This window comes from Nelumbo lutea, chromosome 5 (assembly GCF_056320005.1).
Source record: "Nelumbo lutea isolate HS-2025 chromosome 5, American lotus-T2T, whole genome shotgun sequence".
Taxonomy (NCBI): Eukaryota; Viridiplantae; Streptophyta; class Magnoliopsida; order Proteales; family Nelumbonaceae; genus Nelumbo; species Nelumbo lutea.
The window spans coordinates 66,322,672-66,394,760 of NC_142688.1; the positions used below are offsets into that span (position 1 = coordinate 66,322,672).

Consider the following 72,089-nt stretch of genomic DNA (forward strand, 5'->3'; position numbering starts at 1 on the left):
ATTTTAGTGTTAAAAAATAAATTTAATTATACAGAAATAAATTTTCAATGAAAATTTATCAATAAATTTTGATTTTTCAGTAATAATTGACAAAAAATTGCTAAAAAATTACTGATAATATCAAAATTAATGTAAGTGTAAAGACAATAAATTTATATTTATTGAAATAACTTTTCTAGTGGATATTTATCAATAAGTTTTAACTGTGGAATTTATTATAATTAGTGATTGTAAAATTATTAATGTTAATAGTATACTAATTAATTATCAGTGTAACATTAAAGCCGGGTATGTTGGAAACATAAAAAATAATGCAAATGCAAAAATGAAATAAATTTATACTTAATGAATTAAATTTTCAAATGGAACTTATCAATAATTTATAATTGCGAAATTTATATTAATTATAGATTTGTCATAATCATTTTTTCACTAAGTAATTTACAGACACTTCCCAAAATTAAAGTACCAAAGTCAGTAATTTTCAGTAAATAATTTCTATAAATTAAAATTTTCTACTTACAAAGTTATATAATTAATGATTATAAAATCACTAATGTTAATAATATATTAATTAACTATCAGTATAACATATAAATCGGGGTTTATTCGATTAATAAACATTATTAATTATAATTACTGATATTAAATAATCTTCATTATATATCGATAATGTTTGTAATTATAAATCGGTAATTGACAATATTAATGAATCTTAATATTAATAATAGAAATAAATATAATATTAAAATTACTGATTGTAATATCAGTAACGGTAATAATAAATTTAATTTTACTGAAATAAATTTTCCAATGAAAGGTTGTTAATAATTTTTAATTATGAAATTTATATTTATTAATATTTTAATTAATTATTAATTTTTCACTAATAGTTGACGAAAATAACTGAAAATATTAATATATACTTATTGCTAAAAAATTACTTCTAATATCAAAATTAATGTAAATTTAAAGAAAATAAATTGATATTTATTAAAATAAATTTTCCAGTGAATATTTATCAATAAGTTTTAATTATGGTATATATATTTATTAATATTTTAATTAGTTTTTAATTTGCAGTTACCATTTATTTAAATAATTAATTTAGAGCACACTCTGAAAGTAAATAACCAAATTCAGTAATTTTTAGCAACTAATTTCAATTAATTAAATATAACTATTTATAAAGTTATATAATTAGTGAATATAACTTTAAAATTGGGTTTGTTGAAAACTGAATTGAATTAAATATTGATATTAAATAATTATTATTAACAATGTTATTAATTATCATTAATGACTTAAACCGGGTTTAGTTCAATACCTAACTAATTAAATTAATGTTAATTTCTATTAATTAATGTTAATTATTATTAATTAATGTTAATCATTAATTACTCTGGCTATTGGTTTAAATGCATTAAACCTGGGTCTCTTGGAAACTAGGTCGGCTGATATACATAAAACAGGTTAAACCAAACCTATTAGATAATAAGGAAAACCCAGATTCGTATTCAGTTTAGACCCAACCCACCTAATCCATATTGCATCACATTCTTAACCCGACTATTAACTCAACAGAGCGATGACAACAAACGTATAGTGGTCATCAAAAGGTAAAAGAAGTAGTTTGGTTGTGATCTCAACCGCTAGTGAATACAATTGATCGGCGTTTAATGGAATCCATTATACTTAGTGATGCAAGCAATTAACTTCGTATTCAACAGAATATGAAACACAAAAATACTAAAAAATTTATAACATGTAAATATACTAACCGGATTGAATTACTGCTTCTCTGAAGTTGCAGTTTGAGGAACCCAATTGAATGACTGCTTTCTCTAAAATTCTAGTTTTTAAGCAGATTGAATTCAATACAGAAGTGCACAATTGCAGTTCGAATGATGGGATTGAAGCCTAACCCAATAACCCATTAACTTCAAGTCCAACTCCATAAATAATTTAGCAACAAAAAGTATTATTCAATAATTTCAAAAGTATTTGGATCCTCTGTTCATTGGGAAGATGTATATTATTACAACTTAATTGTCGGCACATGTCACTAATAGCTCCTATATGCTCCATCATATTGTATTCTGGCTTCATCTTATAGTTTTCAACTTCATCAAGGGTACAAAGGTCCACTATAAATAAAAAAATTAATAATCAATGAGTGTAAATATTATAGTCTAAATTAAAAATTAATGAAGGCATCATAGTAATATATAAAATAAATAAACATTTACCTAAGTGGTTATTAAGGAGAGTTGAATAAAAGTGTAGCAATCCAACCTCAATAAGGAAAGTGTATTTATCAATTATAAAGTTATATAAATTTTCAATTAATTATTATTAAAATATTATTAATATGTTAATAATTATAAAATCAGAAATAAATATAACATTACAATCATAATAGTAATAGTAAATGTATTAATCCGGGTCAAAGAAACCCAATCCATTTAATAAAAGCATATCAGCTGGTCACAACCTTATCTCTAGATTGCTGAATGAGTATGAACTTTATCCTATCAATAGATTGGAACAATCGTTGGTCGGTGGTCATTATAACATATATTGAAATAAACGTCGAATGGACACAATAGTTTATGTAACTTGATGGCAAAGATAAATGGAATCTATCCTATTAACACCATGCCGCTTCGACTGGGTAAAAGTGATTGCTAATAGTTGGGAGATCATTAAAACATAGATTGAAATAACAAAGAATTACTATAAAGTTATTGAAACAACTATAACTAGAGATTGAAATAAGTAAATAACAGAGAATTTACCAACTTGAGAGTTCTCCAAGTAGCAGACTTGTTGTAGAATTTTTTTATTAGCAGACTCCTAAATTTGGAGAGTTGTCTGACTTCTTTCAAGTGGGAGACTACAGGTAGAGAGTTTGGTAGACACCATGAAAGTTCTCAGAGTTCCTTCTCTGAAGTTCCTAGTTCACAAAACAAATTCCTGAAAATGTGTACAAAACCTATAGATGGTGTTGTGTTTTCTGTTCTAAATATCAGTATTTTATAATTATTAATGGTTTTAATGGTACATGACTAAATACCAATGTATTAATTATTAATGGTATTTTAAATTGTAATTAACAGTATTTTATTAAATACACTTAATATTTATGATAATTAAATGTAAATTAAAAAAGTAGTATAAATACAATAGAATTAATGCATTTATTATTTAATAAAGCATCATACAACAATTTACAGTGATTATTTTATAATTAGTAGAAATTTTCATTTAATTAAACTTAAATAACATTGCATCATACAACAATTAACGGTAATTATTTTTTATTTAAAGACATTACTATTTGTAAAAATAATATATTTTTAAAATTGTAACTAAGTGATTTTTTTGCAGTAATTATAATTTAATATGTAAATAACATAAAATTAAATTAAATTACCAAAAAAATACATTTAACAATATTTAACAGTAATTAATTAACAATAATATATAATTATAACATTTATACATATTTAATGAAGTAACAATTCTTGTAATTAATTTAGTAAAAAATGAATAATTAAAAGTTTTAATATATATATATATATATATATATATATATATATATATATATATATATATATATATATATATAATTTCTGTTTTTGTTACATATTTATATTATTTTTACATTTTCCTATTTTCTACCATCTATAATATTTCCTGTATTTTTTTATTTATTTATAATTTTCTATGTTTTTCAATAATTTTGGAGTTAATTAATTAGAAGAAAATTGCATTTAATTATAAATAATTAACAGTAATTAAATTGTAACAAAATATTATGTAAAGAATAAAACTGATATGGGTCTTGATAATTAATTATTAGATGTATGTTAAAATGTAAATATCAGTATTTTGATAATTATTAATGGTTTTAATGGTACATGACCGAATACCATTGTATTAATTATTAATGGGATTATAAATTGTAATTAACAGTATTTTCTTAAATACACTTAATATTTATGATAATTAACTATAAATTAAAAAATTACTATAAATACAATAAAATTAATGCATTTATTATTTAACAGTGCATCATACAACAATTTACAGTAATTATTTTATAATTACCAGAAAAATTCATTTAATTAAAATTAATACAACAATTTACAGTAATTTTTTTATTTAAAGATATTACTATTTGTAAAAGTAATATATTTTTAAAATTGTAACTAAATGATTATTAATAGTAATTATAATTTAAGCTATAATTAGCATAAAATTAAATTTAATTACCAAAAAAATACATTTAATTACATTTAACAGTGATTAACAGTAATTAATTAACAATACAATATAATTATAATATATATACATATTTAATGAAGCAATAATTTCTGTATTTAATTTAGTAAAAAATAATGAATAATTGAAAGTTTTAATATATATATATATATATATATATATTATTCATTATTTTTATATTAGATGTTTTTCTGTATTTTTATATTAAAACTTTCAATTATATATATATATATATATATATTAGATGTTTTTATAATTTCAGTTTTTCTTACATATTTATATTATTTTTACATTTTTTCTATTTTCTACCATCTATAAAATTTCCTGTATTTTTTTTATTTATTTGCAATTTTCTGTGTTTTGCTATAATTTTGGTGTTTATTCTACATTTTTTGTTTTCTGATTTTTTTTTTCAAATTCTATAGTTTCTATAATTTGAAAATAACTTTTTATTTTGTGTGCAATTTCAATTATATGTATAATTGTAAGTAAATATATATATATATATATATATATATATATATATATATATATTATTCATTATTTTTATATTAGATGTTTTTCTGTATTTTTATATTAAAACTTTCAATTATATATATATATATATATATATATATTAGATGTTTTTATAATTTCAGTTTTTCTTACATATTTATATTATTTTTACATTTTTTCTATTTTCTTCCATCTATAAAATTTCCTGTATTTTTTTTATTTATTTGCAATTTTCTGTGTTTTGCTATAATTTTGGTGTTTATTCTACATTTTTTGTTTTCTGATTTTTTTTATCAAATTCTATAGTTTCTATAATTTGAAAATAATTTTTTATTTTGTGTGCAATTTCAATTATATGTATAATTGTAAGTAAATAATTTTTAAATGGTAAGTAGCAGTAATTATAATTACAGTATTTTAAAGTGTAATTAACAGTAATTATTTTGATATTATTATTTTTATTTTCAATAATTTCAGATTTCAAAACAATATTTAAAACCAATTATCATCAGAATTTTCAGAACTCAAAACTACTAATTTCACCAATTATCAAAACTATTCTAACTAATTCTCACTATAATTATTTTAATTTTTTGTATTTTGATATTAATATTTTTTATTTTCAATAATTTCAGATTTCAAAGCAATATTTAAAATCAACCTATTCTGGTTTTATTAGTTGGTAATTTATTAGTTATATTAATTTCTAAAAATGTTATAATTTGAAAAAATAATTACTCATGACAATAATTAAAATAAGTAATTTCAATAACCATTAACAAAATTCAGTAATTTTCAATAATTATTTTTAAATTTCATGTTTCAAAATAATTAGTTATCATTTTTCAGTTTTTAACATTTTCCCTGAAAAATATATGATAATTACTAACATAATAATTAACTTTTACAGTAATTACATTAATTTATAAAAAATGTGAAATTTTGAAAAGTCAGATTTATTGTAGGTAATTATTTTTACTAAATACTGAAAATAATTACTAACATATTATTTTAAATTAAGTAATACTATTTTATTACTGAAAATAATAATATTTTCAGTAATATTATAAATTCAGACTTATTGTAACAAATATTCAGAATTATAATATTATAATATTTAATTATTCAGTATAATAATTAATATAGTTGTTACTGAAAATAAGTATAAAAAGTAAATATTCAATAATCATTACTTATTTTAAATGTTTATAAATATTGAAATTTTGGTTATTATTATTATTATTAATGAGTGATGATTATTTATTAAGTAATGTAATTAATAATTATTTAGTTATTAATGAATAATTAATTATTAGTTAACTTAGTTAAATACGTTAATTTATTGTTAATGTAATTAACAAGTGCTAATTAATGTAATTAATTAACAAATAATAAACCGGTGCAGATCGGTTTTAAATATTATGAATTAGTACAAATATTAAATGAATAAGTTCGAAATAGTAATTATCATTATTAATTATCGGTCCGAATTAATAAGTATCAATATTATCTGTAATAGTTATTTAGTTATTAATGAATAATGTTATAATAAACACATTAATATTATTATTATTAATCTGTTGTACGTCAATTATTATTAATAATTAATTAACCACGTGTCAATTATTAAAAGTAATTTTTTATAGTGCTGTTAACTATTAATCCGGGTCGTTACCCCGTATTAATATGCAATTAATTAACCGGGTCTACATGGTATTTGTCCAAATGGTTAATACATCCGACCCGGATAACCCATAACGTCATCTTCTTTACCCACTTCTCATTTCGTTCGCTCGTTAGAGCGACGAAAACATTAGACTTCGCCAGTTCAAAGATGGGTGTTTTACCACCCATTTCAACGGAGTATAATAAAAAAATATAAAATAAGCAGAGATGAATTAAATGAAAAAGAAAAAAAATGAAAGAAAACTAATATAAATACAACTGAAAATTTTGCTGTTGCACGTTTTGTTTTCTGTTCAGTTTTCTTTTTTCTTTTAACTATTTTTTGAATTACTGTATTTGTTATCCTCATAGCTCTCTGAAAGAGAAACCTAACATGATACTAAATGGAAGAAACTTGATCCTTCTACAAATAACTACAGAACTACAAAACTGAAATAAATAAATGTCTAAGTATTATCAGACATTAAACAGAGCAAACGGCTGAATAGTAAATCCACACTTTCTATTTTTTAAAAGTCACAAACTCAAAATTTAAACAAAAATTAAATTGACCCGATTCAGATTGCAAGGTTGAATGAATCTGATTTCCAGTTTTCTCTGAGTTGAAGAGTTGCACAATTCGCTCAGATTTGTGAGTTTCCAACGTTCTCTGAGTTCTCACAGTTCTAAAATTTCTCTAAAGTTGGAACTTCTCACTTTTCCGGTTTCCATTTTTTTAGGAAGTAATTGAGAGTGGGAACTTCCCACTTTTCGTATACTTTAAATAACACACGACACATGCATAGAGGTAAGTTTGAATTTTCAAGTTAGTAGTCATGGTATGAAATTGCAAGTTATTGTAGGACAGTTGTCTTAATATATGGGTGCCAAGTGTCTCAATGTAGGGGCATACATATATATATATGATTGGTGAACCAATTAATTACCATTTATTGTATATATTAATTTATTATGCATATATTTTAAAGAAAATGTAAATTAAAAGAGTTGAACCATAGTTATATGCTTTAAAAATTAAGAAAATTATCATGCATAGACCATATTAAAGTATATTAAAAGATAAAATATATTATATAAATACGTATATGTTTGCATGTATGTATATGTTACGTCATCACGGTTTGACCTCCGATTCATCCCCGTTGAACCTCTGACCCATGAACCTTTCCCTTCTCCAGTTTTATGTCTAGTCCAGTTTTTTGAACATTGATATTTTAAAATCTGCTATGCACATAGTGGCATATGATGAAACTGGATTCCAATATTCACAGAATTGTGCTCATACCATACTCACGGTCATTTGCCACCATGTATTTTATTCATGGAAAGATAGATATTCCCAATGCACAACTGTAAGTGGTTGTGAAAACGGTGTGAACACAGTCTTGTGAGCACTGAATCCAAGTCTGCATTTGGTTTGGTTTAAAGGAAAAAGTAGGGAAATGGAGGAAAAGATGAAGAAACCTTTACAAACCTTGTATAAGTTTCTGTTCCTTTCCCTATCTTTTCCTTCAAACCAAACATAACCCAAGTGTGTGCACTCATGATTAATTGCCTTTTTACACAGTATGGCGAGCAGCAGATCCCATGTGTATGTTCTCTTATGATTGGTTCAATAGCTTATGATACACAGATGTGTGTGCAGTAGATCCCGACTCTTCAATCACATAGGTGTTGGAAAAATGGGGTCACTGTAACTTTGGAGGAGAAGCTCTGAGGTGCGTCTGAAGACACTGTATTTAGAACGTTATTTTCCCCCACTCAATTTCACTAAGTTTGCTGTTGGGTTACAAGTAAATCCGTTCCTATGATACAACAGAGCCTTGGGTAAGAATCTACAACCAGTAAAGTTGAAGAATCTTCGAAGAAACCTTCTGTGAGACTGTAGCAGACTGGACTGAGAGAGAGAGAGAAAGTGAATTTCAAAATTGTGTGTTTTTGGAGTCTGATTCATGCTCCTTAAATAGTTTATGAAGAGGTATGAAGAAAAGGTAGGTGCTGGTTCAGAGAAGGCACCTTGAACAGTCACAATTTCAAACATTGTGTCTGTTTAAAAAGTAGTTAACAGTTGATGGAGGGTGATTTGACCCGACCCCTTAAGACGGTGACATGTGGACATAACTCAGCACAAGTAATAATTTAGCACCACAGCCTGACTGCGACTAAGTAACGAGCTCGCAGGACAGCTTGCTATGTCACGGCTCGCCATAGGGTGAGCTCGCGATAGCGCGAGCTCGAGGACCCCCGATGTACTGAAAGGGAATACTCCAAGGCAAGTCTATCCCAGTTCGCGAGCTAGGATAACCAGCTCGCTCCAACACTTAGGCAGAAAAACTACCCTAAGGGCAACCTCAAGAGGAATCACCTCGAAGTACCCTTGGGAGCTCGCTACAAGGTAGCTCGCAATAGAATAGCTCGCTACAAGGTAGTTCGCTATGGGATAGTTCGCTACAAGGCAATTCACTACTAAGTGATGCGATTTTCAGGAAGCTTCTATCTGACAAGACCGTACTCGTCAGACTGCACCCATGTCTCTCGATAGATGGTGGCATGTCTGCCCTTCTGGGACGCGTCACTCATCCGATTGGGTAGTACTCTACAACGGTCACCTGCGCAATCCTGGCAGATAATGACTGCGACAGAGGTCCATTGGCGGTTATGCCCGATTTGACAAGAACGCTCATATTTAAGAGACCCTCAGTCGAAGGGGAAAAGGTATCTTATATCATTTATCTCATCTTGAGTATCTTGAACTTACTTAAACTTTTCTCTCGATCTAATTCAGTGATCTAATGCGACCTGCACACTTAGCCTTCTTCACACTCTTTACTATTTCCTTCAGAGATAGGATCCAGTCAGCTAGCAGCTAGGAGTGCCCAGATTGCGTAGCATCAATAGTTAATGACTGTTAACTTTGAATTGTGCCTCTTGATCACACCTGATCAAATCGTGACCGTTGATCTCATCAATGGTGATCAATGGTCAACATCGCACCAAAACCAAAGCCGCCCGTCGCGAGCCACGCGAAGTGCGAGCAAAGTGTGCCTCATTGTGCTACACACACACATGCACACGCGTGCGCGATATCAAGCCCCCATACTCTCATCTACTATCTCTAAGGAGTGTAAATCAACTCCTATTAAAATATTGAAAATAAAGCTTATAATTTTTCAATGTGGGAAAAATTTAAAACTGGATTTTATAAGAGAAAAGGTAACTTTCCAATCAAGTGTGTAGGTGCAATTTCTCGTGTAATTGACCAATCAAACCCATTAAATTTAATGTCTTATGGGATTAAAATCCAACAATAGGCCCATTTGTTATTGGCTTAAGTGGTATCACTCCTATGTGGCATATTCTTTTAGACCTTCATTTGTACAAAACACTGGCATATTTACTCATAATTGGTTACATGGCCCTTGATATGCAGTTGTACATGAAAAGGCCATTTATCCCTAGCTAGTGTGATATCATTCCACTATGCGGCTTGTCACACCTAACCCCAAACAAACACTTATGGAAATGATATCTAGTTGTCTTAAATTCTTAATTTGACTTTGAATTCAAAATTTATCCTATTAAGGTTTCTGAATTTGAAACGTTTATAATGAGATTAAATATGGAATCATCGCTAGCTGATTGATATTATCCCGATTCAATTTAACTATATATACTTAAAATTTAGTGTAAATTACAAAAAACCCCCGGTATCATCGTTTTAAAAGGCTATTGAGGCAAGGCTGACTAAAAAGGCCCAGTCTCGGTAACCTTTCTCTCCATTAACAATGCATAGGCGTTGAATTATTAGAGTTAGAGGCCTACACCTTTAAGCCTCTAGCCTTGTGATATGTAAAGCCTAATGCTTAAAATTGAACAAAATAGCTAAAATAGCCAATCAATTTTAGTCCTTAAGACTTTCATCTCTTCTCATTGATTCACCATTAATTCTCTCTTCCCTTTCTCGTTAACTCCTTTTATTATTTCTTCTCATTAGTCATTCCATTACCTCCCTCCTCCAGTAATTTACTCCACTAATTCTCTCTCCTCTCAACTTTCTCATTAAATTGCTTAAAATTCATTCATTTATTTTCCTTTTTGATTTTCTTTTTTGATATTTCCTTTTGATTTTATTATCTTTCCTCTCCTCATTAATCTAATAAACCAAAATCAATTTGCTTAGGGTGATTGTTTTAGTCTAACCCAGGCACGAGCTTGCATCAAACCCGCAAATTTCATGGCCAAGCTTGGGCCTAATACTTCATGGCCGGCAGGGCCTTCGAAGGCACCAGCAGGCTGTGATGGGCTATCCTCCTCACACTCCACTAGCTCCTGGCCCACCACCTCCCTCCAACTCTTTTAATAGAAGACTGCAGGGTAGCCCATCTCATCTTGCTGGTGCCTTCGAAGGCCCAATAGCAAGTAAAACTTCTTTTACATGGATGGAGATTCTTGACGTGCATTGAGTTAAGAAGAGGAAGAGATATTTTTGGTTTAAAAGAGATGATATACGCTAGGTGAAAATTCTTGGTATTTATCGTTTGATTTTAATTATTGGTAAACAAACAAATAATGAAATTTTGTATTGTGAACAATATCATATATAATTAATTTCTTCATTTTCATTTTAATCAACTAATTACATGAGCTAGGCATGTGCCTCACTAATTTGATGCAAAAGCTTGTGAGCTGCATGACTCACTAAACTTGAGGCCAAAGCCTCAGACGTGATACATAGAAGCAATGTTTTAAAAACTGACTCGGAAGCGGAACCGTTTTGGTCATTGGTTTTCGAGTCAGCGGTTCAACCATCCAGGTCAAATGGTTTGGACGGATTGAGTATTTTAACAGTGATATATCATCTTACCCATTAGATTGGAATATTAGGGTAAGATGCATATAAATAGAAGAGAAAAGGGTTTCACTGTTTGAGAATGAGAGACTGCCGATGGCTGAGAGAGTTTAGAAGAGAGAGAAGAGAGAAGAAGAAGAAGGAGGAGGAGGAGGAGGAGGAGGAGGTCGGCTGCAGCATTGACGGCGACGGCGACAGTGATGTTAGATCTGAGGTTTCTCTCAATCTCAGATCTGTCATCTAGACACTTAGCCTTTTCTTCTAGATCTGTCATATCTCTTTCACTGATCTCTTAGCCTTTTCTTCCAGATCTTAGTCTTCTAGATCTCAGATTTAAGATCTTCCTCAACTGATCTCTCTCTCTCTCTCTCTCTCTCTCCAGTAGATCTTAAATCTGAGATCTGAGAGGTTTCTCTTTTCATTTGAATTTGACTCTTATTTAATAAATCGCAAACCATTCTCCGAGTCGGACGGTTCAACGGTCAAACTATCCAAATCAACGGTTCATTGACTAATTCAATGGTTTTTGATAAAAAACCGAATTTGAAATAAAATAGAACTGATCGCCTGGACGATTTCTAATCCGAACAGTCCAACCGTCCGAATCAACAACAGCTCGAAAACATTGCATAAAAGGCAGTTGAGGGGGCGTAATTGAAGCTTATGTATCAATACCATGATTTCAGAGAGACTTTTGTTAATAAACAACCATCATAATATATGAATGTTCCATAAACATATATACGATAAAAATCTAATCAAGCTAATATTTAACCCGGTTAAGCTTCAAGAAGGAACGGACTGTATGATATATCCCTATATATCATCCTTTGTTCTATGAAAGATGTTATATATGGGTGCCTGATCATCTGTTTGGGTCCTTTGAGCATTTCCACAAGGGAGAGACGGAACTTAATGGTTTGAAGCAGACGGAAATACAACAGTTCCCATTATTAATGAAGTTACCTAATAGTAAGAAGTTAAGGCACATTGGTACGGAAGAGTATTAATATGGTTATGAGCCACTGTGCCAATCCATAGTTTTCCATTTACCTGAGGCTTTGTGCATACACAGTACCGTTTTTCTTGGCTGCTAGTCTTTTTCGATGTGAACACTCCGTATATCATTGTTTTATTTTTTCATAAGAAAAAATTGCATGGGAAAACTACAACAAATACATGTTAATCTACATAAAACATGTTGGGTAAACTACAATAAAATTACCTAACTGATAACCTATATAGTAGTGACACCCATAGAATTGTCAGTCAATGTTCTCAGACTTTTCATGCCTAGCCACGATTGTGACACACTTTCCACCGCATGGACACACCACATTCATGGTGCCCATTCACAATTACTATACATGTAATCATTGGAAGAACAAATTAGACGTCACATGCAGGTGACTGGGGTGGGGGTCTGGGCCTATATGGGGAGGGGGAAGGGGCTGGGCGTGCGGGGTGGGGGGATGGGGGGGCTGGGCATGCCGTGGTGGGGATGGACATGTGGGGTGGGGGGGGTGGGGGCTGGGCATTTCGTCGAATAGATGACAATCAATGACTGCATCTATTCGAAATCCCACCACCATTCTCCTCTCTCCTCCCCCACACCTGGTGGCAGTGGCGCAGTGCATTGGGGTCACTGCCATTATCCTCCCCCACATTGCGGGTTTCAAAACCCTCTTGGGGTCACCAACGACGGTACTGGCGCTGCTGATGCTACAAGTTAAAATGGGTTTCAAAACTCTTCTTGGGGTCACCGTTCTGTAAGAGGACGTTGGTGACGAGCTCTACTCTAAGAAAACGTCCACCCCACCGACGATGCCGAAACTGACATTCAACGGTCTAGTGCCGGTGACTAGCAACAAGACGCCGATGAACCTTACACTACAGTTCCAGTGCTGGTGACAGGTCCAATCGGTTCAGTGTTGACATAGCTAGCAAGCCCGAACTAAAACCAAAATGGTATTTTTGACGGTAAAAGGGTAATTTGAAAATTGGAAAAAATTATCAATCACGTGGTGTCACATGCAAACGAGACCCGACAGTTGAGTAACGATAGGGGAGGATTTGGACAATTGTCAAAAAAACTTAAAAGTACTGCAAGACAATAGTTAAAGAGTAGGAGTATCACGCTTTATTACGCTAAATAGCAGAGATAGTTTAAGAGATTTATCCTATTATATATAATTAATTTCTTCATTTTCATTTTAATCGACTAATTACATGAGCTAGGCATGTGCCTCACCAATTTGATACCAATTTGATGCAAAAGCTTGCGAGATGCATGACTCGCTAACAGTTGAGGCGGCGTAATGTCGAAACTTATGTATCAACACCATGAGTTCAAAAGGATTTTTGTCAATAAACAACCATCATAATATATGAATGTTCCATAAACATATATAGGATAAAAATATAATCAAGCTAATATTTAACCCGGTTAAGCTTCAAGATGGAACGACCTGTATGATATATCCCTATACATCATCCTTTGCTCTATGAAAGATGTGTAATATGGGTGCCTGATCATCTCTTTGAGTCCTTTGACTTTGATCCAAGCTTTTGCCCTTATTTATTTGCGACACCTCAACTATATGCCATTATGCATTTGCACAAGGGAGAGACTGAACTTAACGGTTTGAAGCAGACGGAAATACAACAGTTCCTATTATTAATGAAGTTACCTAAGAAGTTAAGGCACATTGAAGAAACCATAATCTGATTATCAGTAAGAAACCATTTATCTTCTCTCCCTAAGGGTACGGAAGAGTAGCAATATGGTTATGAGCCACTGTGCCAACCCATAGCTTTCCATTTACCTCTTTTACTTCGCTAACTAATTTCATCACCTCACCCTTTTGATCCTCGAGGACTTCCAATATCTCTCCCTTTTCACTGAAGAGGGAGATAACTGTGTACATCTTCATTCCCATCAACCTTGCTAGGAAGCTCATTTTCAGAGGCAACCGAAAATATATGCTTTTTATCCATGGGTTGTGAGAAAGGACCTCTTGGGCTGGGGTTCGGCAACAATCGATCGCAACCCAGAATTGGCCCTTCTCATTTATTCGTACATTATCTGGATAGCCCGGCAAGTCAGCAACAACTTCCACGTCTCCGCTCTTGGGTCCCTCTAGCCAATACCTCATTAGCCTGTAATGTACAGAAAACACAAAAATATTAGATGCCCGTTTGGGAGGGTTGATCACAGCGGCACGGGAGTGCCTCAAAGCATCACTTCAGATAACTATCAGTTACCAAAGTAGAACCCATCCTATGTGAAGAGCCTTTTAATATATTTTTATCCTTAAAATCTTATCCCAAGTGCTTCAGAGCAGTTGAACCAGCTAAGCCAAATTTTCACCTCAGCCATCCCAAACAGGCCCTAAGTGCCCATTTTGGGACGGTTTTCAGTTTTTACATAGCAGCTTCACGAGGTGGGCTCTGTCAAGCAATGTTTGGCGTGACATGCAAAAGGCCAAAAGTAGATATCTTAGAAACAAAAATAAGGCTTCCTGCTTAAATTTGTTTAGGTGATTTATCTAAAACAGTTCAGTTTAAGCAGGTCAATCAAAACTTCAAACCTCTTAAATGGGTCCTCAAGGCTTCCATGCTTCACATCAAATAAATTATCCTATTGACATGTGAAAATGAGAGAGAGAGAGAGGAGGAGGTAAATTCCTTCAACCTGCAATTGGTGGTCTCAGTGAAGAGGAGAAAAGATTGATCCTTTGATAACTGTACTCCATTTGGAAACGCCAAGCCTTCTAGGACAATATGAGTTGTTTTTGTAGGTAGGTCATATCTAAGAAGCCTTCCGGTGGATTCTCCTTCCAATAAAATGAAAAAATGGTTCCTACAAAAAGCTAAAAAAATTACTCATAGCCAAGAGAAATAACTCACAAATTGAAGCTAAATTGATGAAAACTTACAATCTGTTATATCTCTTGCTTGTGTCTGTGAAAAAGATGGAACCATTCTTGTGGATATCAAGGTCATTCGCAAAGACGATGGGTTTTCCTTCAACATGGGTTGTTAAAGGAGTGGCTATGCCTCCTTCTGGGCCAACAACCAAGAGGCCATAATAAGCATCTGCTATGTACAAGTTTCCCCCCGTTCTATCAAACCTTAGGCCAAGAGGACGGCCACATCTATGCTCAATCTTGTATTGCTTGGCCGCAGTTGAATGAATACCATTAGCGCAGAGCTTCTCGGACCTTTTAAATTTGAATTCAGAATAATTAGAATCTACGATAAACTAAACCAGCTTTATGTTGTGTACTAGCGTGTAAGACTATTTCTAATGCAGACAAGGTAAAATAAAACCTAGATAAAAATTAAACCAGAATTTCCACTTTCCACATTAGAACTCCAATTCATTTGTACTATGCAAATCAGGTTGTATTGCAAACAAATGGACCCTCTGGTTCACTACTTCAGCGAAATGGTTCGCTACTTACCAATTCGGTGTAACAAGTGCAAATGTCTCCCAGCCAACATTGTCACCCATCCACCTTACAATGCGTCCATCTGCCAAACCAGCGTAAGGCCCTTGTCCATTAAGATCAAACTCTAAAGACTCAGGACCAAAGACTTCATTCACAAATTCCAGCTTCCCGGAACCCAACCGACTCTGGTTGTCTTTGGGCCAGTTCCCCATGACTCGCTTGTAAGGTGCAACATCATGCTTTACTGGTCTGAAGTCTCGCCCTCCAAGTGGACCCAACTGAAAGGGGTCCATGAAAATGAAGGCCATGGCTAACGCAATGAGAAAGAAAACTGGGTGTTGAAACAGTATTGTCTCATCTTTGAATAGTTTTTTCTTCTCCATGAGGAGACCTTGGTCAGGTTAGGGCGCAAAGATATGCGAAATCATCGGATTTTATGTTTTTCCAGGACCAACACATGCATTTGGTGTGATAGCTCAATGGCGAGGGAGTAGGTTGGCTTTAGTTTGTCCTTGATTCTCGTATTCCTTCCCTTGTGGAGAGATACCGGCACAAGGCTACAATTCCTCAGAGAATATATTTAACAAGACAATCTGACCAATCACAAATGAATTAGACAAGGTCAATTTAAATTGTTTTCTTTAGGGTCAGTTTGAAAGTAGTACGAATACAAATATGTACAGTGCAAATTTATAGTAAAAAATACAAGGTTTTGCACTCTTAAGGCTCCGCTTGTTTGTGGTACAAATGTCGAATCAGGGTATTTATGTACCCCAGTTCATGTTTGTGAGTATTTCTTTGAAACGTAAAAAAATAATGATTATCAGAGCAAAAATGTATTTTTTGACAGTTTTGTATTTTGAGAAGAGAGCATTACTGTACTTATTTTTTGGAAACAATTTTGTGTTCTTTTGATAATTATTTTTTTGACCAAAGTTAATTCATTGGAGTATAAGATAGTTGGAGAATTTAATGATAGGTCCACACTTTTGCACCAATTTCAAACAAACAAGATGAATGTAAAAATGATTTAAAATGTAAACCATATTTGCATTCATGAACCGAAAAATAAATAAATATTTAGTGTACATATTTACATTTGCATTGCAACCAAACACATCATTAGGAGTTTTCTTTTCTGTATAACCCAGAAACCTTATTGATTCATCTTATGTATTAATTGCATTTAATATTTTATCTTGTCATATAAAAATAAGAATGGTCATTGTCTTGGTCGAATGACCTGATTTTTATAAACTGTTACGGTCAAATATTGGTTCAATTTTATATTCCTACTATTTATGCAACTGTGTTGGGTGGGAAGCGGGAATATTCATCAAAAGGAAAGCAATGGCTACACCTCTCTGCCGAATTCGAAGGAAGGGTAGTAAGGAATTCATGTCTAGAGCGATTTTAGATTCCACCTAAGGCACCAAGTAAAATTTAAAAAATAAAGACTTTTATGTCTGTAGGTTTTTTTGATTTGGGGCAAGTAATGGTGTGAGCTTTGGAAGCTTATCGTCGCATCAAATATATGGAGTTACCACCCATTTTTTAGAGAAAATGGGCTCTCATTTTCAGACTTGAAAGTTTAACTTTAGCTCTTTGATAGTGTTTCCGTCCTCCATGGGAAAGGCACTGAACTGAAAAGTTTCGGGTCCCAAAGATTGGAGAGAGAAGGTGTTACACACCACTCTCTCCAAGCTATTATACTAACCCACTATGGGAGAAATTCAGGCTTAAATTCCAGTGAAACATGAATTAACAGGATTGCTTAAAGCTCCTGAAATTTGACGAAAACGTTCCCAACTTCCCCTAGAATTGATTTGAAGTAATGTTATTGAGTCTTAGGTATTGGTTTCCCTAAGACCCTTGCCTCTCTACCTCTTTTTCTCAATCTAAAGGAAGTTGGGAATGCAAGTTTCTCAGGGCTTTAGGACTTTAAACAATCTGAAACAAAACTAAAAGTAGAGAGACAGTAGAATGAGAGGCTTATCTCTCGTGTACAACCTTAAAATAAACATTTTTGCATTTAAAAGGACTTCAAACAAAACTTGAGCAAGGAACGGAGCAGAGAGGGTGTCAATTGGACTAGGATTTGATCCAATCTGATTCAGTCCAATGTGAGTCCATTATAAATAGACCAGGTCCAATCCAATCCAATGAATGTTTTGGACCAATTTAGACTGGTCCAATTCAATGTTTGGACCATCCAATATGCTCAAATTCATTTTGATTTAGATTGGTTTCAACCCAAACCCGATCCATTGACACATATATTCTTATCTCATATTAATGGACTAGATATTGGCTTAATTCAACCCAATTCAATATAAATTTGTTACGAATAGACTAGGTCCAATCCAATCTAAAAAATATTTTGGACCGGATTGGTCCAATCCAATATGTCTTGTTGGTCTGTCCAATTCATCCAAATTTATTTTGGACTACATGGGGTCCAATCCAAAACCAGTCCATTGACACCCTTAGTTTCTGGTGTGAAGTTTGGAAAACAAGGGATGAGGCTTGATCTTGGCTTCAGTGATTTCAGGATTTTAAGTATAATGGGTGTATTATAGAAGTTAGGAAACTGCTTTTCTCCTCCCCCCCCCCACTCAAGCTAAAGTTGGGCCTTTTTTTATAGAGGAAATGGGAGGGAGATGGGTTTGAAATTCATACAACTACAATGTCTATGATTCCACAGAGCTCTTTCACTGAAATAGGCAAAGATTTTAAGAGGGAAGGACTTGTAGTTGACCTTCCTTCTTTATGCAACAAGTTTTCTCGAGTTTGGAATGCTTCTTCTGGATTTCATGCATCTAATGAAGGATTGGGGTGCGCTAGACATTGCAGCCTCATATTTGGGGCTGGCAATGGCAAAAAACATAAATTTGATGAACTTTTAAATGGTTTTGTCCTTTCTTAGTTTCAAATTAGGGTCTGTTTGGTATTTTAAGCTTTTTAAGCCTATTAGGCTCGAATTAATTGGTCCAATTGTTTTAATGGGTCAAGTAAGGAGCTGATGTCAGTCCCCATCCTCTTAAGATTCTAGGATAGACAATTGATGTGGTGATTCAATTTGGTGCATCGAAATAGTGCCTTCCTAGTTTAATGATCAAACAGGTGAATTAAGATGTGAAATTTGACGTGCTAGGGTTTTTTGGGTCTCTGAATTCAAGAGGGAGGAATGCTTAGTTGCTGCACTTGTCTTCGACTTCCAAAGGCTAAAATTTTCTTGTTATTCTACTCATTCTTTGATGTGTTTTTGTTGTGTTTCCCCTTAATTTTCTTGAATATGTTGAATTTAATGATGTCTAGCTAAATTCTCTTAGCTAGAGTTTAGATGGATTTTGATCTTAAGATTATATAATTCTTTATTTAATTCAATTCAAAACCTTTATTATTTGCATGAGGAATTTTTATTTCTATGCTTAATGCTTTAAAAGAATTGGCCAATCTTTTAATGATTTGATGATTCATGCATGACTGACTAAGGATTGTTATGAATTAGATCCCTAGACAATAAAAATCGCATGATAATCCCCTTTTACGATTAGAGGTTTCCAAAGAAATTAATGCTTATTTTTCGTTTTGATAACCACTTAGAAATTTGATGGTAGAATTGGATTAATAAATAATTAATATGACTTGAGAAAGCTTATTAATTAATTTAGGGAAATCCACCATCACATGCAAGTAACTTTAATATACCTCAGGGTAATTTCAGTCTTGAGTTGGATTAAAAGGTAATTATGTAACCTTGATTAAATGAAATCTAAACCCTAGCTGCATTCATCCATCAATTCAATTTTTATTAAGTTCTTAGATTTACATTAATTCTTTTAGTTTTTATTCATTCAATTGATTCAGGAATTCAACTTATGTTAGTTTAAAATTGATTTGGTATTGTGATCTAGTCTCTGTGGGATTAATACTTTTCTCATCATTATACGAACATTTGACTAATGTACACTTGCCTGAATTAACCGTGCATAAATCACACAACAAGTTTTTGGCACCGTTGTCGGGGACTAGTTTATTGCATATCAAAACTACCTGAATTAGCCTTAGATTGAACATCTATTTGTCTTATTTTCAGATTTAAAATTTTCCATTTTAATTTCTATTGAGTTCGGCTTTATAAATTTTTTTTAGGGAATTTTTAATTTTTTCTTTTCTTTGAAGTTTCCTAGTGCATGACACGCACTAGTGGTGGAGAATTAATACCCCTTGATCAAGAAATCAAAAGGACTTTGAAAAAGTGAATGAGGGAGAGAAAGAACAAGGTGGCTCAAGACCAAAATAATCCATGGACATTGATCTCCTACGCTATACCTACTCTGGATGGTACTACATCAAGCATTAGGATGTCGAATGTGCAAGCAAACAATTTTGAGATCAAGCCTGCAATTATTCAGATGATCCAGTTGAGTGTGCAATTTTTTGGCCCCAATGATGACCCTAACTCTCATATTGCTAATTTTTAGGAAATATGTGATACTTTTAAGCATAATGGAGTTAGTGACAACGCCATTAGGCTTAGGTTATTTCTTTTCTCCTTAAGGGAAAAAGCAAAAGATTGGCTTAACTCTCTTCCTACAGGTTCGATTAATACATGGGATGACTTGGCAAGTGTTTTCCACCTACTAAAATGGCTAAATTAAGGAATGACATAACAAATTTTTCTCAATTTGATAATGAAACTTTATATGAGTCGTGGGAGAGATTTAAGGAACTGGTTAGGAAGTGTCTTCACCTTAGTCTACCTATTTGGATGCAAGTGCAAACTTTTTATAGTGGCATTAATTAATCTAATCGTTCAATGTTAGATGCAGCTGCAGGTGGTATCCTTATGAGAAAAACTCCCGAAGAAGCATATGAACTTTTGGAAGAGATGGCCAATAGCTATCAATGGGGCAATGAGAGAGAAAATAAAAAGGGAGTTGGAATTTATAATGTTGATTCTATCATTACTTTATTGACTCAACTTGTTGCCTTAAATAATAAATTAGAAATTTTGGGGGTTTTAGCTATGAGTGTTTCTTCTGTTCCCTTTCATTCTTGTGAGCTTTGTGGGCAAGGGGGACATGCTAGTGTAGACTGTCAAGTAGGAAATCCATTTTCTTCTTCTTCTAAACAAGTTAATTTTGTTTCTTATGGTAGCAACATGTTCAATTTCAATCCCTACTCCAACACTTACAATCCGGGATGGAGAAGCCATCCAAAATTTTCTTGGAGTAATAACCAACAAAGAGCACATCCTGACTTTCAGCAGCAACATCAACAAAATCCACAAGAGAAGAAGTCAAATTTAGAGGATATGATGGCAAAATTTATCAACAGTACAGAGGCAAGAATTCAAGGGATAGAAACTCAAATTGGACAACTTGTTCAAGCAATTTCGGCAAGGCTACAAGGAGGATTACCTAGCAATACCGAGAAGAATCCTAGGGAACAAGTAAAGGCCATCACTCTGCAAAGTGGAAAAGAATTTAGAAAAGAAGGAAAATATGATGAGTAGGTAAAAGAGGAAGAAAGCCGAAACCTTGAAATCAAAGAAGGAGATTACGAGTCACCAATAGAGAAAAAGGGAAGTACTTCTACTCTTAATTTAAAATCCTACAAACCCCCCTTCCTTTTTCTAAAAGATTTCTTAAGGCTAACTTGGATAAGCAATTTACTAAATTTCTAGAAGTGTTTCAAAAGTTGCATATTAACATTTCTCTTCTTGATGCTATTTCTTAGATGCCAAGTTATGCCAAATTTTTGAAGGAAATAATTAAAAAAAAAGGAAAGTTGGAGGAGTTTGAGATGGTAAAACTTAATGAGGAATGCTCAACAATCCTACAAAATAAATTACCTCCAAAATTCAAGGATCCAGGGAGCTTCTTTATTCCGTGCACCATTGGCGGAATTAATTTTGATAAGGCTTTATGTGATCTTGGTGTAAACATTAACTTGATGCCTTTTTCTGTCTTCAGGAAGCTTGGGTTAAAGGAGCCAACACCTACCACTATTTTTCTACAATTGGCTGATAGAAGTATCAAATATCCAAGGGGAGTAGTAGATGTTTTGATAAAAGTAGATAAATTTATTTTTCCTGTTGACTTCACCATTTTGGATATGGAAGAAGATTATGATATGCCCCTAACTTTAGGGAGACATTTTTTTTTTCCATAGGAAGAGCTTTAATTGGTGTTAAACAAGGAAAACTTAGCCTTAGGATTAATGATGAGGAAGTTATTTTTAATGTGTTTAAGGCTATGAAACATTCCAATGATGAAAAAGAAGTCTTAATGATAGATTGCATTGATGATTTGGTAGAAAGAAAATTTCATGCATTTAGGTTAGATGATCCTATAGAAAATTGCATTGCTAATTCTTTTAATGTGAAGGAACAAATTTTAGATGAGAGGCATAAGAAGGCTGTAAGCTATTTGGGAGAAAAGCAAAGAGGACTCATGGCAAAAAGAGAAAAATTTTTGCCTTTGAATATTTCTTCCTCTTAGTTTCAAGTTAGGGTCTGTTTGGTATTTTAAGCTTTTTAAGCCTATTAGGCTCGGATTAATTGGTCCAAGTGTTTTAATGGGTCAAGTAAGGAGCTGACGTCAGTCCCCATTCCCTTAAGATCCTAGGATAGACAACTGATGTAGTGATTCAATTTGGTGCGCTGAAATAGTGTCTTCCTACTTTAATGGTCAAACGGGTGAATTAAAACGTGAAATTTGACGTGCTGGGGTTTTTTGGGTCTCTGAACATGGTGGAAAGGTCTGATTGGTCAAATAAAGCTTGGATGATTGATATTCATGATATGTGAGCTTTTGATCAATAAAATTTGTCAAAACGAAATTAAGGTTTGGTGATGGGTTAAACAAGAGAATTTTGGAATAAAATTTGGTGGGTAGGTATGGATTGGGACTATGAGGCAGTTGGAAGGGTTTGATTATGTTAGGTATGTACAAATCACGGGTTTTAGGTTCGAAGAGTGTCATAGTATTATACACGTCAAAATGGAACCTCTGATGGATGATTGGTGATAAGCCTATATTTGTACATATTTTCATACCTCTAACTTGATGATTTTGGGTAATAATGTTTTTGGAATTAGCATGGTATTGCACTAATTATGATGAAATTGCCTTGCAAGATGATTTGGAGCTTAATGGTGCAATTTTAAGGAGGAGTTTGATTTAATTGATCAATATAATCATAGAGGAAGGACCGTGCAGCAATGATGCTCCATGATGTAGCCATGAAGGAGAGAATCCATTGAAACCGGATTTGATATGTATGCACAAAAATTGGGAAATTTCCTATTTTGATATAATTCCCGTATCTTGGGCATAACTTTCTACCTACAACTCGGATTGAGTTGATTCAAACAGATAATTAAAGCTAAGATATAGTGCTACAACCCTCGTGTTTATCACCCAACCTAATTCCGTTGCCAACCAAGTATAATTCAACCTTTAAGTTTCGGGTCTGGCAATTGGCAGTGTAGAAAAGATAGGAATTCAACTAAGATAAAGACTAAAAGACCTAATTTGTGTTGAATTAGGAGTCTACATTGAGAAGTAATTGAGGGGAGGCTGCACTATAAAAATGACCGTAGACTCAAGGCACAAGGGGGCACATCCTTAGAGAGAATTTAGTAGAGAAGAGAAGAGGTAGAAGTCTTAGCACATTAGAAGAGAAGAGGAAGCAATTTCAGCACACCAGAGAAGGAGAGGAAGAATCCAAATTCAAGAGGGAGGAAGGCTTAGTTACTGTACTTGTCTTTGACCTCCAAAGGCTAAAATTTTTTTGTTATTCTATTCATTCTTTGATGTGTTTTTGTTGTGTCTCCCCTTCAATTTTCTTGAATATGTTAAATTTAATGATGTCTAGCTAAATTCTCTTAGCTAGAATTTAGATGGATTTTGATCTTAAGATTATATAGTTATTTGTTTAATTCAATTCAAGACCTTTATTATTTGCATGAGGATTTTTTATTTCTATGCTTAATGGTTTAAAAGAATTGGCCAATTTTTTAATGATTTGATGATTCATGCATGACTGACCAAAGGATTGTTATGAATTAGATCCCTAGGCAATAAAAATCACATGATAGACTATGATATCGAAAGATGATTAGCTTATGTGTGGGAATCAAGTAAACTTAGTGAGTCAAATCCCCTTCTACGATTAGAGGTTTCCAACAACCACTTAGAAATTTGATGGTAGAATTGGATTAATATGAATTGAGAAAGCTTATTAATTAATTTAAGAAAATCCACCATCACATGTAAGTAACTGTAATATACCTTAGGGTAATTTCGGTCTTGAGTTGGATTAAATAGTAATTATGTAACATTGATTCAATGAAATCTAAACCCTAGTTGCATTCATCCATCAATTCAATTTTTATTATGTTCTTGGATTTGCATTAATTCTTTTAGTTTTTATTCATTCAATTAATTCACGAGCTCAACTTAGGTTAGTTTAAAATTAATTTGGTACTGTGATCTAGTCTCTGTGGGGTCGACACTTTTCTCATCATTATACGCATATTTGACTAAGGTACACTTGCCTGAATTAACTGTGCATAAATCACACAACAATTGGCTAAATCCAAGAATTTAGGGTTGAAATATTGTGTGATTGGTTATCTAAGGATTTTGTTTCATGTGGAGTTTGACCAGGGATCAAGTATGGTGATGTGGCATATTTAAGGCCATCCAAAGGGAATCATGTAGATTTAACGGTGGATTTATGGGCATTTGGTTTAAAATTTGGTTTCTTAGGGTTTTGGCATATTTTAAAGTGATTGGTGTGGTTTGATCGGGCATCTAGAATGTAGGAGATGGACCAAAGATGGGTTTGAGCAAAAATTAGGTATTAACAACTTCCCCTCTTTGTTGTAGATAGTGAGCTCCTGAACAACTAAGAAAAAGAAGCACCAAGAGGTTTCTGTGAGGGACGAGAGGTTAGGGGAGGAAATTTTTCTATTGGAGTTTCGGTCGAGGTTGAAGTTGATATAGTGCAATACCCTTGCCTAGAAGGCGTAGTACCATCCCAAGCCTTAGTAGGAAAATGCAAGTATCAGGCAAACAATAAAGCGGTGTCATCCCAGGCCTTAGCCTTATCTTGAGCTTTCTACTGATGGATTGATTTGGTTTGGTTGTCTAATGATTTGATTTCACTTAACGATTGATTTAGCTTTTATTTTAATTCTTTATTTTTCTTCTCCCTTTTCTCTTTTTTTTTAATAATTTTTTATTTTTATTGATTGGATTTGATAATTTTGAAATTGGCAATTTGAATACTTGTGCCTTTGATAATTTGGGAAACCTAATTTTGAATTTTGTCATCTAATGAGTTTTGATATTTGATGAGTCTTAATCTCAAATTTTGGTAATTTGGATATTTGATGATTTAATTTATTTAATTCGATACATTTGATTTTTGATTTTTGATTTTTGATAAATTTGATAACATATGCTTTTGATATTTGATAACTTTAATTCAATAATTTTGAGGTTTGTTATTTGATGAATTTGATTTGATAATTTCGAACTTGAAAATTTTGATATTTCATTATTTGACTTTGACTTTTTTTATTTGATGAATTTGATATTTGATATTTGATGATTTGATGAATTTGATAACTTCGATATTTGATGATTTGATGATTTTGATAACTTTGATATTTGATGATTTGATTTTGACTTTTTATATTTGATGATTTGATGAGTTTGATAACTTTGATATTTGATGATTTGATTTTGACTTTTGATATTTGATATTTGATATTTGATGAATTTGATGGCTTTGATATTAGATTATTTGATTTTGATTTGGTATTTGATGAATTTGATATTTGATGACTTTTATGACTTTGATATTTGATGATTTAATTTTGATTTTTAAATATTTGATGAATTTGATATTTGATTATTTGATTATTTGATTTTAATATTTGATATTTGATGAATTTGTTATTTGATTATTTGATGAATTGATAATTTTGATATTTGATGAATTTGATGATTTGATTTTGATATGACATCTGATGACTTTGATGACTTTGATATTTAATGAGTTTGATGATTTGATATCTGATGAATTTGATAATTTTGATATTTGATTATTTACTAGTTTTTTATGAATTTGATAATTTTGATCTTAGAAGAGGGGCAAGGTCAATGTTAACATTCTCTAGTTGTAATCCCATAAGGTGTATCGAACTTTGAAGTAAGGTCTCTTATAGAACTAAAGAAGGAGAAGACTTTGCACTTATACAAATAGAGGAGAGAACATGTTACTGATAGGATTACCCGGACCACTAATAAGTTGGACCCCCTTTTTATTATATTTTTTTTTTCTTTTTTTTTTCCTTTTTTCTCTTTTTCTGTCCCTTTTTGCCCTCAATGCCTTTACTGGGGTTTTTACTAAGCCTAGGTGTCACCTAATTGTTGCACATCGGAGCCATTATTGGTTTTCATCCGGGCCGGCAAAATTTGATCTTGCCATAACCTGATGATTTAACTTAGAGTGCCTTTTTGGGTTTTCAATATGCCCTTCCAAGCTATGCAATTACTTGTTATTTCTCTCCATTCACTCCTCTCATCATTGCACAAGGGGATGGAGAGACACTTTCTTTGTCATCCGATTCCATGTTCCTATTTTTTATCTTTGATTAGGGAGATCTTAGTACTAGGATGAAATGTAGCTAAGGCTCAAGGGTAGGGGGGCTGCTAACACAACTTGGTTCATGGGTTATCAGGAAGCTGAAATTCTTAAAACCTTCTTAATTTTACCTTTCTCTCTTTTGTTTTCCTTCATCATCTTCTTTTTTCCTTCTTTTCTTTTTTTTCTTCTTCTTCCTCTTTTGTTTTTTTCCATTTTTTCTCTTTCTTGCTTCTTCCTTTAATTCCTCCTTCTCTTTTCCATTTATTTTGCATTACCTTTGGGGACTGCTAGTACATAAATATTGGGACATTCAAGGAAAATGTCATAAATCTAACTAGTGAGTTATTATAATTGTACTAGAAAAAAAGGAAAGGTAACAAAAAATTACCAAAGATGGTGTCCCTTCATTCCATTGATAAAAGTTGATACATGGAATGTATTACAATTTAAGAATAATACTTTTTCACTTGATCTAGGTTGGCTAGCTTTGGAAGGTCTTCATCATCCATTCTGATGAGTACTAGTGCTCCTCTAGATAACCTCTTTTTAACAATGTAAGGGCCTTCATAGGTGGGAGTGAACTTGCTAGCTCCTTGCCTCTGGCTGATTTGGAATAGTTCTTTTGAGCACTAATTCACTTTGTTGCGTGTCTTAGGGCCATACCCTCTTGTTGAATGCATGTGTCATTCACCTTTGATAGGCTTGAGTATGGGCCATAGCTCTCAGTCGTGCTTCATCTAAGAACGCCAAATACTCAAAACGTGCTTGGTCCTAATATGTCTCTGGGATCTCTAACTCTAATATCACATTCCAAGATATCACTTCAACTTCTACTGGTAGGACTGCCTCTATGCCATACACCAAAGAATATGGCATTGCCTCAGTTGATGTCCTGATTGACGTGTGGTAAGCCAAAAGAGAACATGCTAACTTGTCCTGCCAAGACTTGTAGGTAAGATACATATTCTTCATAATTTTTTTGATGTTCTTGTTTACAACCACTACTGCTTCATTCATTTGAGGTTGATAAGGGGATGAACGCAACTACTTAATCTTGAAATGATTGTAGAGGGCTGTGACTTCCTCTCTAACAGAATTTTTTCCATTATCTGAGATGACCTTGCAAGGAGCTCCATATCTGGAAATTATGCTGCTCTTGATGAATTGAATTGTCTTGGTCATTATTGGGTGAGCTATATATGGACATTGCTTTTACCCACTTAGTGAAATAAACAATGGTGACCAAGACAAACTTATGACCATTTGTTGCAGGTTGGAGCGGACTGACCATGTCAATTCCCCATACAGAGAAAGTCCAAGGTGTAGTGAAACAATATAGCTCTGAGGGAGGTGCATTTATATTTCGATCAAAGACTTGACAAGCATGACATTTCTGCACATGTCAACAACAATCATCATCCATTTTCATCCAATAAAATCCCATTCAAAGCAATTTTTTGGCCAACATATGCCCATTCATGTGAAGGCCACATATTCCACCATGTACCTTCTCCAACTTTCTTTGTGCTTCTTCTTCATCTAAACATTTCAACCAAGGTAATCCTGGGGACTTTCGATACAATATCCCTCCTGCTATGATGAAATGCCCTGCTAGCTTGGTTATAGTTCTTCTCACCTTAGGATCTGCCACTTCTAGAAATACTTGGTGCTCCAAGAAATTTATGATGTCATAGAACCACAGTTTACCATCTGACTCTTCATCTTCTATTGTGATTGCTAGTACGCTACTCTTATAGGTGGGCTCACTACCCCAACTTAAATCAATTGGTTCTACCACCATGTAAGAAGGTAAATGCATGGCTGATCCAAGGGAGGCTAAAGCATCTGCAAAAAGATTGTCTTCTCTAGGTACATAATTGAAGGAGATGCACTTAAACTTTTTGATAAACTCCTTGAGGCAGTTATATACAATGCTAGTCGCTCATCCCGTGCTTCCCAATCAACCTTAGCTTGACTAATGACCAAGAAAATGTCTCCATAAATTTCCAATTCATCGATGCCCCAGTCTAGTGCAATTTGGAATACCCTTAGGCATGCTTTCCATTCACATGTATTATTGGTGTTATGAAAGTCCAAGTAGATAGATAAAGGAAAATGAATGCCTTGGGGGTCTATAAGGATCATTCCTTCTCCCCATCCATTTTGGTTTGATGCTCCATCAAAGTATGCCTTCCACCTTTTCCCCACTTGTATTTTCAAAATGTTTTTATTTGGGAAATTTGTTGGGATTGCCTCATGCTCCAAGGTGGGGTTGTCAGCTAAATGGTTTGTAATCATGCTATTTTCATTTGCATATTGTTAGACAATGTATGCCCTTAGCTCCAATTAGATTGATGTACTTATTGTCATTTATTGTAAATGAATAAAGTGCATAATTGATTCATGTTATTATGGTATATTTCTATGTAATGCCCTTAAATTGGACACTTATGAGACTCGTGTTAGTTTAGAATCTTCATAGCTATTGGATAGATCTGGGGAGATTTATCCTGCCAAGGCTGACACTGATATGCCGCCAAGTTAGTTGGGGTGGTTTGCCTCATCTGCCAAGGTGAGACCTGAGGTACATGCAATGTTGGTTTTCTTGAAATTTTGAACCAGACCAAATTCCAGTATTGCCCTGGACCTTGGACATAAATGGGCAAAATTGGAATGTTACCCCTAGATTCGATTATGGTACTGCATTAGGTGTTGGATTGGGCTGCCTTTGATATGCTAATTGGTGAGATCCTTAGAGGTGGTCAAAACTTGGGTATGTTGGGGCATTCTGAGAATTCACCTGAGTGGGTGATGATAGTGACAGGATCAGCCCCTTTGTCGGACAAAGTGAATGATCGAGGAATGCACTCTCTCTGATGGAAACCTAAACTGCTGATAATGAATTTCAAATATGTTTGAGATTTGGTTTTGAAAAATGTATTTATATAAAGATATAGTTATATATTATGGTTTCAAAATGTTTGCAAAATGTTTTAATTCCCAAGATCCATGTGAGTAGAGAGTGCAACACTGCACCTTGCAGCCGAGGGAAAGGTCCTCTCTTGTCGGGCAGTGTTTGATCATTAAGGGTAGAGAGGTTAAGTGTAAGACCATTGAGGGTAATACTTGATGGGATAATCTTGTATATGTCCACAATTCTTGGGCTTTCATAAGGTGGCTGGATCCAAAAACCATTTAGCATAAATGTTGGGCCAATTAAGAGCCATGATGATGGACTTAGGGAGTTCAATGTGATATACAGTGAATTCGGCCAGGCCTTTTAACAAAGGCTAAGCTGAACCCATGTAGCTGATATGTAGATCAATGTTAGGGTCCCACACCATACAAAGAGAACCAACTGGCAACGGGTTAAAGAGTAAGTGAGCACATAAGGTTAATAGCCTAAGGCCCAATTCGAACTGGGCTTAATTTGGTTAATTAAAAGGAGGCGAATTCAATTTTAAATTGATTAGGATTATCTAAAGGATAAGATAAGTATTATCCATTTAAGAGTCCATATCCAAATATAAGATTTGGATTAGGAAATTCTCTCCTAATTAGATTAGGAGGCTGATCCAAGAAGGCTATAAATAGGGGGTGAATTCTACCAATTTTCACAATAGAAAATTATAGAATTCTTCCCTAGTTCTTGCTACCCCTACTCAGTTTGATCTCCACTTGTGGATCTGATCAAGAAAGGTTCTTGATATGGTTTCTTAGTAGAGAAACAATCTGAAGTCATGCTCACTAGCCCTTGCTCAATTCTTGCTGAAGAATCGTCCCGCTGATCCTGCTTCATTACACATTGCATCGTCTTTAGTGGAAGCGGGTTTTGGTTTTTTCTTTGGTTGTGAATACTTGCTTTGGGAGTTACTGTTACTTCAGCAAGAATTGGATTCAAGAACAAACCTTGAAAATGCAGTTTTCTAAATTAGGGAATACGATTCCCAAATGGGAGAAAAGAAATTTATGAAATTTCGCCCAACCTTCCTACTAGGTTCCGCCATCCATATGATGGATCTCCCATCCCTTCAGTTGTATCAGAGCCAGGCGATGAGACCAAAAAGAATCCTATTTTTATCCTCTAATATTCACTCATTTATATTTATTTATCACTTAAATGAACTCATTACTCTTGTATTTCGATTTAGGGCAATAAAGAAGGCAATTGGAAGAAAACAGGACAAATCGGGTGATTTTGCACAGTTTCGGCGACAGTCAGTAATCTGGGCCTAACTCTCAATTCCAGATACCGAATTAGACAATTCAAGAAGCATTAGAAAGATGAAAGGAAGGCCCACAACTTTTATGTTTTAGGTTTTGACAGATTCGGCACGCATCGAGTACGAAAACGAGCCCAAAGTCGGAGCAAGTTCGCAGCCAGGCCCATTTCACAACTTAAGCCCAACTCGCTGAAGTAGCTGAAGCAGCCCAACTCGAATTCAAGAGTTAAGAGTTCGAATTTCGAATGTAATCTCCAAGGAGAGAGTTTTATCAGATCTAAATTCTTGAATGTAATCCTAGAGAGATAAAAAGATTGAGATTAGAGCATTAGATAAGAGATAGGATAGGATTAGTTCAAGATAAGATCAAAACCCCCTAAGGATAAGATGACCTCCTAGAAGGAGTTGGAAAACAGCCCTCTCCTTTGGCTATATAAAGAGGGGGGCGAACCAGCTCTAGAAATCACTCAATCATTCAGCAATCAAGCATCAAGCAACTCAAGAAGATCAGTTCGGCCATGGAGAAGCAAAGTATGGAGATTGCGCAGATCATGAGCAGCTAAGCTTCTTTTTTCTGGTTCAAGGGGAGAGGTTCGATTGTGTCATTGTGAGGTTCTGTAGTTAATTTATTTTCTTGCTTTTTAATTCAAGTATTCATTGGTTCTTGTGCACATTTTTATTGGATGTTAATGTTAATTAGTCTGACAAACTGAATTAATGTTGATTTTCCTACTGTTATCCATGATTTCGGTGATCCGTAATTGTCACGAATAATGGTACAAGTAGCAATTAGGTTGTTATCTTTTTGGGTCAATTGTTCGTGACAGCCTTTGACCAATGTTTTAACATGGTTCAACCTAAAAGAATTGATGGAACAAAATTTAGTAATTGCATCTATCTCAATTATTGTTATTTTGGTTTAACTGTTTTCACAAATCTTAATGCTATCACTGTTTAACATGGAACGCTATCATACCCAGTTGAGTGGTGATAAGTGTTGATCGAATGCTGGGTTTGGTCAACTGAATTAGGAAAACACAAGGTTTATTATGGCTATCCTAATAAATCTAAGGTTAAATGCTTGAATTGCAAGAATGCTAAATTGTACCTAGGATCGATGGCCAATCGATTTAACCCGAACCCTTGAACCAGAATTCGGTAAGACTGATTTTCTCTTGTTTGTTTAGTTTGTTATTCTTTTAATTTTAGTTATTTAATATTCCCACACAATTACTTTATCCATTCGGCTAAGAGATTACTGATTTTCTCCCTGTGGGATTCGACCTAGAACCACTTTTATTGCAAATATTTTATTGTGGGACTAGTACTAATTTTGAGGGCTTCGACAAACCCGTCAAAATTTTGGCACCGTTGCCGGGGAGCAACTTTAATTTCTTAGCTATTACCTTCCTCTTGTTAACCTTTTTTATTTTATGACTCGTGCTTCTCAACGAGGTGAACTCGAGTACAACCCTAAAATTGAGAGGACCACCCGTCGTTTAAGAAAGAAGGCGAAGCAAAGGAAGGATCATTCACCAAAGAAGGTGAATTCAGATTGTGATCTTCCCATCTTCGAAAAAGTAGAAAGAATGGCTGACAGAGAGAGGACATTAAGGGAGTTGGCTGCACCAATTATGAACCAACAACCTTTATGCATCACGTACCCCACTCTTGAGGTAGCCTTTGAACTCAAATCTGGTTTGATTCAATTTTTACCTCTGTTTCATGGTTTCCCAGGTGAGGACCCTCACAAACGTCTAAAGGAATTTCATGTCGTCTGTGCAAGCATGAAACCCCACGGTATGACCGAGGACCAGGTAAAACTCATAGCCTTTCCATTTACTTTAAGAGATAAAGCAAAGGATTGGTTTTACATTCTCCCTCCCGGTTCTGTATGCACATGGGATGAAATGAATAGGATATTTTTAGATAAATATTTTCCTGCATCCCGGGCTGCGAATATAAGAAAAGAAATATGTGGAGTTTGGCAGTTTGGTGGTGAGACATTATATGAATATTGGGAAAGGTTTAAGCAACTTGTTGCTAGTTGTCCCCACCACCAAATTCCTGAACAATTGTTAATCCAATACTTCTATGAAGGGCTTCAGCCCATGGATAGAAGTATGGTCGATGTAGCCAGTGGAGGAGCCTTGGTGAACAAGACATCCGAAGCGGCCAAGGAGTTAATCTCCAACATGGCCGAGAATTCACAACAGTTCGGTGCTAGGACAGACGGTACCATTAGACAGGTTAATGAGGTAAGCCATGTAAATTTAGAAAATCAGATTTCTGACCTAACTGCTTCGGTAAGACAACTCGCTATAGGACAAGTACAAACTACCAGGGTGTGTGGTATTTGTTCGATTCCTGGCCATCCTATGGACATGTGTCCATCATTGCAAGATGGTTCGATGCAGCAAGTCAATGCCGTAGGAGGATTCCCGGGCCAGCCCCAACGAAAGTATGATCCCTACTCCAATTATTACAATCCGGGGTGGAGAGATCACCCAAACCTAAGCTACGGGAACCAAGGAGGACAGCAGCAATACCAGCCCCATTTTTTCAGTCGACAGCCCCAGTTTTCAACACCCATCACAGCGCAAGGCCAACCCTCGAATTCAGGTATGTCATTAGAAGATTTAGTTAAGGCTTTAGGTACTAATACTCAGCAATTTCAACAGGAAACAAGAGCCAGCATTCAGAATTTGGGGAACCAAATCAGCCAACTTGCCACTGCCGTTAGCAAGTTGGAGGTGCAAAGCTCCGGGAAACTACCATCACAAACGGTAGTCAACCCCAAGGAGAATGTAAGTGCAGTGGTGCTGAGAAGCGGGAAGGAACTGCAGCTAGAACCTACCTCACCAAGGAAGGTGGATAAAAGACAAGAAGAAGACAAGGTGCAGGACTCAAGAGTTAGAGAGAACGTTTCAGCCATGATCAAGAGGACCTTACCAGAAAAACATGCTGATCCAGGTATGTTCACCCTACCTTGTGTGATTGGCAATAAGAAAATCGAGTATGCCATGCTAGACTTAGGTGCATCTATCAACGTCATGCCATACTCGATTTACTATGCTTTGAGATTAGGTCCTTTAAGGGAAACTAAAGCTGTTATCCAATTAGCTGATCATTCTAACGCCTTCCTAGAAGGGATTGTTGAGAATGTAATGGTGCAGGTTAACGATTTAATTTTCCCAGCTGATTTTTACATTCTGAAGATGGAGGAGGACACGATCGAAAGTTCAGCTCCACTTCTATTAGGCAGGCCATTTATGAAAACGGCCAAGACCAAAATAGATGTGGATGAGGGTACCCTCTTCGTCGAATGTGACGGAGAGACTATTAAATTTAATATTTTTGAAACTATGAAGTACCCAAATGAAGACCATTCGGTTGACACTATTGATCCAACTGTGCAGGCATTTTTTGAAAAAGATATGAATGAGGAGCTAGAATCGAGTGCACAATTGGATACGAAGGCCCCTATTCCAGATTTGAACCCGCCCATGATGGATGGAAGGGGAGCACACCGAAAGATGAAACCACGAGAGCTAAAGTAGCAAAGGAGGACGTCGAGCATAACGACGTTAAACAATTGCGCTTGTGGGAGGCAACCCATTGTGTTTAGTTAATTTTGTTATTTCGTTTGGTTTTTGAATTTTGTGTTTAGCAGGAACCCAACAAGACAAACAGGGAAGTACCCCCAAATCCTTCTACTTTATGCATAATCACATACATTAGGGACAATGTATAATTTAAGTGTGGGGGGGATTACGGAAATCTAATGGAAATTTGGGATACCTTATCTTCTTGAAATTTCTGCTCCCTGGAAACTTATGCTTGAATGATTTCAACTTATTAGGAATCATGTGCTTAGGCTGAATAGATAAGATAGGATGCAAGCATGACTAACTGAATCTTTCTTGGCTGCATATGGTACCTCATGATTTTAATCGATCAATAGGCAAGATGCATAAGGGTTTGATTGATTTTCACATAATTATCTGTCAAACATGGGTTGATTATTCTAGAACTTGCTGTGTTAGGCGTATAGAGACCACGATCAATGAATTCATGGATCAGGCGGTGAAACCCTGTGATTCTTGTGGAAAAAAAAAGAGGAGTTTGAAAATAAAATAGTAACTAATGTGAGATGGAGCATAAAATGCACTCACATCTAGAAACAAAAAAAACAAGTGTAAGATGGAGCATAAAATGCACTCACATTTAGAAATGAAAGCAAGTGTGAGATGGAGCATAAAATGCACTCACATCTTGAAAATGCAAGGGTAAGATGGAGCATAAGATGCACTCACCCTAGAACCCCAACCCCATTCTCACCTTCAGATCTTAGGAATTCACACTAAGTGGTGAAGATGTGATACATAGCAAGCTTATGGCAATAAGCACACCTTGTTTTGATTCAAAGGAAAGTAATTGCATCTGGCTGAATTGGTTTGTTAAAAGCAATGAGCACCCGTGCAGTCCAAGGAGTTTTCAGCCCTGGAAGGCTTGTCTCCTTGACTATCGATTTAACTTGGGACCATGAGGAATGGTGATTTGCGATCACTCTTGGACAAGAAAAAGGGGAGAAAGAGATGAAAAGGGAAAGGTTACTAAGTCTGAACTAAAGCATGAAATGAACCAGGCCTCATGTAGAGAAAAAGAAAGATTGAAAATCAATAGTTAGTCTCTCTTGTGTTACTTGAGTTTTTGCCTTGCCCGAGGACGGGCAAAGTTTAAGTGTGGGGGGATTTGATGAGACCAAAAAGAACCCTATTTTTATCCTCTAATATTCAATCTTTTATATTTATTTATCACTTAAATGAACTCATTACTCTTGTATTTCGATTTAGGGCAATAAAGAAGGCAATTGGAAGAAAACAGGACAAATCGGGTGATTTTGCACAGTTTCGGCGACAGTCAGTAATCTGGGCCTAACTCTCAATTCCGGACACCGAATTAGACAATTCAAGAAGCATTAGAAAGATGAAAGGAAGGCCCACAACTTTTATGTTTTGGGTTTTGACAGATTCGGCACGCATCGAGTACGAAAACGAGCCCAAAGTCGGAGAAAGTTCGCAGCCAGGCCCATTTCACAACTTAAGCCCAACTCGCAGAAGTAGCTGCAGCAGCCCAACTCGAATTCAAGAGTTAAGAATCCGAATTTAGAATGTAATCTTCAAGGAGAGAGTTTTATCAGATCTAAATTCTTGAATGTAATCCTAGAGAGATAAAAAGATTGAGATTAGAGCATTAGATAAGAGATAGGATAGGATTAGTTCAAGATAAGATCGAAACTCCCTAAGGATAAGATGATCTCCTAGAAGGAGTTGGAAAACAGCCCTCTCCTTTGGCTATATAAAGAGGGGGGCGAACCAGCTCTAGAAATCACTCAATCATTCAGCAATCAAGCATCAAGCAACTCAAGAAGATCAGTTCGGCCATGGAGAAGCAAAGCATGGAGATTGCGCAGATCATGAGCAGCTAAGCTTCTTTTTTCTGGTTCAAGGGGAGAGGTTCGATTGTGTCATTGTGAGGTTCTGTAGTTAATTTATTTTCTTGCTTTTTAATTCAAGTATTCATTGGTTCTTGTGCACATTTTTATTGGATGTTAATGTTAATTAGTCTGATAAACTGAATTAATGTTGATTTTCCTACTGTTATCCATGATTTCGATGATCCGTAATTGTCACGAATAATGGTACAAGTAGCAATTAGATTGTTATCTTTTTGGGTCAATTGTTCGTGACAGCCTTTGACCAATGTTTTAACATGGTTCAACCTAAAAGAATCGATGGAACAAAATTTAGTAATTGCAGCTATCTCAATTATTGTTATTTTGGTTTAATTGTTTTCACAAATCTTAATGCTATCACTGTTTAACATGGAACGCTATCGTACCCAGTTGAGTGGTGATAAGTGTTGATCGAATGCTGGGTTTGGTCAATTGAATTAGGAAAACACAAGGTTTATTATGGCTATCCTAATAAATCTAAGGTTAAATGCTTGAATTGCAAGAATGCTAAATTGTACCTAGGATCGATGGCCAATCGATTTAACCCGAACCCTTGAACCAGAATTTGGTAAGACTGATTTTCTCTTGTTTGTTTAGTTTGTTATTCTTTTAATTTTAGTTATTTAATATTCCCACACAATTACTTTATCCATTCGGCTAAGAGATTACTGATTTGCTCCCTGTGGGATTCGACCTAGAACCACTTTTATTGCAAATATTTTATTGTGGGACTAGTACTAATTTTGAGGGCTTCGACAAACCCGTCACCAGGTTCAATTCTTTAAACAAAAATAAACCAAATCTGATCTGCGCAAATTGACAGAAATTGTTCTACTCAATTTGCACAGTTTATAGTTTTGCTGGGAAATAGGTTCCCAGTTTTGGGGGAATGATCTGAAAGTTAAATTTTTATTAATTTGTAATATATTTAGAATTGTTCTATTTATATTTCTTGGATTTTGTGCTATTTGTATGGTGGAGATTGAAATCTTTTATAGGCACAATGAATTTACGCAACTATTGTATTTATTCATTCTCGGTCTGTAAATAATTTTTTTTTTTAATTTTAGAGGGAATGTATAGGATTTGATTCTGATGTAAATTAATAGAAAAATTAGGCTTTTTTCTATTTTATTTTGTTGGTATAAAAAGCTGGTTCGCGTGGGGGAGAATACATTTGCGCATATGAGAAATCTGTGATCTGCGATTTGTAGAAATCAAATCTGCAAGCTGCAACTAATCTTTTTCTTGCAAGTTTGGATCCACATGAACATCCCACTATTTTGTTATTTATCAGCCATATTTAATTTCAGATCATCTTCTTGAATTGAATATTGAATTGGACACCAAACCCTAGACACATTTGACTTAGATTGGACCAAACTGGTTGGACCGAATCTGTGGTTCAATAGGGACTGTTAACAGCCCCAAAATTTCACAATGGGACAAGGGTTTGATGGCTGATTGCAAGATGCAATTCGGCCCAACCTCTATAACCCAGTAATGTTAAGTAAAAACTGCAATAGCCTTGATTCAGCTATATGGACCGAACTGCCTTTTGTAGTTCAGCCCATGTACCTAGATAATGTTATGTGATAATGTTATGGGCACTAATGGGCTGATACCTTTTAACCTAATTAATTTAGGGTTTTTACAGATGTTTTAATTGATTGGATCAAATTTGTTTCATGCATGTGATGTAGGGATCTGTGATGTGCTACGTAAATGGGCCATAAGCACTTGGCCCATGTTATTTCGATAGTGGCTCTTACACACACCATGACTGAATGTGCATCATTGTCATGGTGTCCAAAAGATCATTGGATGATCTCCTTGCTTGATGGGCCCCACATCAACTTCATCCCCAAGAGGGACCGTGAGGAACCCTAGCCATTTAGGGCTCATTTAAATATGACTTTGAGAAAGTTAGTGAGAGCCACTTTGGTTTGACCTAAATAAAACTAGGGCTTAATTATTCATTCTCTCATGAAAATATAAGTGCATGTGATAGGGAGATTCATATGATGAACTCTCTAAAGGCCTTCCATCATTAGCATAAAGATGGGTCCTTTAGTAGTGAGGAGATGCATCATAAAATTAGGCTATCCATTTTTTTTTGGATATGTTGGATTGTTTCATAAGATGATATGGGCGTCATAGACCGATGTAGAAGGGGCCTATCCTAAAATGGAAGACACTCTCATGGTACATTGGCTTTCACGAATATGATGGGTAAGCACTTAGTAGATAGAAAGGTTTAACTTAAAATGACAATGAACCTTGTCTGGCACAGGCCAAAGGGAAAGCTCATTAGATGAGTGGATATGATCCATCATAGAAGGTGGTGGGGTTATGCAATTGAAACAGTTATCTCCATCCACTATATGTGATTTCCCACATTTCCAAAGACATATTTCGTAGTTTCTATCACTGAGATAGGAAGGAAATCTTAGAGATGAAAAAATGAAAATGGAACATAGATTAAAAGCCATTTCTATGTAGTAAACAAGAATCAATTTAGGTTGTAGACTAATAATTTGCTTGCCTTTTATCAGAAATGGCAAACGAACAATTTGGCAAGTTGTTAGATGATAACACACTTAAGAGTCCAAATTATGATGACTAGTTCCATAATCTTATGCTGATGTTAACTTTTGAGAAAATGGACAAGGTTGCTAAGAACCCTGCTTTGGATTGTCCGAGTGATAGGGCTTTTGAGGCACGTAGGAAAGAGTATCAAGAGTGGGAAGATAAGAATTCTCTTGCCCGGTGTTACATCATAGCCTCCCTTGACAATTCGATTAGATCGAAGTGTCCAAGGATATCCTGGATAGTGTAAGGACCATATATGAAGAGTAAAATCATTCTACTTGTTAGAAGGTCTTGAAGCTATTCATGACCGCTAAATGACCGAGAGCCAAATGACTCATGATCATTATCTTAAGATGATGGGTTACATCAATGAACTAGAGGCACTCAGGTCAGGGCTAGATCATGTCACCAAGGTTGATGCCATCCTAAATTCCTTGCCTCCCTCCTTTAATCAGTTTATCATGAATTATAACATGAATAAACTAAATGTTAGCCTTCAGGAACTTAGCAATATGTTGTAGAGGGCTGAAGAACTGATTAAGAAGGATAAACCAATAGTCATGCTTGTTGAAGGTGGAAATTCGGGTAAGAAAAAAGAGGAGGGCAAAGAAAAAGCCTCAGAAGAAGACTAGCAAATCGAAAAAGCAGAAGGTCAAGGTATCAGATGCATGACAGTTTTGCAAAGAGACCGGCCATTTGAAGAGGAACTATCCTCAATATCTAGAGACTAAGAAGCAAGGTAATTTTGAATCTTTTATCATAGAGACCAATTTGTTGGTTACTTTTGCTTCCTGATGTATCGATTCTGGGGCTTCAACTCATGCATGTAACACATTGCAGGGGTTCAAGACAAGTAGAAGACTGAGTGACAGAGAAGTGACGCTCCACTTAGGGAGTTCTGCAACAGTTGCAGCTACAACTATAGGAACTGTAGAACTAGTTTTTAGAGAAGGAACAATTGTACTTAAAGATTGTCTTTTCATACATAATTTAAGAAGAAATTTGATTTTTGTCTCAAAATTGTGTTTTGATGGTTATTCTATCTTATTTAGTAATGTGATTACTATTAAACGGAATACGCATACGGAGAACTTGTGAATGGTCTCTATGTTCTCCATCCTTCTCTAGAAACAAACATTTCTGAAACTATGTCAGAAATAATCCCTAAGAAGAGAACTCGTGATACAGTTAATCCCATGTGCCTGTGGCATTGCCAAATTGGCCACATTAATATAGATCGTATCACAAGGTTGATAAATGATGGTTCTTTGGATTTTTTAACTATAGAAGATCTTCTAACCTGTGAGGCTTGCCTTTAGGGTAAGATGTCGAAACGGCCATTTACAGGAAAGCCTGAAAGATCTATAGGCACACTTGACCTTATACATACTGATGTATGTGGTCCCGTGAATGTTAGGACACATAACCAACACGTTTATTTTATAACATTTACCGATGATTATTCACGGTATGGTTACGTGTACCTAATGAGACATAAGTCTGAATCCTTTGAAAAGTTCAAAGAGTTTTGACAAGAGGTTGAGAAACAGTTAGGGAGAAAAATTAAGACTCTTCGATCAGATTGAGGCGGCGAGTATCTCTCTGATGAATTCAGAGACTACTTAAAGGAAATGGGATTGTATCACAACTGGCTCCTCCTGCCACACCACTTTTAAATGGTGTGTTAGAGAGGAGAAATCAGACTCTATTAGATATGGTTCGTTCACTTCTTGTCCACTCAGAGTTACCCACATCCTTTTGGGGTTTTGCATTAGAGACTATGATTTACGAGCTAAACCAGGTTCCAACCAAATCCATTCCTAAGACTCCATATAAGCTATAGGTCGATGAGAAATCAAGTGTAAGTCACCTGAAGATTTGGAGTTGTCCAGCATATGTTAAAAGAACTAGTGCTGACAAATTGGAACCCAAGACCAGCCATTGCCTATTTGTAGGTTATCCCAAAGGCTCTATAGGTTACTTATTCTATGATCTAAAAGAGAAAAATGTGTTTTGTAGTCGAAATGCTTACTTCCTAGAGGAAGATTACATCCTAGATAATCTTCATCAGGAAGTTGTTCTTAATGAGGAGAGCCTAGGGGTAGTGGGAGATGTCCCACCAGCTCTAGAAAATAACCAACCTAGAAGATCTACCCAGATTTCCAGGCTTCTAGTTTGTTACAGCTATGACCAAGAAAGTAACTTGATGAAACCCACGACTAGTGAGGAGGATCCCATGACTTATACGAAAGCTATGTTGGACATACATTCCTTGAAGTGGAGGATGCCATGAGAGCTAAGATGGACTCAATGGAGACCAATGGAGTCTGGACTCTAGTAGATTTGCCCCCTGGGGTAAAAGCAATTGGTTGCAAATGGATCTATAGAAGGAAGAAGGGACCTAATGGTAAGGTTGAGACCTATAAGGCTCGTCTTGTGGCACAATGGGTACACTCAAAAAGAGGGAATCAACTATGAGGAAACCTTTTTTCCTGTGGCCATGCTTAGATCCATTAGGATCCTGCTAGCTATAGCAGCATACCATGACTACTAAATATGGAAAATGGATGTCAAAACCACGTTCTTGAATGGAGATCTTACTAAAGATATCTACATGTAGTAACTGAAAGGTTTCATAACTACAGGTCAAGAACACATGGTATGTAAACTTAATCGATCCATATATGGAATTAAGCAAGATTCTAAGAGCTGAAACATCTGGTTTGAATTTACCGTCAAATAGTTTGACTTTGAGCAGAATCCGGATGAGCCCTGTGTTTATAGGAAGACCAGTGGGGATAAGGTTACGTTCTTGGTTTTGTATGTAGATGACATTCTACTCATTGGGAATGATGTACGGATGTTAACTATGGCGAAAGTGTGGCTTTTACAGCAATTCTCCATGAAAAATCTTGGTGAAGCCTCCTACATCTTGGGTCTTTGACTCTATAGAGATAGATCGAAGAGGATAATATGATTATCCCAATCTACTTACATTGACAAGATTGTCAAAATATACAGTATGGAGAACTCCAAGAAACGAAATATTCCTTTTAGGCATAGAGTCACTCTCTTCAAGGGTATGTCTTTCAAGATTTCTGAGGAGATTGAGGGCATGATAGAGAATCCCTATGCTTCAGCCGTAGGGAGCATCATGTATGCCATGCTATGCACTCATCCTAACAATGCTCAGGTAGTGAGTGTGGTAAGTAGATACCAATCTAACCCAGGGTAGGAGCACTGGACAACTGTGAAATACATACTAAAATGCCTTCGAAGGGCAAAAGGAGTTTTGTTGGGAATTTGATGGTAGTTCACTACAAATCGTCAGGTATACTGATACTGACTTTCAATTAGGTCTAGATGATAGAATGTCTACATCTTGTTACATCTTCGGATGGGGTCTTGTGTAGTAAAAATAGTAGATTACACAAGCCAAGCTAAGTACACTGCCATAAGTGAGGTTGCCTAATGAATGAAGGTTTTCAATCTAGAATTTAGAATTCAACACATCACCCATTCCACTGTTGTGTGATGACACTAGATCTATGGAAGATTGATGTTAAAAGGTAGCATCAGCGGAGAATGTGGCAGACCCATTAACTAAGCCACTAACACAAAAAGTGTTTGAGAAATACATGGACAGTCTGAGACTTCCGCTTGTACTCGATTGGACCTAAGTGCAAGTGGGAGCTGTTAGACATTGTATGCCCTTAGCTCTAATCAGAATGATGTACTTGTTGTCATTTATTGTAAATGAATAAAGTGCATAATTGATTCATGCTATTAAGGTATGTTTCTGTGTAATACCCTTAAACTGGACACTTATGAGACTCATATTAGTTTAGAATATTCATAGTTGTTGGATAGATCTGGGGAGATTTATCCTGCCAAGGCTAACACTGATATGCCGCTAAGTTAGTTGGGGTGGCTTGTCTCATCTTCTATGGTGAGACATGAGGTACATGTAGTGTGGGTTTTCTTGAAACCCTGAATCGGACCAAATTTTAGTATTGCCCTGGACCTTGGAGATAGAAGGGAAAAACCAGAATGTTACACCTGATCCCTAGACTCGATTATGGTACTGCACCAGGTGTCAGATTGGGTTGTCTTTGATATGCCAATTAGTGAGATCTTCAGATGGGGTCAAAACCTAGGTATGTTGGGGTAGTCCGAGAATTCATCTGAGTGAGTGATGATAGTGATAGGATCAGCCCCTTTGTTGGACAAAGTGAATGATCGAGGAATGTACTCTCTCTGATGGAAACCTAAACTGCGGACAATGGATTTCAAATTTGTTTGGGATTTGGTTTTGAAAAATGTATTTATATAAAGATATACTTATATATTATGGTTTCAAAATGTTTTAATTGCCAAGATCCATGTGAGTAGAGAGTGCAGCATTGCACCTTGCAACCAAGGGAGTGGTCCTCTCTTGTCGAGTAGTGTTTGATCATTAAGTGCTGAGAGGTTAAGTGTAAGACCATTGGGGGTAATACTTGATAGTATAATTGTGCATCTGCCCACAGTTTTTGGGTTTTCAAAAGGTGGCTGGATCCAAGAACCATTTAGTGTAAATGTTGGGCCCATTAAAGAGCCCATGGTGTTGGAATCAGGGGTTCACTGTGATATATAGTGAATTTGGTCGGGCCTCGTAACAAAGGTTGGGCTGAACCCATGTGGCTGATGTGTAGACCAATGTTAGGGTCCCATGCCACATACAAAGAGAAGCAACTGACAGTAGTTTAAAGAGTAAGTGAGCACATAAGCTTAATGGGCCTAAGGCCCAATTCGAACTAGGCCTAAGTTGGTTAATTAGAAGGGGGTAAATTCAGTTTTAAACTGATTAGGATTAGTTGGAGGATAAGATAAGTCTTATCCATTTAAGAGTCCTGAGCCAAGTATAAGATTTGGATTAGGAAATTCTCTCCTAATTAGATTAGGAGGCTGATCTAAGAAGGCTATAAATAAGGGGCAAATTCCTCAGATTTTCACAACAGCAAATTGCAGAATTCTTCCGTAGTTCTTGTCGCCCCTACCCAGTTTGATCTCCACTTGTGGATCTGATCAAGAAAGGTTCTTGATATTATTTCTTAGTAGAAGAAACAATCTGAAGTCATGCTCACCATCCCTTGCTCGATTCTTGCTAAAGAAATCAGGTTCTTGTTTGAGAACCATCTCGCTGATCCTGCTTCACTACACACTGCGTCATCTTCAGTGGAAGCGGGTTTTGGTCTTCTTTTTGGGTGTAAACACTTGCTTTGGGAGTTACTGTTACTTCTTATCAGGTATATCCCTCACTCTCTTTTTGTTTCAGATCTGGTCCGGTTTTGGATTCAAGAATGAACCTTGAAAATGCAATTTTCTAAATTGGGGAATATGATTCCCAGATGGAAGAAAAGAATTTTATGAAATTTTGCCCAACCTTCCTACAGGATTTAGCCATCCATATGATGGATCTTCCATCCCTTCACATATATGATGATGATGTTCAACTATTGTTTTCTTTGATTTACACTTTGCATGCTTGATCTCACCCACTATTTGCACACATCATTTGCATTAGATTCTAGTGTCCTATTTCCTATTAAGAGGTGGCCCAATAGGTGCTAGGCCATTTGGACTGCATCGACAACCCACAAGCCAGCCACCAACCCGAGAAGCCACCAACCCATGCATTTTTCTCCTAGAATCCAAGTTTTGAGTCTAGAAAGGAGTAGGGGAAACTACTTTAGTCTAGGATAGGACACGTGTGCCAAGCACTGTGTGGATAACAAAAGATATATATATATATATATATATATATATATATATATATATATATATATATATATATATATATATAAAATAAAACATGGTAGGACAGAAACATGAAAAAAAAGTGAAACAAAAAGCAAAAAAAAAAAAAAGAAAAAGAAAAAGAAAATCAATTAAAATAAAAAGGGTAGGAAAGGCTAGTTAAACATAAAAACAAACAAAAGAAAAAAAAATAAGAAAGTTAAAAATCCAAAAGGTTGGAAAGAGAAAAATAGGAAAAAGGGAAAAAGAGGAAAAGAGTAAGAAGAAGAAATAAAAAATAAATACAAAATTGCTTAAAGGGGAAGGATTAATCATGTTTTCTTTTGGATAGTTAATTAAGAGACAAGGAAAAAACAAAACAAAAAAAAAAAAGAAACGTATAAAAAATAATAAGTAAAAACAAAAAAAAAGCAAAATCCAAAAATAAATAAAAATCATCAAAAAACAAAAATAAAAAGAAGAAAGTGTTAAAATCAAAATTCAAGAAAAATCATCAAATCTTGAAAAAAAAGGATAATAAATAAATACTGATTAAATGATAAAAATAGTAATAAATAAAAAATATCAAATGAAGAAAAAGAGAATGCTAAAAAAGGAGAAAAAAGGGGAAATAAGAAGTGAGATAAAATTAAAAGTATATATGAGATGTGGGGCCCACTTAGTGTAACAACATAAAAAGATTAAAATCTCAAAAATGTAAAAAAATAAACAAGTAAATAAGATAATAAATAAAAAAATAATAAAAAGATATATAAATCAAAAAATAAAAAGTTAAATAAATAAATAAATAAAATGATAATAATAATAATTACATGAAGATTGAAAAAAAAACAAAAGAAAAAATATACAATAATAAGTTGTAAAACAAACTAATAAAATAAATAAGATAAAAATAAAAAAGAATAAAATATAAAGTAATAAAATCAGTCAAAATGAGAGAAAGAAAAGGATAAGGACACAAAGAGAGGAAATAATGAATAGGAGAATATGTGGGATTCCCCATAACATAATGAACAACAATAATTTTCAAACAAGCTAGAATAAATATTGAGAGAAAATTTCATGTAATGCTTCAAGAAATTGATAGAAAAAAACAAATAGTAAAGAGTAAAAAGTGTAAAATGTAATTAATAAAAAATTATATTGATAAAAATAATAGTATAATAAAAATAAAATAAAATAAAGAGAAAATAGCAAAAAAGGTAATGTAATTGGGTCAAGAAAAGTAACAAAATGTTCGTTTATTTGCTTTGATGAAACATGTGTGCTAGTTGTTAATGGTTGACTGTATTCTTTCTTAGTGTGAGAATTGAAAAAGAATAATCGATTTTTTTGTTCCAAACTCATGGTGACCCAAATAAAATGCTTAATATAAGATTTTCAATTTGAATCAAGGTCTTTCCTTAGTTTTTGGTGTGTTTTGAAAATATTTTCCCAATTTCTTGTTTTCATGATAGAGGTCCACTTTGTTTTGCAATATACTGCATTTTGCATTTTTTTAGCCTAGTCGTTTATAGAAGCATTAGTGGCTTTCTCCAACCATAAAGCAATCCTGAACCACCACCCTAAATTGCTTCTCCTTGTTGTCCCTATTTTGCTCATTCCCGTTCTAATACACATGGAGCCTACTAAACCAACATCTATTACACTCAACTCCTTAGTGGGATTAGGTAAAACCTCCCACTACATAGCCCTTAGCAGTTTTCTCATTCCCTTTAGTTGTCCACTTTTTAATAAAAACAAATAAAGCAAAAAGAGCAAAAAGAGCAAAAAAAAAATCTTGTCCAACCACCATTTCTGAACCGAAAGAGTTTCTTTAGGATCATGGCATCCAATTCCAAGAGAGTTAAGACATCCATCACAAAAAATATCTTGTTATTGAGATCAGAGAATCCCGAGGAGACATTGAGACAGGTGATCAACACCAGTATTGAACAAGCACAACATTTCCACTAAGCATAGTTCCCATCTATGAAGATATAGCCAAGTTAAAGCAAGATCTACATAAATTAAAGAATATTCAGTCCCCTCTTGCACCGGATTTCAATGATTTGTGCATATATACCTAGGATTGGAGCTGCCAAAAGGGATTAAGATTCCTGAATTTGATAAATATGATGGAAATTGTTGTCCTAGGGTGCATTTGAGGACATACTATGGAGAGAGGTTTCTGTATGGAGCGGATGAGAAGATTCTCATTCAGCTTTTCTAGTGGAGTTTAAAGGGTGAAGCACAAGCATAGTTCACATCACTTGAAATAGATAAGAAGAAAACTTGAAATCAATGGTCACAACTTTCCTGGAATAATTTGATTATGGCATAGACTTGGCTCCAACTAGAGAAACAGTAGAAGGCATACGAAAGACATCCAAAGAAAGTTTTGTAGAATATGCACACCTATGGAGATCCGTTGCTACTCAGTTGAAGACTCCCATCCCTTTGGAAGAAATGATCGAATTGTTTTTAAGGACCTTAGAGCCACCTTTCTCTACATTCATGAAATATCAGGATTTCAAGAATTTTAAGGGCATAGTCACTATTGGGAAGAGAATTAAGCATATCTTTCAATCAGGAAGCCGTAGTGTGGGTTTGCTTGAAACTCTGAATCATACCATTTTTCAGTTATGCCCTGGACCTTGGAGACAAATGGGAAAAACTGGAAAGTTACACCTAACCCCTAGACTCGATTATGGTACTGCACTAGGTGTTAGATTGGGTTGTTTTTGATATGCAAATTAGTGAGATCCTTAGTGGGGGTCAAAACCAAGGTATGTTGGGGCAGTTTGAGAATTCACTTGAGTGGGTGATCATAGTGACAAAATCAGCCCCTTTGTCGGATGAAGTGAATGATCGGGGACAACACTTTCTCTAATGGAAACCTAAACTGCCGGCAATTGATTTTATACTTGTTTGAGATTTATTTTTCAATATATGTATATATATATATTATTTTATGAAAAAGGATTGCAAAAGGTTTTAATTCCTAGATCCATCCTGAGCAGAGAGTGCGACACAATACCTTGCAGCTGAGGGAGAGGTTCTCTCTTGTTGGGCAGTATTTGATCATTATGGGCTGAGAGGTTAAGTGTAAGAACATTATGCGCTTATATACCTGATGGGCTATTCTCACTTAAGACCATAGTCCTTGGGCCTTCATAAGGTGGTTGGACTCAAGGACCATTTAGTGTAAATGTTGGGCCTGTTAAGAGCCCATACCGATGGGCTCTGGGGTTCACTGTCTTCAGTAGTGAATTCAGCCAGGCCTTGTAACAAAGGTTAGGCTGAACCTATGTGGCTTTTGTGAAGATTGTTAGACAGTTGTATGCCCTTACTTCCAATCAGAATGATGTACATTATGACATTTATTGTAAATGAATAAAGTATATATTTGATTCATCTTCTTGTGGTGTGTTTCTATGTAATACCCTTAAATTGGATACTTATGAGACTTGTGTTAGTTTAGAATGTTCACAGCCATTGGATAAGTCTGGGGAGATTTATGCTGCCAAGGTTGACACTAGTGTGCTGCCAAAGGTTGGGGTGGCCTGTTTCAACCGCCAGGGTGAGACCCGGGGCACATGCAGTGTAGATTTACTTGAAACCCTGAACTGGACCAGATTTCCAATATTGCCCTGGACCTTAGAGATTGATGGGCAAAACTAAAAAGTTACACCTAACCCCTAGACTCGATTATGATACTACACTATATGTCGAATTGGTCTACCTTTGATATGCCAATCAGTGAGATCCTTAGATGGGGTCAAAACCTAAGTATGTTGGGACAGTATGAGAATTCATCTGAGTGGGTGATCATAGTGACAGGATCAGCCCCTTTGTTGGACAAAGGTAATGATCGGGGATACACTCTCTTTGATGGAAACCAAGACTATCGAAAGCCAATTTTAATCATTGAGATTTGTTTTGAAAAATATATTTTATATATGGATATAAATATATATATGTTACGGTTTCTAAATGTTTGCAAAATGTTTTAATTCCCAGGATCCATGTGAGTAAAGAGTGCAGTATTGTTCCTTGCAGCTGAGGGAGAGGTCCTCTCTTGTCAGGTAGTGTTTGATCATTATGGGCTGAGAGGTTAAGTGTAAGACCATTGAGGGTAATACCTAATGGGCTAATCTTGCATCTGCCCACAGTCCCTGGGTGTTACAAGGTGGCTTGGCCCAGGGACCACTTAGTATAAGTGTTGGGCCCATAGAGTCCATGTGATGGGCTCAGGGGGTTCATTGGGGTTTCCAATGAATTTGGCTAGGCCTTGTAACAAAGGCTGGGCTAGACCCTTGTGGCTGATGTATAGATCAATGCTTGGGTCCCACGACATAAAAGGAAGCCCAATTGGGCAGCAGTTTGAAAGGTTAAGTGAGCACATATACTTATTGGGCCTAAAGCCCATTTTGAACTGGGCTGATTTGATCAGTTAAAGTAAGGGGCAGATCTGAGATTAGATTAGCAGATAGGATAGGGTCTTGACCCTATCCACTCAAAGAGTCTAGATCTGAATAAGATATAGATATGGAAATCTATAGATAAGATAAGGGTCTACCCTTATCACTTAAAGGGAATTCTAATCTAGATAAGATTTGGATCAGCAACTCCTAATGGAATTAGGAGTTGATCCCTTTAAGATTATAAAAGGAGGAGGGGGCGGCAACCTCTATATCACATTCTCACTTACATAGAGAAGACTACAAAAGAGAGAAAACAACTTCCAGTAAGACTGTGCTGATTTCTCCCTACCGCCTCCTTCTTGCCACCGCCATAACTGCTAGTTTGATCACCTCTTCCCAGCAGGAACGGTCAAGATTGGATCTTGATATCAGCCTTTGAAGAAAGGCTGATGTGAAATTGTGCTCTCAGCCTCCAGCGAATTCTTGTGAAGGGTTCGGTTCTTTGGAAGAACATTGCTGACTCTACTCCATTCTACACTGCGCCATATTTAGTGGGAGCAGTTTTTGGATCCTTCCTTGGGCATGAACACCTTCGTTGGGAGATACTATTTCTCCATATCAGGTATATCCCTCTCCTGCTCCTGGTTTTAAATCTGGTTTGATTTATGGTTCAAGATTGATCATTGAAAATGCATATTTTCTGCAATAGGGAATGTGATTCCCAGATGAGGGGAGTGGAAATTTTTGAAATTTCACCCAACCTACCTACAGGGTTCAGCCATTCATATGGTGAATCTCTCATTCCTTCAGTGGTATCAGAGCCATGGTTCAAATCTTGAACCAAATTAAACTAGATCTGAACCTGCGCAAATGGGCAGAAGGCGTTGATGAGACTAAAAAGTACCCTCTTTTTATCTCCTAAAATTCAATCTTTTACATTAATTCAGCACTTAAATGGACTCATTACTCTTGTATTTTGATTCAGGGCAAAAAAGAAGGCAATAGAAAGAAAACAGGGCAATTCGGATGATTTTGCATAGTTTCAGAAATAGTCAGTAATCTGGGCATAACTCTCAATTCCGGAGTCCGAATTAGACAATTCGAGATGCATCAGAAAGATGAAAGAAATACCTACAACTTTTATGTTTTGGGTTTTGACAGATCTGGTCCGCATCGAATATGAAACTGGTCCCGAAGTTGGAGCAAGTTCGCAGCCAGGCCCATTTCACAGCTGAAGCCCAACTCGCAGAAGAGCCTTGTAGCAGCCCAAGTTTTTAAAGCAGTCCAACTCAAATTCAAGAGCCAAGAGTCCCAATTTTGAATATAACCTCCGAAAAGAGAGTCTTATTAGATTTAAATTCTTGAATGTAATCCTATCAAGATAAGAAGATTGGATTAGATCACTAGATAAGAGATAGGATAGGATTAGTTCAAAACAGATAAGGACTTTCTAATTTGAGGTTAATCTCCTAGAAGGAATTGGAGAGAGTCCCTCCTCCTAAAGCTATATAAAGGGGAGGGGGACCAGCTTTAAGCATCACTCAAGCATCCAAGAAATCATCAAGCAACTCAAGCTACCAAGAAGAGCAATTCGGCCTATTGAGAAGTAGAGCATGGAGGGATCAAAATTCATGAGCAGCTACGCTTTTCTTTTCTGGTTCAAGGGGGAGGTTCGATTGTGTCATCGTGAGGTTCTGTATTTAATTCAAGTTCTTGCTTTTTAATTCAAGTATTCATTGGTTCTTGTGCATATTCTCATTGGATGTTAATGTTAATTAGTCTAACAAATTAATTAATGTTGATTTTCCTACTGCTATCCATGGTTCGGTGATCCGTAATTGTCATGAATAGTGGTACAAAATAGCAATTAGGATAATATCTTTTTGGGTCAATTGTTTGTGACAGCCTTTGACTAATGTATTGACATGTTTTAACCTAAAGGGAATCGATGGAACAAGATTCAATAATTACAGCTATCTCAATTATTGTTCTTTTGGTTTAACTATTTTCGCAAAGCTTAATGCTTTCACTAATTGATATGGAACACTATCGTACCTAGTTGATTAGGGATAAGTGTTGATCAAATGTTGGGTTTGGTCAACTGAATTAGGAAAGCACAAGGTTTATTATGGCTATCTTAATAAATCTAAGGTTAAATGTTTGAATTGCAAGACTGCCGAAGTCTACCTATGATCGATGACCAATTGACTAACCCGAACCCTTGAATCAAAATTCGGTAAGACTGATTTCATCTTTTTAGTTGAATTTGCTATTGCTTTCTTGTTCTTTTAAATTTTAGTTATTTAATTTTCCCGCTCATTTATATTATTCATTCGGCTGAGAGATTATTGTTTAGCTTCCTGTGGGATTCGACCTCGTACCACTATTACTACAAAAATTTTATTGTGGGACTAGCATTAATTTTGAGGGCTTCAACAACCCATCAAAATTTTGGCGCCATTGCCGGGGAGCTACTTTAATTTCTTAGTTTGTTACCTTCTATTTGTGTTAACCTTCTTTGTTTTATGACTTGTGCTTCTCAAAGAGGTAAACTATAATACAACCCCAAAATTGAGAAGACTACCCATCATTTAAGGAAGGAGGCAAAGCAAAGGAAGGACCGTTCACGTAAAAAGGTGAATTCAAATTTTTATCTACCAACTTGTGATCAACCCATCTTAGAAGAGGAAGAAAGGATGGTTGATAGAGAGAGAGAACACTAAGGGAATTGGGTGCACCGATCATGAACCAACAGCCCTATGCATAATATATCCCACTCTTGACATAGCCTTCAAACTAAAATCTGGTTTGATTCAATTACTTCCTATTTTTCATGGCTTTCCAGGTGAGGATCCTCATAAACATCTCAAGTAATTCCATGTTGTCAGTTCAAGCATGAAACCACTGGGTAAGACTGTTAGACAGTCTTGTATGCCCTTAGCTTCAATCGGATTTGATGTACTTTTGTTATTTAGTGGAAATAAATTAAAGTGCATGTTTGATTCATGTTGTTTGGTATAATTCTGTGTAAGACCCTAAAACTGGACACTTATAGAAACTTGTGTTAGTTTTAAATGTTCACAGCCATTGGATAAGTTTGGGCAGATTTATCCTGCCAAGGCTGATACTGGTGTGCCACCAAGTGTTGGGATGGCTTGTTTCGGCCATCAAGGTAAGACCCAAGGCACATGCAGTATGGGATTGCTTGAACCCTTGAACCAGACCAGATTTCCAGTGTTGCTCTAGACGTTGGAGACAGATGGGTAAAACTGGAAAGTTACACCTGACCCCTAGACTCGATTATGACACATCACTAGGTGTCGGATCAGGCTGTCTTTGATGTGTCAATCAGTGAGATCCTTAGTGGGGGTCAAAACTTGGACATGTTGGGGCAGTCTGAGAATTCATCTGAGTGAGTGGTCATAGTGACAGGATCAGCCCCTTTGTCGGACAATGGTAATGATCGGGAATGCACTCTCTCTGATGGAAACCAAACTGCCGGCAGTTGATTTCAATCATTGGAATTTTGTTTTGCAAAATAATATATATATATATATATATATATATATATATATATATATATGTATGTATGTATGTATATGTATAGTTTCAAAAGATTTGCAAAAGGTTTTAATTCCCAGGATCCATGTGAGTAGAGAGTGCGGCACTGTTCCTTGCAGCCGAGAGAGAGGTCTTCTCTTGTCGGGCAGTGCTTGATCATTAAGGGCTGAGAGGTTAAGTGTAAGACCATTTAGGACTATACCTGATGGGCTAATCTTGCACTTGCCCACAGTCCCTGGGTTTTTATAAGATGGCTTGGCCTAGGGACCACTTAATGTAAGTGTTGGGCCCATAGGGTCCATGCGATGGGCTCAAGGGGGTCACTGAGTCTTTCAGTGAATTCGGCTAGGCCTTGTAATAAAGGCTGGGCCGAACCCATGTGGCTGGTGTGTAGATCAATGCTTGGGTCCCACGCCATACAAAGAAGCCCAACTGGGCAGCAGGTTGGAAACTAGTTAAACACTGAACACTTAATGGGCCAAAAGCCCATTTCAAACTGGGCTGATATGATCACCAGTTCATAGGGCGAATCTGAGATTAGTGTTAGTAAAAGGATTGGGTCTTTGACCTTATCCACTCTAAGAGACCAAATTCAAATTAGATTTGAATCTGGTAACCTCCTGATAAGATCAGGAGTTAACTAACTTAATCTGCAGATAGGATTAAGATTAACCTCTATCCAAATATTGATTTGGTTTGGGATAACTCCCAAAATATTGGGAGGTTTCTTAATCAAGAAGAAAGAGGAGAAAACCCTAGCAGAAATATCAGATTTCGAACTAGGGGGTTGAAGTAAGCAAGAAACACATCCTGCAATCTGAGATTTGATCTCTCACAAACTCTAGAGAGAAGAGAAAATTCTGCCCTCTTCATCCCTGGACTTCTCCTTCAGCCGCCGCCACTACCTGTTGGAAGATTGGATCTTTGCAGCAACAGGAAGTCAAGAAAGCAGTTTTGACAATAGTCTTGCAAGAAAGACACTAGGATTCGGTGTTCAAGGTTTCCAGAGGGTTCTTGTGAAGAATCCAGTGTGTAGGATGCACCCTGCTGGTTCCGTTCCATCCACAGCTGTGTCATCTTCAGCAGGAGCGGATCTTGGTCACTTCTTTGGGCGTGAACACCAACTTTGGGAGATATTATTTCTCCGGATCAGGTATAATCCTTCCTGTTTCCTTTTGGTTCAGATCTGGTTTGTTTATGGTTCAAGTAGGATCCTTGAATAATGTATTCTAAATTTAGGGAATATGATTCCTAGTTGGAAGAAGTTAGGAAATTTTTTTGAAATTCGCCCCCATTCCGCACCTTTGTTGGCGTCCATTAGATGGATCCTACCATTCTTTCATTTTTCATGGCTTTCCAGGTGAGGATCCTCATAAACATCTCAAGTAATTCCATGTTGTCAGTTCAAGCATGAAACCACTGGGTATGACCGAGGACCAGGTAAATTAATAGCTTTTCCATTTACTTTATGAGATAAAGCAAAGGATTGGTTATTCTTCCTCCCTATTCGATACGTACATGGGATGAGATGAACATAATATTTTTAGATAAATATTTTCCTACATCCTGAGCTGCAAACATTGGGAAAGAAATCTATGGAGTTTGGCAGTTTGGTGGTGAGACACTATACGAATATTAGAAAAGATTTAAACAACTTGTTACTAGCTGTCCATACCACCAAATACCCAAACAACTCTTAATCCAATACTTCTATGAAGGACTCCAACCTATGGATAGAAGTATGGTAGATGCAGCTAGTGGAGGAGCCTTGGTAAATAAAACACCCGAAGCGACTAGGGAATTGATTTCCAACATGGCCAAATTGTCACAACAGTTTGGAGCAAGAATAGATGGCACTACTAGGCGTGTTAATGAGGTAAGTCATGTTAATTTAGAAAATCAAAATTCAGATTTAATTGCTTTGGTAAGACAATTGGCTGCAGGACAATTGCAAACAACTAGGGTATGTGGTGTTTGTTCAATCCCTGGACATCTTACGGATATGTGTCCATCACTACATGATGCATCGATGTAGCAAGTTAGTGCCGTAAGAGGATTTCCGGGCCAACCTCAACACAAGTATGACCCCTACTCCAATTACTACAATCCGGGGTGGAGGGATCATCCAAATCTGAGCTACGAAAACCAAGGAGGACCACAGAGATACTAGCCCCAAGCTTTCAATAGACAACCCCAAATTTCAACACCTATCATAGCGCAAGGCCAACCCTCAAGTTCAGGTATGTCATTAGATGAGATAGTTAAGGCTCTATCTACTAATACTCAGCAATTTTAACAGGAAACAAGAACCAACATCCAGAACTTGGGGAACCAAATCATCCAATTTGCTATTTCCATTAGCAAGTTGGAGGCACTGAACTCTGGGAAAATTACAGATGGTAGTCAACCCCAAGGAAAATGCAAGTGCAGTGGTGCTAAGAAGTGGGAAGGAGTTGCAGCCCCAACTTACCTCACCAACAAAGGCAGATAAGGAGACAAGGAAGAGAGACAGTTCAAACAAGGACTCCATTGAGGTAATATCTGATCCCCCTCTCCCTAAGATTACTAATGCCATTGTACCACCTTTTCCTAGTAGGTTGGAAAAGTCCAAGAAGGAGGAATATGAATAGGAAGTCTTAGAAACCTTCAGGAAGGTGGAAATCAACATCCCCATGTTAGATGCTATAAAACAAATCCCAATGTATGCAAAGTTTCTAAAAGAATTGTACACTAACAAGAGGAGGTTGTGAATCGATGAGAAGGTAAGAGTTGGAGAAAATGTTTCAGCTGTCATCAAGAGGACCTTGCCGAAAAAATGTGCTGATCCTGGTATGTTCACTCTACCTTGTGTGGTTGGCAATAAACGAATCGAGCATGCCATGCTAGACTTAGGTGAATCCATCAATGTCATGCCATACTTGATTTACTGTGCTTTGAGATTAGGTCCCTTGAAGGAAACTAATGTTGTTATTTAGTTAGTTGATCGTTCTAATGCATACCCGGAAGGGATTGTTGAGGATGTGTTGGTGCAGGTTAATGATTTAATTTTTCCAGCCAATTTTTACATCCTGAAGATGGAGGATGACACAGCCACAAGTTCAGCCCCAATTCTATTAGGCAGACCATTCATGAAAATGGCCAAGACCAAAATAGATGTGGATGAGGGTACCCTCTCCGTCGAGTTCGACGGAGAGATTGTTAAATTTAATATATTTGAAGCTATCAAATATCCAAGTGAATGCCATTCGATCTACTCTATTGATACCATTGATTCGATTGTGCAAGAAGTTTCTGGAAAGGACATGGATGAGGACTTGAATTCAGTGCACAATTGGACAGAGAGGAGGAGTTCGATACACCCTATGACACTCCAGAATCGATGCTAGAACAAAAGCTAATCAATTCTCATCTTCCATCGTCATTTTCTCATAAGAAATTGTTGCCTTCTATTTTGTAGGCTCCGGAGTTGGAACTAAAGACCTTACCTGATCACCTTAAGTATGCGTACTTGGGCGAAAAAGAGACACTGCCTGTGATCATTGTGAAAGGGTTGACCGAAGAACAAGAGGAGCGGCTCATCAAAGTCCTAAAGGAACATAAGGCGGTGTTTGGTTGGACCTTAGCCGACATAAAGGGATCAATCCCTTGATTTGCATGCAAAGGATCATTTTGGAAGATGGCGCCAAACCAGTTAGAGAACCACAAAGAAAACTCAACCTAGTAATGAAAGAAGTAGTGATGAAAGTACTTAAGTTGTTAGATGAAGGGATAATCTACCCAATTTGAGATAGTAAATGGGTAAGTCCTATACATATTGTACCCAAGAAAACTAGGATAACTGTGGTAAAAAATTAAAATAATGAACTAATCCCAATGAGGGTACAAGGTTGCTGGCATATGGTAATTGATTTTCAAAAACTTAATTGGCCACTTGAAAGGACCACTTTCCCTTGCCTTTCATCGATCAGATGTTAGAAAGATTAGTAGGTAAGGCCTTCTTTTGTTTTCTTGATGGATTTTTAGGATATTATGAGATAGTTATTGCCTAGGAGGACCAAGAGAAAACAACTTTCACTTGCCCATTCGGTACCTTTGCTTACAGACGGATGCCTTTCGGTCTGTGTAATACTCCAGGCACTTTTCAAATATGTATGATAATTATATTTTCTGATTTTATTGACAAGTGCATTGAAGTGTTCATTGACGATTTTATTGTTTATAGTGATTCGTTTGATGACTGCTTAAGTAATTTAAGTAAAATTCTGAATCGATGTGTAGAGACAAATCTTGTTTTGAATTATGAAAAATGAAACTTTATGGTAAAGGAAGGCATTGTGTTGGGACATGTTATTTCGGCTAGAGGAATAGAGGTCGACAAGGCCAAGATTGACTTAATTGTGACCTTACCTTACCCTACAAATGTTAGGGAAGTTCGTTCATTTCTTAGACATGCAGGTTTCTAATGCAGATTCATCAGAGACTTTTCAAAAATTGCCTTGCCATTGTCTAACTTGTTTCAGAAGGATGTGACTTTTGATTTCGGTGATGAGTGCAAGGAAGCATTTGACAAGCTCAAGAAACTGTTAGCAATTGCACCCATTATTCAACCACCTGATTGGAACTTGCCCTTTGAGATCATGAGCGATGCAAGCAACTATGCAGTAGGGGCTGTTTTAGGTCAACGAGTTGATAGGAGGAGCCACGTCTTCTACTATGCTTCAAAAACATTGAATGCTGTACAATGCAACTACACAACTATTGAAAAGGAACTATTAGCAATTGTGTTTGCTTTAGATAAATTTCGATCATATTTCCTTGGCTCTAAAGTAATTGTATTTTCTGATCATGCAGCTTTGAAATACCTACTAGCGAAGAAGGAGTCAAAACCGAGGCTGATAAGGTGGATACTCTTGCTCCAAGAGTTTGATTTAGAGATTAAGGATCAAAAGGGAGCTGAAAAACTCGGTGGTGGATCATCTAAGTAGGTTGGTAAAAGATGATGACTCCTCACCCATCTCTGAGCTATTTCCTGATGAGCAATTGTTTCACATAAAAGGTATGATCCCTTGGTATGCTGATATTGTGAACTACTTGGTTACCAGAATTTTGCCTAATTACCTTAGCAAATCCATGAAAAATTAAATCAGGTATGAGGCAAAATATTATGTATGGGACAAACCCTATCTATGGAAATTTTGTTCTGATCAATTGATTAGGAGGTGTGTCCCTGAGAATGAGCATATGCCAAATTGTTCCATGATAATCTACTTTTAAGAAAACAATTTACAATTGGACAAAAGGTTTTATTGTACAATTCTCGACTCCAACTCATGCTAGGTAAGTTGCATTCTAGGTGGATGGGTCCATTTGTTGTTACTAATGTGTTTCCTTATGGTGCAATAGAGATCAAAAGTCTCAATATAGGTAAGGTTTTCAAGGTGAATGGGCATCGATAGAAGTTGTTCCATGAGGATGCAAATGTCTCCTCTACGGTAGACATCTCGTTGAACCTTCCTAGTTATTCATCGAGTTAAAGAAGCAAAGGACGACGTCGAACATAACGACGTTAAACAATTGCGCTTATGGGAGGCAACCCATTGTGTTTAGTTAATTTTGTTATTTTGTTTGGTTTTGATTTCTATGTTTAGCAGTTGATTTTATATCTAAAGGAGCCCAACAAGGTGCACAGGGAAGTTCCCCCTAACCCTTCTACTGCATGCATAATCACATACATTTGGGACAATGTATAACTTAAGTGTGGGGGGATTAGGGAAATCTGGTGGAATTTGGGATAACCCTAGTATGCTTCGATCATCACTTCTTGACTTTGCCTTTGAAATTTCTGCTCCCTGGAAACTTATCCTTGAATGATTTCGACTTATCAGGAATCATGTGCTTAGGCTGAATAGATAGGACAGGATGCAAGCATGACTAACTGAATTTTTTTGGCTGCATATGGTACCTCATTATTTTAATCGATCAATAGGCAAGATGCATTTAAATTGTCCGCATAAGGGCCTGATTGATTTTCACATAAATATCTATCAAACATGGTTTGATTATTCTAGAACTTGCTATGTTAGGCATGTTGAGACCACGATCGATGAGTTCATGGATCAGATGGTGATGCCTTGTGATTCATTCTTGTCGAAAAACCACGAGAGAGAAGAGAATAAAATCGTGAATAATGTGAGATGGAGCATAAAATGCACTCACATCTAGAAATGAAAGCAAGAGTGAGATGGAGCATAAAATGCATTCACCCTAGAACCCCAACCCCATTCTCACAATCGGACCCTTGGAATTCATACTAAGTGGTGGAGATGTGATACATAAAAAGCTTATGGCAATAATACACCTTGTTTTGACCTATGAAACAAAGAAAGATAATTGAATATGGCTGAATTAGTTTGTTAAAGCAATGGGTACTTGTTAAGTCCAAGAAGGTCCAGCCGGTGGAAGGCTTGTTTCCTTTACTATCGATTTAACTTGAGACCACGAGGAATGGCGATTTGAGATCACTCTTGGACAAGTTAAAAGGGAAAAAGAAATGGAAAATGGGAAGGTTACCAAGTCTGGACTGAAGCATGAATTGGTTTGTTAAAGCAATGGGTACTTGTTCAATCCAAGAAGGTCCAACCGGTGGAAGGCTTGTTTCCTTTACTGTCGATTTAACTTGAGACCATGAGGAATGGTGATTTGAGATCACTCTTGGACAAATTAAAAGGGAAAAAGAAATGGAAAATGGGAAGGTTACCAATTCTGGACTGAAGCAATGGATCATGCCTTATGTTGAGAGAAAGAAAGATTAAAAATCAGTAGGTAGTTTCTTTTGTTTTGCTTGAGTTTTGCCTTGCCCGAGGACGGGGAAAGTTTAAGTGTGGGGGGATTTGATGAGACTAACAAGTATCCTATTTTTATCCCCTAATATTCATTATTTTACATTAATTTAGCACTTAAATGGACTCATTACTCTTGTATTTCGATTCAGGGCAAGAAAGAAGGCAATAGGAAGAAAACAGGGCAATTCGGATGATTTTGCATAGTTTTGGCAACATTCAGTAAACTGGGCATAACTCTCAATTCCGGACTCCGAATTGGATAATTTGAGAGGCATCAGAAATATGAAAGAAAGGCCCACAACATTTATGTTTCGGGTTTTGGTAGATTCATTCTGTATCGAATACAAAACTAGGTCCAAAGTCGGAGCAAGTTCGTAGTCAGACCCATTTCACAGCTGAAGCCCAACTCGCAGAAGAGCCTTGTAGCAGCCCATGTTTTTAAAGCAGCCCAACTCGAATTCAAGAGCCAAGAGTCTCAATTTCGAATGTAACCTCCAGAAAGAGAATCTTATTAGATTTAAATTCTTGAATATAATCCTATCAAGATAAGAAGATTGGATTAGATCACTAGATAAGAGATATGATAGGATTAGTTCAAAACAAACCAGTACTTTCTAATTTGAGGTTAATCTCCTAGAAGGAGTTGGAGAGTGTCCCTCCTCCTAAAGCTATATAAAGGGGGGGGGGGGGGGCGAACCAGCTTTAAGCATCACTCAAGCATCCAAGAAATCATCAAGCAACTCAAGCTACCAAGAAGAGCAGTTTGGCCTACTAAGATGCAGAGCATGGAGGGATCAAAATTCATGAGCAGCTAAGCTTTTCTTTTCTAGTTCAACGGGGGAGGTTCGATTGTGTCATCGTGAGGTTCTATATTTAATTCAAGTTCTTGCTTTTTAATTCAAGTATTCATTGGTTCTTGTGCATATTCTCATTGGATGTTAATGTTAATTAGTCTAACAAATTAATTAATGTTGATTTTCCTACTGCTATCCATGGTTCGGTGATCCATAATTGTCACGAATAGTGGTACAAAGTAGCAATTAGGTTAATATCTTTCGGGGTCAATTGTTCGTGATAGCCTTTGACTAATGTATTGACATGTTTTAACCTAAAGGGAATCGATGAAACAAGATTCAATAATTGCAGCTATCTCGATTATTGTTATTTTGGTTTAACTATTTTCACAAAGCTTAATGCTATCACTAATTGATATGGAATGCTATCGTACCCAGTTGATTAGTGATAAGTGTTGATCGAATGCTGGGTTTGGTAAACTGAATTAGGAAAATACATGGTTTATTATGACTATCCTAATAAATCTAAGGTTAAATGCTTGAATTGCAAGACTGCTGAAGTCTACCTATGATCGATGACCAATTGACTAACCCGAACCCTTGAATCAGAATTCAGTAAGACTGATTTCATCTTGTTAGTTGAATTTGCTATTGCTTTCTTGTTCTTTTAAATTTTAGTTATTTAATTTTCCCACTCAGTTATATTATTCATTCGACTGAGAGATTATTGTTTAGCTCCTTATGGGATTCAACCTAGTACCACTATTACTACACAAATTTTATTGTGGGACTAGCATTAATTTTGAGGGCTTCGACAACCCGTCAGGCGTTCTACTCGATTTGCGTAGATTAGGGTTCTCTATGGAAAATTGTTTTCCAGATAAAGGGCGAATGATCTGAAATTAAATTTTATAAATCTGAATTTTATTTAGAATTTTCTTGATTTATGGGTTGTTCATACTGAAGGGTTTAGAGATCCATCACATGGATGCCCAAAGATTGCGGAATAAGGGGCGAACTTAAAAATTTTTTCTCTCCCTTCAACTGGGAATCACATTCCCTATTTAGAAAATCATATTTTCAAGGATAAATCTTGAACCTTAAACTGAACCAGATTTGAACCAAAAGGAATGGGAGAGAATGATACCTGATACGGAGAAGCAATATCTCCCAACGAAGGTGTTCACGCCCAAGGAAGGATCCAAAGACTGCTCCCACTGAAGATGGCGCAGTGCAGGATGGAGCAGAATCAGTAGTGTTCTTCCCCAAGAACTTTGTCCTTCGCAAGAAACAGTAGGATGGAACGTGAGCGCAGCTCCCTTTTCAATCCTTTCTCAAAGAATTTATGTCAAGATCCAATCTTGACTTCTCCCACAGCTGGAGATCGAACTGGCAAACAGGGCGGCAAGAGCAGGGAGGCGACAAGAGAGTATTCGCAGGGTGCAGAATTCTCTCTTCTTGATTTCAGCACTAAAGAGGATCTGATGTGTTTCTTGGTCTCTCTCAAGGCTGCCACCCCCTCCTTCCTTTTGTTAACTGGAAAAGATCAGCTCCTAATCCCATTATGAGGTGCTTATCCAAATCATATTTGGATCAGCTTTCTCTTCTAATAATAAGGATAAACCCTTATCTTATCTGTAGATTAGATTAGCTTTATCCTAATCTTATTAGGAGGTTTCTAGATCTGAATCACATTCAGATCTGGACTCTCTGAGTGGATAGGATTAAGACCCTATCCTAACTGCTAATCCATCTCAGAATTTGCCCCTTTAATTAACTAAATTAATAGCCCAGTTCGAAATGGGCTTTAGGCCCATTAAGCTTATGTGCTCACTTAACCTTCCTAACTGCTGCTCAGTTGGGCTTCCTTGTATAGCATGGGACCCAAGCATTGATCTACACATCAGCCACATGGGTTCAGCCCAGCCATTGTTACAAGGCCTGGTCGAATACACTGTTAAAGACAGTGCACCCCCTGAAACCCATCAAATGGGCTCTATGGGCCCAACACTTACCCAATGTGGTCCCTTGGCCAAGACACCTTGTAACACCTAGGGACTGTGGGCAGATGCAAGATTAGCCCATCAGGTATTATCCTCAATGGTCTTACACTTAACCTCTCAGCCCATAATGATCTTACACTGCCCGACAAGAGAGGACCTCTCCCTCGGCTGCAAGGAACAGTGTTGCACTCTCCACTTATATGGATCTTGGGAATTAAAACCCTTTTGGAAACATTTTAGAAACCATAATATATATACTTTTATATCTCATATAAAATATATTTTGCAAAACAAATTTCAACGGTTGAAATCGGCTGTCGGTAGTCTTGGTTTCCAACAGTGAGAGTGCATCCCCAATCATTACCTTTGTCCGACAAAGGGGCTGATCCTGTCACTATGATCACCCACTCAGATGAATTCTCGGATTGTCCCAACATACCCAGGTTTTGACCCCCACTAAGGATCTCACTGATTGGTACATCAAAGATAGCCCGATCCGACACCTAGTGCAGTATCATAATCGAGTCTAGGGGTCGGGTATAACTTTCCAGTTTTGCCCATCAACCTCCAAGGTCCAGGGCAATACTGGAAATCTGGTCCAGTTCAAAGATTCAATTAATCCCACACTATATGTGCCTAGGGTCTCACCCCGGTAGCTGAGACAAGCCACCCCAACCGACTTGGTGGCACCACAGTGTCAGCCGTTTCAGGATAGGTCTCCCCAGACCGACCCACTGGCTGTGAACATTCTAAACTAACACGAGTCTCAATAAGTGTCCAGTTTAAGGGTATTACACAGAAACATACCAAGGGAACATGAATCAAATATGTACTTTTATTCATTTACAATAAACTCATAAAGTACATCAATTTTGATTGAAGCTAAGGGCATACAAAAATGTCAAACACATACAAGTGGAGATCGAATTCTTGATTGGCACAGAAAACTACAATTTTGTAGTTTCTTGATTTATTTATTACATTTGGTCTGTAAAATATATTTTTTTAATTTTTAGCCTAAATGTATAAGATTCAATCTAATTTAATATTAATAGAATTTTTAGGGTTTCTATTTTATTATTCTTGGATCGAAGATGGCGGCACAAGGATATTTTGTAGATGGGAATATCGCTATCTGCGATTTGCAGTTTATGAAACTGCCTACTGTGATCTAACCTCTGTTTTGCAAGATGTGATGTGCGAATAGCCCTCTTTGACTGATTCTTTCTCTTCTTTGATCAGTATTTGATTTCAGATCATTTTCTTGGATTAAATCTTTAATTAAAGATCAAACCCTAGACCCATTCGAACCCGATTGATCCAAATTGGTTGGACCAAATCTAGGGTTCAATCAAGGCTGAATGTCAGCCCTAATTTCCCATTGACGGGCCTAGGGATTGATAATTAATTAAGAGTTCAATTCGGCCCAACCAATAAGGCTCAATTTTAAATTGTTAAAATTGCTAAAGGCCCACTTTTGTAGGCAAGCTATATGGGCCGAACTGCTTAACCCTAATTCTGCCCTTATACCTAGATAATGTTAATTGTTAATGTTATGGTTTAAAATGGGCTTTAATTATGGACTTTACAGATATTTAATTGATTGGATCAATTTATCCCTGCATGTGATGTATGGATGTGTGATGTGCATCGTTCGTGGGCTATAAGTACTTGGCCCATGCAGATACGATAGTGGCTCTTGCGCACACCAAGGCTGAATGCACATCATTGCCATGGTATCCCTAAAATGATCTCCCTTAGTGGTGGGCCCCACACCTCCTGAAGAGGATATGTGCGGAACCTAGCCGATTAGGGCTCACCAAAATCTGGCTTTATGAAAGTTGGTGGGAGCCACTCTGGTTTGACCTAAACTGAACTAGGGCATAATTCTTGTTCCCTCCTGCAATATGACTGCATGTGATAGGGAGATTCATATGATGAACTGGGATGGTTTGAGCTAAACGCCATAAAGATTGCGGAATGGGTGGGCGAATTTCAAAAATTTTCCTACCTTCTTCCAACTGAGAATCGTATTCCCTAAATTTAGAATACAATAGTCAAGGATCCTACTTGAACCATAATCGAACCAGATCTAAACCAAAAGGGAAGGGAGGAATTATACCTGATCCAGAGAAGTAGTATATCCCAAAGTTGGTGTTCACACCCAAAGAGGACACCAAGATCCGCTCCTGCTGAAGATGGCACATCTGTATGTGGAACGGAACCAGCAGAGTACGTCATACACACTGGATCCTTCGCAAGAATCCTCTGGAAAATCTAAGCACCAAATCTTTTTCAGTCTTTCTTGCAAAACTGATGTCAAGAACTGATTTCTTGATTTCTTTCTTCTTCAAAGATTGAATCTTGTCAGAAAGAATGGGCGGCTGGAGGAGAACTCCTGAGACGAAGATGGCTGAATTGCTTCTCTTCTCTCTAGAGTGTGTCTGAGATCCAATCTCAATTCGCAGGATGATTTCTTGCACACAACCCTAGGTTCAAAATATGATTATGATCTCATAGGGATTCTCATCTTTTCTTCTTGATTAAGAAACCTCCTAATTAGGAGTTATCCCAATCCAAATCAGTATTTAGATAGGGAACGTTTCTCATGCCCTCAATCTCCTCAGAGGTTTTTGGAGACATCTTCTTGGAGAGAGTGACTCCATGCCTGAAAGTAACATTTCCTTTCTTGGAGTTCTCCATGCTATATCTTTTAACAATTTTGTCAATGTAAGCAGCCTGGGATAATCCAATTATCCGCTTCGATCTATCTCTATGGAGTCGAAGACCTAGTATATATGAAGCTTCTCCAAGATCTTTCATGGAGAACTGCTGTGATAGCCATACCTTGACTGAAGTCAACATTCCTACATCATTCCCAATGAGTAGGATATCGTCCACATACAACACCAAAAAGGTGATCTTATCCCCACTGGACTTCTTGTAAGCACAAAGCTGATCCGGATTTTGCTCAAAGTCCTCAAAATGTTTATTCCAACTCCTAGAAGCCTGCTTAAGTTCCATATATGGATCTATTAAGTTTACATACCATGTGTTCCTGACCAGCAGCAATGAAGCCTTGCGGCTGCTACATGTAGAGATATCTTCATTAAGATCTCCATTCAGAAATGTGGTTTTGACATCCATCTCCAAAATCTCGTAGTCATGGTATGCTGCTACAGCTAGCAGGATCCTAATGGATTTAAGCATGGCCATGGGCGAAAAGGTTTCCTCATAATCGTTGCCTTCTTTTTGAGTATACCCTTTCGCCACCAAACAAGCTTTGTAGGTCTCAATCCTGCCATCGGGGCCCTTCTTCCTCTTGTAGATCCATTTGCAACCAATTGCTTTTACCCCAGAGGGTGGATATACTAGAGTCCAGACCCCATTGGTCTCCATCGAGTCCATCTCAGATCTCATGGCCTCCACCCACTTCTGGGAATCTGTCTAACATAGCTTCCACATAAGTTACGAGAACCTCCTCACTAGTCAAGGCTTCCACCAGGTAACTATCCTGGTCATAACCATATCGGACTAGTGGTCTGGATACCCGAGTGAATCTTCTAGGTTGGTCACTACCTAAAACTTGTAGGACATCTCCTACTGCTCCTGAGCTTTCCTCATCAAGAACTATTTCCTGACGTGTCTAGGATGTATTCGGTTTCTAAAAATTTGGCATTTTGACTGCAGAACACTTTCTACTCACTTGGGTCATAGAATAGATAACCCACCGAATCTTTTGGGTAGCCTATAAATAGGCAACAACTGGTTTTAGACTCCAACTTGTCTGCACTTGTTCTTTTTACATGTGCTGGACAACCCCAAATCTTCAAGTGTCTTACACTTGGCTTCCTTCCGGTCCATAGTTCATATGGAGTTTTTGGAACTGATTTGGTTGGAACTCGATTCAACACGTAGATAGCAGTCTCTAATGCGTATCCCCAAAACGATGTGGGTAATTCTGAGTGTACGAGAAGTGATCGGACCATGTCCAACAAGGTCCTATTCCTCCTCTCTGAAACACCATTGAGTTGAGGTGTAGTAGGAGGAGCTAATTGTGACACTATCTCATTGACCTTTAAGTAGTCCTTGAATTCGTTAGAGAGATACTCGCCACCTCGATCCGATCGAAGGGCCTTAATTTCTCTCCCTAACTGTTTCTTGACTTCCTATCTGAACTATTTGAACTTTTCAAAGGATTCAGACTTGTGTCTCATTAGGTACACGTAACCATATCATGAAAAATCATCTGTAAAGGTGATGAAATACATGTGTTGATTTTGTGTCCTAGCACTCAGGGGACCACATACATCAGTATGTATTAGGTCAAGTGTGCCTTCAGATCTTTCAGGCTTACTGTCAAATGGCCACTTAGTCATCTTACCTTGGAGGCAAGGCTCACAAGTGGGAAGATTTTCTATGGTTAGAAAATCCAAAGGACCATCCTTTACCAGCCTTATGATTCGGTCAACACTGATATGGCCAAGTCAGTAATGCTAGAGGCACGTGGGATTTACTGTATCACGAGTCATTTTCTTGGAATTTTTGACCGACATAGTTTCGGTTAAGTTAGTTTCCAGAGAAGGATGTAGAACATAGAGACCGTTCTCCAGTTCCCTGCTTGCGATGAATTTGTTATTCCGTTTAACAGTAATCATATTACTAAAATAAACAGTATATCCATCAGCACACAATTTAGAAACAAAAATTAAATTTCTTCTCAAGTTTTGTACATAAAGACAATCTTTAAGTACATGCACTCCTTCTCTAAAGACTAATTCTATGGTTCCTATTGTCGCAGCTACAACACTTGCAGTCATTCCCAAGAATAGTGTCACTTCGCCTTTACTCAATTTTCTGCTAACTTTGAACCCCTGCAGTGAGTTACACGCATGAGTTGAAGCCCCGGAGTCAACACACAAGGACACAGAAGTAACTAACATATTAGTTTCTATGACACAAGTTTCGACGTTACCTTTCTTAAATTCCAGGTAGGCATGATAGTTCCTCTTCCAGTGGCTGGTCTGCTTGCAGAAGTGACAGACATTAGATGCCTTGTTCTTCTTCTGCTTCTTGGGCTTGGCAGCTTTTTTCTGGGGCTTCTTTGCCTTTCTCTTTTTCTTGCTTGATTTGTTAGTTTCAGCAAGCATAACCACAGGCTCATTCTTCTTGAGTAGATCCTCAGCCCTCTGAAATATATTGTTGAGTTCCTAGATGTTGACATTTAGCTTGTTCATGTTGTAGTTCATTGTGAACGCATTATAGGAAGAGGGCAAAGAATTCAGGATGGCAACCACTTGCGTGCCAAGATCTAGCCCGGATCCAAGGGCTTCGAGTTCATTAATGTAGCCCATCATCTGAAGACAATGGTCATGAACTTTCTGCCCTTTGGACATCTGTGCGGTCATGAACAGTTTCAAGACCTTCTGTCGAGTAGAACGGTTTTGCTCTTCATACATTGTCTTTAGACTGTTCAATATGTCCTTGGCTAGTTTGATCTGATTGAATTGCCTCTGTATTGAGTTGTCTAGTGAGGCAATGACCAAGTAGCGGGCTAGGGAGTTCTTATCCTCCCAATCTTGGTAGTCCCTCCTACGGGCCTCAGAAGCCCTATAACCCGGACGCTTCGGAGCAAGATTTTTCACCACCTTATCTAATTTTTTGGAAGTTAGGACCAGCATAAGATTTTTGTACCAGTCAGCATAGTTTGGGCCCTTAAGATTGTTATCATCTAGAAGCTTTGCGAATTGATCGTTTGCCATTTTCTGATAAAACATCAAAGACGTTAGTCCACAACCTTAGTTTGATTCATGTTACCTACATAGATATGGTTTTTTAATCTATGTTCCATTCCCATTTGTTCATCTCTGAGATTTCCCTCATTTCTCAGTGATAGAGACGGCAAAATGTGGGAAATCACATAGGGTGCGTGGAGCCAACTGTTTCAGCTGCATAACCCCATCATCTTTCTGTGACTGATCTTATCCACTCATCAAATGAGTTTCCCTTTGGCCTCTATCAAACAATGTTCAGAGCCGTTTTCAGGTAAACCTTTCTATCCAGTGAGTGCTCACCCATCATATTCAGGTTACGCCAAAGTACCATGAGAGAGTTCCCATTTTCTGGTGAAGTCCCTCCCACATCGGTCTATGATGCCCCTATCATCTTATGAAACACTCTGATAGACCCAACAGCAAATGGATAGCCCAATTTTATGGTGTGTTTCCTCATTACTGAAGGACCCATCATTGTGCTAATGATGGAAGGCCTTTAGAGAGTCTATCATATGAATCTCCCTATCACATGACTCATATTTGCTGGAGGGAACAAAATTACGCCCTAGTTCTAATTTTAGGTCAAACCAGAGTGGCTCCCATTGACTTTCATAAAGCCAGATTTCTGGTGGGCCTTAAGCGGATAGGGTTTCCGTATGCATCCCTTTTCAGGATTGTGGTGCCCACCATGTAAGGAGAGGTCATCCAATGACCTTAAGGGACACCATGACAATGATGTGCATTTAGCCATGGTGTGCACAAGAGCCACTAACGAGTCATCATGGGCCAAGTGCTTATGGCCCATGGTCGCAGCATATCAAACATCCAAACATCACATGTAAAGGAAGAATTGATCCAATCAATTAGCTGCAGTAAAGCCCATTGAATAGCCCATTTAAAATCCATAACATTAACAATTAATGTCAACTAGGTATATGGGCTGAATCGCAGTTAGAAGTTTGGCCCATACAACTTTTCTCACAAGAGTGGGCTTTTGCAGTTTTAACCTTTTAAAACTGGGCTTTACAGGTGGGACGAATTAATCCCTGTAATTGAACATCACATTTGGAACAAAAGATTTGAGAAAAATTGGACTGAAAACAATCCCCTTCAAACCCTAGATTTGGTCCAAACAGTTTTGGTCCAATCTAGTCCAAAATTGTCTGAAATTGATTTTCAATTCAAGAGTTAATTCATGAAAGATCTGAAACTAATAATTTTGATTTTAAACAATCATAAATCAAATGTGGACTGCTTGCACCACCTGCAAAGCAGAGGTTAATCACTAGGGTTGCAGTTTCACAAACTGCAAATCGCAGAAAGTGATTTCTCCATCTGCAAATCTCTAGCGCCACTTTCTTCCTTCTTTTTCAATCAAGAAAATAAAATTACAGAAATCCTATTTCTATTAATTAATTACATTCTTGATCAAATCCTATACATTCAGTCTAGAAAATAAAAAAAAAAAATTTACAGACCGAGTTGAATGAATAAAAAAAAAAAGGGTATGCAAACCATCTGCGCCAAATCTGCACTGCAATCTCCAGGTTTGAATAGTCCATTAAATGAAAAGAAATAAAGAACAGTTCTAAATAAATTTTGGATTTAACTGAAATTAATTTCAGATCAATCACCCTTAACAAGAAACAATTTATTGAAATAAAGAAAATAATCTGCACAAATCTTGGCAAAACATCTTCTGTCCATCTCCGCAGGTTCAGATTTGATTTTCTTTTGGCTAAAGATTCGAACCTGTGGCTCTAATACCACTGAAAGAATGGTTGGATCCATCTAATGGATGCCATAAAGATTGCGGAATGGGTGGGCGAATTTCAATAATTTTCCTACCTTTTTCCAACTGGGAATCGTATTCCCTAAATTTAGAATTCAATATTCAAGGATCCTACTTGAACCATAATCGAACCAGATCTGAACCAAAAGGGAAGGGAGGAAGTATACCTGATCTAGAGAAGCAGTATCTCCCAAAGTTGGTGTTCACGCCCAAAGAGGACACCAAGATCTACTCCTGCTGAAGATGACACAGCCGTATGTGGAACGGAACCAATAGAGTGCGTCCTACACACTGGATCCTTCGCAAGAATCCTCTGGAAACTCTGAGCACTAAATCTTTTTCAGTCTTTTCTGCAAAACTGATGTCAAGAATTGATTTCTTGATTTCTTTCTTCTTCAAGGATCGAATCTTGTCAGAAAGAATGGCGGTGGCTGGAGGAGAACTCCTGAGACGAAGATGGCTGAATTGCTTCTCTTCTCTCTGGAGTATGTCTGAGATCCAATCTCAATTCGCATGATGATTTCTTGCACACAACCCTAGGTTCAAAATCTGATTATGATCTCTTAGGGTTTCTCATCTTTTCTTCTTGATTAAGAAACCTCCTAGTTAGGAGTTATCCCAATCCAAATCAGTATTTGGATAGGGGATGTTCTTAATCCTATTTGAAGATTAAGTCAGCTTACTCCTTAACTTATCAGGAGGTTACCAGATTCAAATCTGATTTGAATCTCAATTCGTAGGATGATTTCTTGCACACAACCCTAGGTTCAAAATTTGATTATGATCTCTTAGGGTTTTTCATCTTTTCTTCTTGATTAAGAAACCTCCTAATTAGGAGTTATCCAAATCCAAATCAGTATTTGGATAGGGGATGATCTTAATCCTATTTGCAGATTAAGTCAGCTTACTCCTGAACTTATCAAGAGGTTACCAGATTCAAATCTGAAGGGATAGGAAATCCATCACATGGATGCCCAAAATTGCAGAATAAAAGGGGCGACTTTCAAAATTTTTTTTCTCTCCCTTCAACTGGGAATCGAATTCCCTATTTAGAAAATCATATTTTCAATGATCATTGTTGAACCATAAATTGAACCAGATCTGAACCAAAAGGAGGAGAGAGAGATAATACCTGATACTCTCAATGGAGGTGTTCACGCCCAAGGTAGGATCCAAAAACTGCTCCCACTGAAGTTGGCATAGTGCAAGGTGGAGCAGAATTAGCAGTGTTCTTCCCAAGAACTTGATTCTTCCCAAGAATCACCTGGACGGTTTGTGAATACAACTCCTACCAATCTTTTCTGCAAAAGATTGGAATCAAGATCCAATCTTGATTTCTCCCAAACAATGGAGATCGAACTGCTATAAGCGGCGGCTGCAGGAAGGAGGCGGCTAGATAGTATTTGCAGGGTGCAGAATTCTCTCTTCTGTGATCTCAGCTCTGAAGACAAGACTTGTGTTTGTTGGATGTTGTGTTGGATGTCTAAAGGTTGCCGCCCCCTCTTCCTTTTATAGACTTAAAGGGATCAGCTCCTAATCCCATTAGGAGTTGCTAACCCAAATCATATTTGGATTAGAAGTCCCTTTATGATAAGGGATAATACTTATCTTATCTACAGATTAGATCAGCCAGCTCCTAATCTAATTAGGAAGTTTCCAAATCTAAATCTCATTTATATCTTGGACTCTCTGAGTGGATAGGGTGTGGGCTCAATCCTATCAGCTGATCTTATCTCAGAATTCGCCCCTTAAAGATTAATCAAATTAGCCTAGGATGAAATGGGCTTAAGGCCCATTTAGGGTTATGTATTCATTAAGCCTTCCAAACTGCTGCCCAGTTGGGCTTCCTTGTATGGTGTGGGACCCAAACATTGATCTACACATCAGCCACATCGGATCAGCCTAGCCTTTATTACAAGGCCTGGCCGAATACACTGTTATGGACAGTGCACCCCCTGAAACCCATCAGATGGGCTCTATGGGCCCAACACTTACCCTAAGTGGTCCCTAGGCCAAGCCACCTTGTAACACCCAGGGACTGTGGGTAGATGCAAGATTAGCTGATCAGGTATTATCCTCAATGGCCTTACACTTAACCTCTCAACCCATAATGATCATACACTGCCTGACAAGAAAGGACCTCTCCCTCGGCTGCAAGGAACAGTGTTGCACTCTCTCAAGTATGGATCTCGGGAATTAAAACCTTTTGCAAATCATTTCGAAACCATAATATATATACTTTTATATCTCATATAAAATATATTTTGCAAAACAAATTTCAACGATTGAAATCGTTTGCCGGCAGTCTTGTTTTGCATCAGTGAGAGTGCATCCCCAATCATT

At 36.5% G+C, this 72,089-nt stretch overlaps 1 protein-coding gene and 2 non-coding genes across 3 annotated transcripts; all 3 read right to left on the reverse strand.

Annotated features, from left to right (window-relative positions):
• Nucleotides 1-13,503: 13,503 nt before the first annotated feature.
• Nucleotides 13,504-16,157, reverse strand: LAP3 (Calcium-dependent phosphotriesterase superfamily protein). Its single transcript, XM_088947314.1, has 4 exons — nucleotides 15,784-16,157; nucleotides 15,256-15,540; nucleotides 15,012-15,179; nucleotides 13,504-14,476 (listed from the first exon to the last, which is right to left on the reverse strand). The coding sequence occupies exons 1-4, from the start codon at nucleotides 16,152-16,154 to the stop codon at nucleotides 14,077-14,079; spliced, it is 1,224 nt and encodes a 407-aa protein (XP_088803440.1). The 5' UTR covers nucleotides 16,155-16,157; the 3' UTR covers nucleotides 13,504-14,076.
• Nucleotides 16,158-20,428: 4,271 nt separating this feature from the next.
• LOC148852756 (small nucleolar RNA R71) lies at nucleotides 20,429-20,535 on the reverse strand. The gene has a single exon (XR_016100015.1). It is a non-coding gene; the product is annotated as a small nucleolar RNA R71 (small nucleolar RNA).
• A 12,088-nt stretch (nucleotides 20,536-32,623) lies between these two features.
• LOC148852757 (small nucleolar RNA R71) lies at nucleotides 32,624-32,730 on the reverse strand. The gene has a single exon (XR_016100119.1). It is a non-coding gene; the product is annotated as a small nucleolar RNA R71 (small nucleolar RNA).
• Between the last annotated feature and the right edge of the window lie 39,359 nt (nucleotides 32,731-72,089).

Excerpts from the sequence above, each read along its gene's own strand:
- LAP3 (XM_088947314.1), bottom strand. The coding sequence starts at position 16,154 with ATGGAGAAGAAAAAACTATTCAAAGATGAGACAATACTGTTTCAACAC. Across the intron at positions 15,541-15,783 it reads GCACTTGTTACACCGAATTG|GTCCGAGAAGCTCTGCGCTA; the intron begins GTAAGTAGCGAA and ends CAAATTTAAAAG. Across the intron at positions 15,180-15,255 it reads AGCAAGAGATATAACAGATT|GAACCATTTTTTCATTTTAT; the intron begins GTAAGTTTTCAT and ends AGCTTTTTGTAG.